Here is a 72,089-nt window from a genome sequence, read left to right as displayed (position 1 = left end):
GTGACCACTGGAGCACAACCAGGTCTGTTGAGAGATATCAACTCACTGAAGACATTGGTGAATAGTTGCTCAATTTCGTGGATTGGTTGAAGTTAGACATTAAAACCGTTGGATGCCAGCTCAGTGCTCTAGAGGTTAAGCGCTAGCGCTCGAGACTAATAGGTCCTGGATTCGAATCTTGCGAGGCGGGATCGAGGATGCCCACTGTCACTGTGCAGTCTCACAATAGGACAAAACTGCCGTCCAGGTTTTCCATGATGGTCTAGCTTCAATTGACTTATGATCACAACTAGATAAAATTACAAATAAGACAATTTAATCAAGTTAAAATCAATTTGATTTAAGTAGTGTCTTTGTTTTCTCCTTCAAAAAAAAACAATCTTTACATCATTATAAAGATATTCTACATTTATAAGTAGTATCTAGTCTAAATAAATAATTTCATTGTTTCATCTTCTTTATAACATTTTCCATAAATATTGCAGTATTGCCCTACAATGGAAGAGAAAGATATACAATGTCTTATTTGAGAAAATGTAATACTTAACAGTTGAATTGTAATTTTAATAGTTGAGATCATGAAACAATTGAAACTAGACCCTCATGGAAAACCTGAAAGACTCCTCAGCAGTGCACATCCATGATCCCGCTTCGCGAGAATCGAACACAGGACCTATCAGTCTCGCGTGTGAACTCTTAAACTCTATTTTGATATTTTCGAAATCGTTTAGATGGCCGTTGAAAATTGTGTGAACTGCTATTGCCAATTTAATTTGAAGTCTATCCAGTTCTACAGGATTATTAGAAGATTTCGTTATGTACCTAATATGTTCATTGGTACGAGTCAAGATTTCACGAGATGACTTTCCAATATAGAAGGCATCACAATCGATGTTGTTCTAATCTACTTCTAATGACCTTCAAAGGTATATAGATATCTGAAGGGGTTTTATGGATATTATAGTAATTTTTATAGTTGAGATCATGAGTCAATTGAAGCTAGACAACCAAGGAAAACCTGGAAACACTGGACGGCCGTTTCGTCCTATTGTGGGACTTCTCAGTAGTGCGCATCCACGATCTTGCCTCGAGAGGTTCAAACCCATAATAATAATGTGAAAACACTTTGAGACCTCAACACTCTGGCTAATAAGCTAATATTAACGGGGTACGTTTAAGGTGAAAACAAACTCCTTTTGAGTACACAAAGGGAGTTCGAATTTTTGTATGGCCAAAGCTTCAATAAACTTTAGTATACGTCCTTTTACGCTTTTATACAACACTACAAAAGCCGAGTTTAGATCAATCTAACCATAATTTAATCTTTACTAGAATATTACAAACACCATTGTATGAAAAAACAAAAAACAACCCAACTATGAATGATACTTTCAATTAGATTCTGATGTTCCTCCCAGCAACAACAACAACAACGAAACGGCCGTCCAGCGCTTCCAGGTTTTCCATGATGGTCAACCTTCGATTGACTCATGATTTCTACTATGTAAATACTGAAATCTCCACAAGACCCCCATTCTGATAATGATCATATGCTCACTAGTGACTGGCTCAATGAGGTATTTCCTGGAGTTCTAGTGAGAAGCAGTGAATCAGTAGAGTTCAACCAGATCTGTTGGAAGATATCAACTCACTGAAAACAAACATCATCATCTTATATTTGGTCATTATGAATGAGCTAATGGTAATGACAATGATCAGTAATGAAATAACTTCAAACATTAGTAATAAACTTACCATAATTTGTAGATTAATTTTCTTTTTTGTTTTAAATAAAGAAAATATGAAATTGAATGAAATAATTATTAAATTGAATAATTGAATACATGAGTCAAATAAAGTTAGATCACTATGGAAAACCTGGAAGCGCTGGACGACCGTTTCGTCTTATTGTGAGACTCTACAGCAGTGCGCACCCACGATCCCGCCCTGCGAGATTCGAACACAGGACCTATCAGTCTCGTGCGCGAGCGCTTAACATCTAGACCACTGAGCTAACTGGCATCCAACAGTGTTAATGTCTAATTTCAACCAATTATTGGATTGTCAGAAGGGGGTTTTGTGGATATTACAGTAATTTCAATAGTTCAGATCTTCAGTCAATTGAAGCTAGACCACCATGGAAAACCTGGAAGCATTGGACGACCGTTTCGTTTTTTATTGTGCGACTCCTCGTCAGTGCGCATCCACGATCCCGCCTCGCGAGATTCGAACCCGCTTCTGATAATAATCATATGCTCACTAGTGACTGGCTTCAAGAGATATTTTCTGGAGTTCTAGTGAGAAGCAGTGACCACTGGAGCACAACCAGGTCTGTTGTGAGATATCAACTCACTGAAGGAAATGGTGGACGGTTGCTCAATTTCATGGATTGGTTGAAGTTAGACATTAACACCGATGAATTACGGATGGCTCAGTGGTCTAGATGTTAAGCGCTCGCGCACGAGACTGATAGGATCTGTGTTCGAATCTCTCCGGGAGAGATCGTGGATACTCACTGCTGAGGAGTCCAGCAATAAGACGAAACGGTCGTCTACTGCTTCCAGGTTTTCCATGGTGATCTAGCTTCAATTGATTCATGATCTCAACAATAAAATATGATTTCATTATTAATAATAAAATGTTAGTTAGACGCTTGATCTGATTTCTGATGCAAGTTCAGAGAAGATGTGTCTACATCTGATGAAACTTGTTTTTCTTTGAAATAATAGAGGACATCAATATACAGTGTAAGATTCAACAATTCTGTCAGTTGGGTTTACATAATGTAATGCCGCTCACGACCACTCTCCATCAAACTTTGTCCTGGACAATACTTTCCAGTTATTTTCAGTTGATATTCATCCATTGCATACCTGCTTTTATTTGCCGACATAGTGTGTTTTTTGACCTTCCTCATTTCTGTTTTCCTTCTGGTTCCCAAGTTAGTGCTTGACACGCGATGCAATTTGGTGATTTCCACAATGTATATCCTATCCACTTCCAACATCTCCTAATTTCCTATTCAGTTGGAATTTGGTTTGTTCTCTCCTTTAACAAGCTGTTGCTAATGGTATCTGGTCAACAGACATTATGTATCTTGTGTAGATAACTGTTTAGAAATACTTGTGCTTATTTGATTATGGTTGTATCAGTTCCTGAAGTTTCATCTCCATACAATAGAACTGTGTTGACATTCGTATTAGAGATTGTGACTTTGATATTAGTTGACATTTATTTTGAGTTCCATATGTTGTTCAGCTATAGGAATTCTGCCCATGTCTTGCCAATACTCGCACTTCGTCTACATCAGATCCTCCTTGTTCATAGATGATGCTTCCAAGATACGTGAAATTTTCCACCTCTTCCAGAGCTTCTCCTTCAAGTGAGACTGGATAAGTGTTCTCTGTTTTTAATTTGAGCATCTTGGTTGAGACCTACTGTTGCAAAGGCTGTTACTACACTGGTTGTTTTGACCTGCATTCACTGGTGTGTATGGTGTAGAAGAGTTAGGTCATCTACGAAGTTCAAGTCTTCGAACTGATTCCGAGATGTCTATTGTATAATATATGAATAGTTGATTATAAATGGACATTTAAACAACAAAGAAATCAATAATAGAGAAAATCAATGTTTAAGGTCATGAGAATCACTCACAGCATTATTTCATTTAATGTTCTATGAAAGGAAAGAACAACAACTTGAAATGTATTCATATCGTTACTGAGAATAATCTCAATGGATGAACAGTCTTATCAGCATTGTATATTCAATGACTCTTAATCATTACAAGCAGACAGTTTTGATATTTAAGCATCCTGTGTGGACTGCCTTGATATTGTCTGAAGTCATAAGCTTTATAAACAAATATGAATAGTGGCTAGCAGTGGAATCCAGGAAGCACGTTTCGTCCTATTTGGGACTGATCAATTGAAGTCCTAAATTATAATGGGAAGATACAAGTAAACAACACCAAGTGAATTATTCCGGTCTGCTGGCTTCTTTCACTGAGGTTTCAGAGATTAACTGATATATGAACTAGTAAGAAATATGATATATGGTATCATTGTAAGTTGGTATGAGTTCGAAATATCCAGTTCTTTTATTTTGGAAGTTACATTTCATTCTTAAAGATTTTACTGACTTCAACTGATTAATTACTTATCGCATGTATATATATAATTGCCAGATCATCTGGATTAAATCATTCATATCTGATAAGTCTTGTTGATTAAACTCTATACTGGGATCCTGAGTTAGTCTCGTAACCCACCAAGCTAGAAATACACAGCGACTTGAACATGAGAGAAAAAGCACAAAATATGCGGGAAGCACTTTACTCCAAGGGTTCACTCATGTACAGAAAATATAGGGTTTTTATAGTATTCTAGAAGCCCTTGGTTCTTCCGAAAATTCTAGAATACTACTAAACATAGTAGCAATATAGTAATCAACCAATCAGAAACTCTACATGTGACTTTTCATTTTCGTGATGTTACTGACAAAACTTCTACTGAATGCTGATTGGATAAAATGCTTCTTTAATGTTTCCTGAGCTTGTCATATCTATTGCGAGAACTTTTCAGGATCATCCCAACAATATCATCAGCAGTTTTTCTAGACTTAGGATCGAAAATCATTGGATTTAAGAAGTCACAGTGTGATTAAAAGTATTAAGAATACGATGGATCTAATTGTTCAGTTCCTAATGAAGTAAATAGCTCATCTATGATTCCTGTATTATATCCTTCTTTATACACAATCTTTCTTTTATATATTACTAATATTGAAGTAACTTCTTCTATGAATTTGGTGTTCACCTTTATATGCTGATAAGGTATGGCAACTCGGACCCATGCTTATATAAGCAAACATGGATAGTGGTTAGTAGTGGAATCTAGTACACGCGTTCCGGCCTATTCGGGATTCGTCAGACGGATGTACTTGCATCTCAGAGTTGATGTTCACTCTGGAACCCGACCCCAGTACCTTTCGCTTAAACACTATCACGTTGTCCATTCAGCTACTGAGTCCTTTAAACTGTGAGATTAAAATTACTTTATATCTTTCTTTCTACGAACTTATTATTTCTCCTTTTATCTTATCCAATCCTTATATATATATAATACTGCCATTAAAGTAACTGCTTCTATGAATTGAGTGTTCATCTTCTTATGCTGATAATGTATGGAAACTTGGACCGATGCATATATAAGTGCCTGATCCGACATTAGTGATGATGATTATGGTAATCAATAAAGAAATACACCATGATGTAATCGATTGGTTACATCCAAAATATTATTAACTGATCACATTCGAGAGGTAAAAAATGTTTCACTAAACTTACAATGGTTGTTGACTTTCTTCACTATAAAAGGAAACAGTTATATAATGAATTTCTCAAGGGTTATAACTTTATACCAACGGAATTATGATACAAAGTATACACATACAATTATTAGTAAACTGCCAACAACTGTAATCATAAATATGATCCATAATTCACTTAGTATTGCCTGTTTGAATTTTCCCATTGATGCTTAGGACTGAAACTGGTCAGTATCTTATTAGCATATGTGCATACTGTGCGTATTGCCTCGATATTGCCTTAATTCACAAGCATTATAAGCAAAGATGGATAGTGGCTAGCAGTGGAATCCAGTTTGACGCGCGTTTCGTCCTATTTGGGACTCGTTAGCTGGATGTACCTGCATCTCAGAGTTGATGTTCACTCTGGAACTCGGACTCAGTACAGTTCGCTTCAAATGCGATCACGTTATCCACTTAGATACTGAGTCCTGATAGCCACCTACTTGTGCAATGGGGTGAAGTGGAAATTAACTTGGTGTTGTTTACGTGTATCTTCCCATTGTTATTTAGGACTGCAATCGATCAGTCTCTTATTGTTATATATACATCCTATACGGACTGCCTTGATATTGTCTGAAGTCATAAGCTTTATAAACAAATATGAATAGTGGCTAGCAGTGGAATCCAGGAAGCACGTCTCGTCCTATTTGGGACTGATCAATTGAAGTCCTAAATTATAATGGGAAGATACAAGTAAACAACACCAAGTGAATTATTCCGGTCTGCTGGCTTCTTTCACTGAGGTTTCAGAGATTAACTGATATATGAACTAGTAAGAAATATGATATATGGTATCATTGTAAGTTGGTATGAGTTCGAAATATCCAGTTCTTTTATTTTGGAAGTTACATTTCATTCTTAAAGATTTTACTGACTTCAACTGATTGATTACTTATCGCATGTATATATATAATTGCCAGATCATCTGGATTAAATCATTCATATCTGATCAGTCTTGTTGATTAAACTCTATACTGGGATCCTGAGTTAGTCTCGTAACCCACCAAGCTAGAAATACACAGCGACTTGAACACGAGAGAAAAAGCACAAAATATGTGGGAGGCACTTTACTCCAAGGATTCATTCATGTACAGAAAATATAGGGTTTTTATAGTATTCTAGAAGCCTTTGGTTTTTCCGAAAATTCTAGAATACTACTAAACATAGTAGCAATATAGTAATCAACCAATCAGAAACTCTACATGTGACTTTTCATTTTCGTGATGTTACTGACAAAACTTCTACTGAATGCTGATTGGATAAAATGCTTCTTTAATGTTTCCTGAGCTTGTCATATCTATTGCGAGAACTTTTCAGGATCATCCCAACAATATCATCAGCAGTTTTTCTAGACTTAGGATCGAAAATCATTGGATTTAAGAAGTCACAGTGTGATTAAAAGTATTAAGAATACGATGGATCTAATTGTTCAGTTCCTAATGAAGTAAATAGCTCATCTATGATTCCTGTATTATATCCTTCTTTATACACAATCTTTCTTTTATATATTACTAATATTGAAGTAACTTCTTCTATGAATTTGGTGTTCACCTTTATATGCTGATAAGGTATGGCAACTCGGACCCATGCTTATATAAGCAAACATGGATAGTGGTTAGTAGTGGAATCTAGTACACGCGTTCCGGCCTATTCGGGATTCGTCAGACGGATGTACTTGCATCTCAGAGTTGATGTTCACTCTGGAACCCGACCCCAGTACCTTTCGCTTAAACACTATCACGTTGTCCATTCAGCTACTGAGTCCTTTAAACTGTGAGATTAAAATTACTTTATATCTTTCTTTCTACGAACTTATTATTTCTCCTTTTATCTTATCCAATCCTTATATATATATAATACTGCCATTAAAGTAACTGCTTCTATGAATTGAGTGTTCATCTTCTTATGCTGATAATGTATGGAAACTTGGACCGATGCATATATAAGTGCCTGATCCGACATTAGTGATGATGATTATGGTAATCAATAAAGAAATACACCATGATGTAATCGATTGGTTACATCCAAAATATTATTAACTGATCACATTCGAGAGGTAAAAAATGTTTCACTAAACTTACAATGGTTGTTGACTTTCTTCACTATAAAAGGAAACAGTTATATAATGAATTTCTCAAGGGTTATAACTTTATACCAACGGAATTATGATACAAAGTATACACATACAATTATTAGAAAACTGCTAAAAACTGTAATCATAAACATGATCCATACTTCACCTAGTATTGTTTGTTTGAATCTTCCCATTGATGCTTAGGACTGCAACTGGGATGTGTATTTATGCACTTCATTCAGTAGACCAATACACTTTCTCGCTCACTCTTGTATTCTTACTCAGGTAGTCAGTAACAGTATCAGATTTTGAACACCGCCAATCACAGCATCCTCCATGTAGAAAAATGGGTGATTGAAAATTAATCAGTTCAATAATTTATGATCATAGCAAAAATGATCCAAAAACTCATTAAATAAGAGGAGATCTTGCCCTTTGAGCACGTTGTATGTTAGTGTAATACAATACTGAAGCGTTTAAGGTAATGACTAATTTGTGCAATTCCAACTTGAACAATAGATTGAAACAATCAATTAAATTCAGAAATAAATAATCTTAATAGTTGAGATCATGAATCAATTGGAGCTAAACAACCATGGAAACCCTGGAAGCTTTGGACGGCAGCTTCGTCCTGTTGTGGGACTCCATAGCAGTACGCATCCACGATCCTGCCTCACGAGATCCGAACGCAGGCGAGCGCTTAACCTCTACACCACTGAGCAGGCATCCAACGGTCCAGTGCTTCCAGGTTTTCTATGGTGGTCTAGCTTCAATTGATTCATGATCTCAACTATTGAACTTACTATAATATTCACAAAACCCCTTCTGATAAATAAATAATCATTATTTGATATTATTTAAAGCAACAATGTAAGAACACTGATAACTCCATTCATGGTTCCTATACAACTGATCAATAAATGTTTATCACTGACAAATCACGGAGGGTGGTGATCAATGTCATGTATGTCAGCTCTTTCTTAGTGCAGATCGAATGTTATCGACCAAGTTACAATGTGATCACTAGTCTAGTTGACTCGACTTTGTGTGTACTGTTGACTACCTTCAACTACCATGTTAAATCTTATTTTAAATGAATATAGTTTTTGAAAGAAAAAGCTTTCAAAGTATACTCACGTTGTGATCGGTGTAGTTCTGTATAATGCAGATTTGAGATAACCACAGAAATATTGAATTATGGAATTAAGAAACATACTAACTACCGAAAATCCCAAAATCAATGACCGCAATGATCAAATCTTACTTACTTAATTACTTACGCCTGTTACTTACAATGGAGCATAGGCCGCCGACCACCATTCTCCAACCCACTCTGTCGTGGGCCTTCCTTTCCAGTTCTATCCAGTTTTTGTTCATTCTTCCCATGTCTGTCTCAATTTGTCGGCGTAATGTGTTCTTTCATCTTCCTCTTCTCCTTTGGCCTTCAGGATTCCATGTGAAATGATCAAGTCTATTGGTCATATATTGTTGAATAACCCTTAAATTTCCCGTGATTGTGAATAAGCCTTCTTCAATTAGTTTACTTCATCACATATGATTTTTCAGTGATAGTTATGAGTTGAATTGGTTATTTGGTATGAGATATACACTGTATTAAAACAATAACCAAAAAGCTTTCTTTCTGTAGATTCTAGGGGTTAGGATCTAACTCCAATTCGTCAGTATGAATGATTGATGTCAAAATATACATCCTGTCTACCCCCCGATGTAATACATCACTTAATCCGCGTTGAGGAATAACGAAGCTAAATAAGTCAAATATGAGAATACATTTCGAATACACATATTTTGTACGCTCATTGATCTGGACAGGAAATCAGAGGGATGAAGCGAAGAGAGAAGAGAGAAGCACAAATGACACGCATTGGAGATGGCGAGTAAGCCAACTCTCTTTATAGTCAGATAAGAATAAGTTACAGACAAGTGATGAATAGGAAAAGATGTGTACACACACATACGCAAGTGAATAATTATCAAGTTCAAAATGTAAATCATGATGGGTAGGTAAATTGGCTTGTCCAGAAGCTAGAATAAGGGTATATGGGTTTAACATATCAACCGACACTACAAGATAAAGTCAACAAACTCATCCCAGTAAGCGATCATTCATTCATAGTGAAATCATTGGATAGATTATGATTCAAGTGTAAATTACTTATAATGTTAAAATTCAAAGATTCCATCAGTACTATATGAAAGTTTACAAAATTTAGTGTTTAGTGATTTTGACTGTCTACAGATACTAAGCTGGAGGATTTTTAAAGTCTAATTCACGGGTCGATTAAAGCTAGATAACTATAGAAAATCTGGAAGCACTCGATGACCGTTTCGTCCTAGTATGGAACTCCTCAGCAGTGCTCAACCGAGATCCCACACGCGATACTCGAACACAGGACCTTCTGTCTCGCGTGCACACAATCAACTTCTAAACTAGTGAGCTGTGATCGTGGATGGGCACTGCTCACGATTCCCATACTAGGACGAAACGGCCATCCAGTTCTTTCAGGTTTTCACTGGTTATCTTGCTTTAATCGACCTATGAATTCAACTATTTAAAAAAACCTTATTCATCCTACACTAGTAATAAAGATGGACAAGCCATCTTGATAATATCTATCCATTTGAATTATTACAGCTAGACAAGTACATCTACTGTTACTTCTATCGTCATAAAGTGTTCTATGAAGAGTAGTAAAACCGGTTACATGGAGATTAGGTAAAAACCATTGTTTTCTTAAAGATCGCTTATACATTATGGCATAAAACTATATGTATTTGCATTTCAGCAACAGATATTCTTGAAGAAATAAAAATCTATGAACTGTGTACCTGATGTATACCATAGTGTAATAAGTAGTTACAACTGATTGATCACTGGGTAGTGATTAATGTCATATATATCAGGTCCTTAGTGTAGATTGTAGCTGACTGTCTGACTGAGTGTAGATTGAATGCTATCGACCAAGTTACAATGTGGCCACCAGTCTAGATGACTCGACATTACGTGCACTATTTTGAGATAAGATGGTGGTTGAAGGTAGTTGACAGGACGCCCTGGACCTGGGTTTCATGCTTCTTTGAATTCGTCAGAAAGGTGTAACTTTAATCTTGAAGGAACTGATGCTTCGTGACAAATTTGATCCTGTGTCACTCAGCTTCTCTATCCGGGCCACGACTGATCTCCTAATGGACTGAGATGTATTTACAATTGATTGATCAGTGAGTAGTGATTAATGTCATCTATATTAGGTCCTTCTTAGTGTAGATTGAATCCTATCGACCAAGTTGAAAACTTAGGTCCAGGATTTTCAGTCGACTAACTCCAAGCACCATCTTATCTTAATAAGTAGTATATATATTATTTAATAAGTGAAAAGTAAATTCTACCATGTTTCATGATAAACATGAATGCATAGTAACAATCTAATAATACACCATGATTTATGAACAGAAAAGATAATGAAAGTGATTCATTGAAACTTACTCTGTTGTGGTTTCTTCGGGTAAAAGGTCTAATAGGTATCATTTGATAAACAAATAATGACTATTTAGAATACAAAATGCATAGACATTGAATTCCTGATATGATTATGAACATATTATGGTGTATACTACTGATATTGACAGATATAAGTAATATGTATGGAGAATTTTCAAAGTTTAATTCATGAACCGATTAAAGCTAGATCACCATGGAAAACCTGGAAGCAGTCGATGACCGTTTCGTCCTAGTATGGAACTCCTCAGTTGTGCTGATCCAAGAGCCTACACCCGGGATTCGAACGCAGGACCTTCTGTTTCGCGCGCAAACAATCAACTTCTAAACCACTGAGCCAGTTGGTATCCAACGGTGTTAATGTCTAACTTCAACCAATCCACGAAATTGAGCGACACATCCACCAATGTCTTCAGTGAGTTACTATTTCACAATAGATCTGGTTGAACTCCACTGGTCACCGTTCCTCACTAGAACTGATAGGTTCTGAGTTCGAATCTCGCGAGGCGGGATCGTGGATGCTCACCGCTGAGGAGTGCCATACTAGGACAAAACGACAGTCTAGTGCTTCCAGGTTTTCCATGGTGGTCTAGCTTCAAGTGACTTATAATCTGAACTGTTGAAATTACTACACTATCCACAAAAATCCCTTCTGATAATAAAACATGATTCTTGTAATAAATATTTTGGCATATGAAGATACACGCATGAATGTTAATGTGTGATGTAAAGAGAATAAATTTCTTCTAAACGAAATGATGATTAGGTACTCACCATAAGGTCTAATGAGCACTAAAATATAACAAATACAATTAAACATAATGACTAGTGTTTTTGAAATTGTTTTTTAAAATAATCATACAAAGAATACAAACTGATTTCAGGAACGTTTTGGAAGTTCTCTTGGTACACACACAACTATTAGGCTATACCTGAATTAGATCCTGACTAGTATTGGTGAGGGTTGGAAGAGAGTTAGGGGCGATCAAACCAAAACATGACATCAGTGCTCGAAGTCACTAACTTCTAGTCTGAACCATGTTGGTAGATGCAGACTACCTGGTTGGGGTCCACGTGACTATCGTAACCAATGGTTGGAGACTCTGGATGGCATGGCTCAGAATTGATCACAATGGTGTAGGTGTATACACTCTCTGTCTCCCCTTAAACTATAAGATTAAAATTGCTTCATATCTATCTTTCTTCCTGTACTATATCCTTATACACAATCTTTCTTTCATATATTACAACCATTGAAGTAACTACTTCTATGGATTTGGTGTTCATCTTGTTATGCTAATGAGGTGTGGCAACTTGGGCCAATGCATATATCTGCCTGATCCTACGTTGCAGCTGACTGACTGACTGATTGACTTACATTAGATCTCATAGTTATCTGTATATTGTTGAAGACTAAATGAAGTTTGCACTATTGACTATTTTTATTCTAACATATAACAGAGTAAATAGAGATTTGAGGCTATAAGCCTAGCGATGAAATCACACGACGATTCGTCGATATGATCTTTGGAAGTTAGGAAAAGGCTGTGAAACGTTTTGCTCAATCTGTATACTGTAAGAAGGCATTTAGTGAATTGATCGATTATGTATCAAACTCTGATGGAACTATTAATTAATCGATTACTTAATATTCCATTTTTCTAGGAGAGCTTTCTCCCTGTACATAAAGGAATCTCTGGACTACTCTTGCTTATATTTTCCACCTATTCTCTATTATTCAAGTTCAACCGTAAAAGTGGTCTGAGGTTATACAAAGTGTCTAAATAGTTAGTAATTAACTTTCTAACATCAAATTTGTTACGGGGTTAAAATAAACCTGTACTGTGATTGTGAAGTTAAACTTCACCCCATTGCACAAGCGATTGGCTATCAGGACTCAGTAACTAAGTGGATAACGTGATGGCGTTTGAAGCCAACAGTACTGCGTTCGAGTCCCGGAGTGAGCATCAACTCTGAGGTTCAGACACATCTAGATGACGAGTACGAAATAAGACGAAACACTCCTCCTGGATTCCACTGCTAGCCACTATCCATCTTTGCTTATTATGTTACCTACTGTTTGTAAGTAATTAAGAGTTATAATAAATCAATGATATATATCTATGGAAGTTGACTTACTTGGTGATTCTATAAATACAAACAAAAGTAAAGTAAATATTAATGTCTGTATCATATAAAGTGTAAAATAACAGTCGACAATGCTCTGATTCAAGTTACTGTAAAGAAAAAAATTTCCTACTCGATGAATGATCGTACAGTCGATGAAAATGAGTTTCAGCAGTATCAATTTTTTACTTACTTACGTAAGTTACTCCCGATGGAACATGGGCCGCCGACCAGCATTCAACAATCCACTCTGTCCTAGGCCTTCCTTTCTAGCTATATCCAACTCTTATTCATTCTTCTAATGTCTGTCTCCATCTGTCGGCGTAATGTGTTCTTTTGTCTTCCTCTTCTCCTTTAACCTTCAGGATTCCACGTGAGGGCTTGCCCTGTGACCCAGTTGGTTGATTTCCTCAATATGTCCTATCCACTTCCAGCGCTTCTTCCTGATTTCTTCCTCCACTGAAATCTGGTTTGTTCTCTCCCACAGAAGGTTGTTGCTGGTGGTGTCTGGTCAACGAATCCGAAGTATTTCGCGTAGAGAAATGTTAACAAACACCTGTATCTTCTGGATGATGGCTTTCGTAGTTCTCCAGGTTTCCGCCCCATACAGTAAAACTGTCTTGACATTTGTATTGAAAATTCTGATTTGTACTTTGAATAAATCTTATCTTCACATTCCACTGGTCAAGTTAAAATCCCTCATTTGAGATCATGGATGTACAATGTTAAGGAGCTCCATACTAGAATGAAACGACGATCCAGTACTTCCAAGTTGATCCCTTCATGATATCAATCTAAACTCTTATAATATGAAACCATAGCACAAATGATAAACAACATTTACTCTTCCAAAGTATCAATTACTTACTCATACTTTATATTCACATTAGTTATATAGTACAGAATAACTTACTTCCACTACCATTTATCTCTGTAAAGAGAACAAACAGGATTACAATAAGGCATGAGACTAAGTAATTCTTTTCCATTTGTTTGCTTAAAAACACAAACTGATTCAAAACAATCTAACAAGTGAATTCACAATCCAAATCACAATAGTATCAATACAAATGAAGATAATGACGGTGATAATTGTGCCTTTTTGGTAGTGTAAATCGATTAAATTGTGCAGACTATTTAGGATCATGTGATGATTGGTTTGTCAAATTAAGATTTGACACATTTGGAAAGCACAATACCTACAATAGATAAAAGTGAAATATTTGTAATAGAGAATGTGTAAAAATGCTTTTTCCAATAATTGACGGATTGTCAATTGAGTATGACAATGATTAAGTTAGAATATCTATCTATATATATATATGACTAATTGAAAAGAAAAGATTGATGGATAGTGTCTAGTAGTGGAATCCAGGAGGAGTGTTTCGTCTTATTTGGGACTCATCGGATGGATGTACTAGCACCTGAGTTGATGTTCATTGTGAGACTTGAACCCAGTACTTTCGCTTCAAACGCCATCACGCTATCCATTCAGCTACTGAGTCCTGATAGCCACCTGCTTGTGAAATGGGGTGAAGTTTGAATTCACTTAATATTACTTGTTTGAATCTTCCCATTGTTATTTAGGACTGCAACTGGTCAGTTTCTTATTGGGCATATGTGCATCCAGTGCAGATTGCCTTGATATTGCCTAAAGTTACAAGCTCTATAAGCAAAGATGGATAATGGCTAGTAGTGGAATACACGATACGCGTTTCGTCTTATTTCGGACTCGTCAGTAGGATGTACCTGCATCTCAGAACTGATGTTCATTCTGGGACTCGAACCAAGTACCACACACTTCAAACGCCAACACGTTATTCCCTTAGATTCTCAGTCATCATAGCCACCATTTGTGCAATGAGGTGAAGTTTAAATTAACTTGATATTGTTTGGTTGAATCATCCCATTGATGATTAGGATTGCAATTGATCAGTCTCTTATTGGGCATATGTGCATCCTATGCGAATCGCCTCGATATTGCCTTAAGTCAGAAGGTTGTGAACATCAACCCTAGGATGCAAGTACATTCAGCTGACAAGTCACAATTAGGACGAAACGTGTGTCGTGGATCCTATTGCTAGCCATTATCCATCTTGACAAACGTGTTACTGAAAAGAAATCACATAAGTTGATTACTAGAATCTACTGATTTTAAACATGAAATTCATTCATAATTACTCATTAACTATACAATTAATAACTGAATTGCTTATTTATGATCAAACGACTTGTGTTTCAACGAATTCAATTCGAATTCTAGGATCATGTATTTCGATGGAGTTTCGTTCTCTGAGCTGAATGGTTTGGTCGTAAAGCTTTCATCCTCCTTCAGAACGACAACTTCTATCCGAAGTTTATGCTGATGATGTCGTTCAGCTCAGAGAACAAAATTCCATCAAAATCACCTACCTGAGCTACAAATCTTCTCCACCATCCCAAAATCATACGAGCGTAGTATGTTTCTCGTTGTTCGAAAATAGGAGAATTTCGCCAAAAGACAATCATCCACTTAAGAACAACTATATTTTCTCCACGAGTATCATGTATTTCAGTTAACTGAAAAATTTGGTGGGCTCGTTTAGTGTAAATATTCTCAATTTCAGAATCTGAAGTTTCATTAGTTTAAATTTATTAGATTGATAGCTAACTCAAACTATTTGACTGTCGAGTTCATCTCTAGTTCCAAGTGAAATGTCTTCATGTTTCAAAAGATATTACATAATCCCTTAATGAATGACGTCAGTCATGACATAAACCTGTCTTACTGAAATGTCAGAAGGGGGTTTTGTTGATATTATAGTAATTTTAATAGTTGAGATCATGAGTCAATTGAAGCTCATCCACCATTATAAACCTGGAAGCACTGGACGGTTGTTTCGTTCTACTGTAGGACTCCTCAGCAGTGCTCACGCATAATTCCGTCTCGCGATAGTCGAACCCAGGATGCTCGTTCTATCGTGAGAACGCTTAACCTTTAGACCGTTGAGCCGGTCGACATCCAACGGTCTTAATGTCTAACCTCAACCGATACACGAAATCGAGAGATACATCCATCATTGTCTTCAGTGAGTTAATATCTCACCATTGAAATATCTTGTAGAACCATATTTATCTACTTACAGTCAATCGGTCAACTGGTCACCAACAAAAACAACAAAGCTATTAATCATTGTATCGATTCATGGTGTAAGTGGGTTTTCCTTTTTTGTTTCACATATCACAATGATGTTCACTTGTAGACCATTGTAGAAATGACCCCAAAAAGTTCCCTCCTAATAACAGCCTAGTAATTAGATGAACTCATATTGTAAACACATTGAAAATCTACACATAGATTTATGTAAATCATGAATAATCCACACTAAAGTGTAACCTTGACAACATGACATATTACAGAGTGTTGTTATGGTTACAACATGTAAAATATTATAAAATGTCAGCACAGAATTGATGAAATCAATTTTCATCCACAAATTATCCTTACTGATTGATTACGTAAGTAGTTTTATTATGTTTAAGCCATCATGTTTTAAAGAGCACTGGAATCTAATTAGTTAGCATATACTTTATTTATGAGATTAGTGGTGCAGATTTCTTTCTAGATTTCATTGTAATACTTAACTCTCAAGCACCTAGTGACTGGCTTCAAAATAGATTTCCTGGAGTTGTAGTGAGAAACTGTGACTGATGGAGTTCAATCTGTGTCGGGTAGAGATAGGTATCTATCTCAGACAATGATTGAATGCTTACACATGATCATGGATTGATTGATGTTAGACATTAAAATTTCCAGATCCCAACTCAGTGGTCTAGAGGTAAAAAGTTCGAGCGCGGGACTGAAGGTATTTGGTTGGGTTCCCGGGTGCGGAATCATGGATGCACACTATTCAAGAGTCTCATATTGGGACTAAACGGCAGTCCAGTGCTTCCAGGTTTTTAATGGTTATCTAGCTTAGATTGACTAATGAATTCAACTATTAAAGTAATCACAATCTCCACAAACAACCATTTTTAATTTTTTTTCATTACACTACGATAATAGATTGTTAATTGTTGATAAATAGTGCACAGAGCTGTTCAAGTGTCTTGAGATGCCTTCAAGCTAAGAAATTGAGATAGATATTGACTAATGTATGAACATGTTTTTTTATGTTCACTTAATATTGTTTGGTTGCATATTCCCTTCGATGTTTAGGACTACAATTGATCAGTCTCTTATTGGCATGTGTGCATACTGTGCGTATTGCCTAGATATTGCCGTAATTCACAAGCATTATAAGCGAAGATGGATAATGGCTAGCAGTGAAATCCAGTTTGATGCGCGTTTTGTCCTATTTGCGACTCGTCGTCTGGATGTACCTGCATCTCAGAGTTGATGTTCACCCTGGGACTCAAACTCAGTACCTTTCGCTTCAAACACCATCGCGTTATCCACTTAGCTACTCAGTCCTGATAGCCACTTGATTGTGATGATAGATTAGTGCAATACATTTCGAACAATCTGATCTTACGTATACTTGTTAAGAACATTTATACATAAAAGTGAAAGGTCAACTAGATTGGAAATGGGGGGTAAGAGGAGATAAGGATAATATGGAAAATAATGTGAAAACAATTTGATACCGCATCAGTCAAGATAATAATCTAATATTATCAGGGTAGGTTTAAGGTAAGAACAAACTCTTTTTGAATATGCAAAGGAGGTTTGAATTTTCGTATGGCTAAAGCTTCATTAAACCCTAGTATACGTCCTTTTACACTTTTATACAAGACTACAAAAGCCGAGTTTAGATCAATCTTATGGCCTATTGCCATTATATGTTCGGCAATAGAAGATGGTGGATATTTATTTTCAACTCTTCTTATCGTAATATTTGATTCTATTTGTTTCTGCAACCATTTTGGTACATGTTAAGCAGAGATGGATAGTGGCTAGCAGTGGGATCCAGTTTGACGCGCTTTTCGTCCTATTTGGGACTCGTCAGCTGGATATACCTACATCTCAGACTTGTTGATGTTCACTCTGGGACTCGAACCCAGTACCCTCGCTTCAAACGCCATCACGTTATCCACTCGGCTACTGAGTCCCGAATTAAGGCTATATCGAGGCAATACGCACAGTATGCACATATGCCAATTAGAGATTGACCAGTTGCAGTCCTAACACATCGATGGGAAGATTCAAACAAACAATACTAAGTGAAAAACACTTTGGTATATGTCCACACATCCTAATTTTAATTCCAATGGTTATTCTTTCTTTACATGAAGATCATTATCGAATGAATACATCTTCAACAAGATTGAATTCCAAATCAAATGAATTAGAAACAGTCAATGAAGAATTAATTGTGAAAGACATCAATGCCAGGACATCTACTGATGATATATTCAATCAGGAAAGAAATTCTAGATTACATATATTATCGAAAGCAAAAGGTGTTAAAAGATTATCATTGATAAAACATTCAAGTAAGTTGTTATATAAAATTTAATAGTTGAGATTAAAATTCAATTGTAGTTAGATCATAATGGGAAACTTGGAAGTAGTAGATAGCTGATTCGTCGTAGTAAAAGACTCGTCAGTAGTGCTCATTCACGATCGTATCTCATGAGTTTCGAACTCTGGATCTATCAGTCATGTGTGAGAACACTTAACCTTTATGGTGGTCTAGCTTCAATTAACTCATGAATTCAACTATTAATCTGCTGTAATATCTACAAAACCCCTCTCTCATTGTTGTATAAGGTTAAGCGCTTGCGCGCGAAACTGATAGGCCCTGGGTTCGAATCTCGCGAAGCGAGATCATGGATGCGCACTGCTGAGGAGTCCCACAATAGGACGAAAAGGCCGTCCAGTGCTTCTAGGTTCTCCCTGGTGGTCCAGCTTCAATTGACTCATGATTTCAACTATAAAACTACTAAAATCTCCGCGGAATCCCCTTCTGATATAAGGTTATATTGATGACATAATATCAACCAATAAAAAGAATTTGAACCTGTAAAAATATGAAAATTCATGTTTATCTAAAACGTTTCAGTCGATTAAATGGAGAATAGATTTATTTCAAGGGAACACTTGATTATATCTATCAATATAAGCTTAAATAATATGCATGTTCAATGGAATCATGTTGTATAACATGTTGATGATCTGAAAATATGGTCATTAGTTGGTTATTGTCGTAACAAATGTAACTCAGTTTACTTGATATCGAATAAGGTTTACAGTTACCATAGCACATATACTGATAATCAGTAAACAGATTGGATTATTTTATATAGTTGAGATCATGAGTCAATTGAAGCTAGACCACCATCGAAAACCTAGAAGCATTGGACGTCGATTTCGTCCCATTTTGGGACTCCTCAGCAGTCCACATCCACGATCCCGCCTCTCGAGATTCGAATCCAGGACCTATCCGTCTCGCGCACGAGCACCTAACCGATAGACCACTAAGCCAGTCGGCATCCAACGGTGTTAATGTCTAACTTCAACCAATCCAAGAAGTTGAGCAACCATTCACCAATGTTTCAGTGAGTTGATATCTCTCAAGAGACCTGGTTGAACTCCACAGGTTACTGCTTCTCAGTGGAACTCCGGGAAATACTACATGGTTTATGTTATATTATTAAAATGAGTTGACCGATTACTTATCATCTCATCCCAAATTAGAAGATTTGATATCATTTCGGAGGTGTTGATATTCCCTTGTCACTATATTCACTTTCATCATTCTCATACAGAAACACAACTGTTAAACTAAACTTTCGAATAAGGTATACATGTCACTGTATGTAAACTTATAGATCAATACAACTACATGTTACTATGAGAGAGAATAAAGTGACTTGTTTGAACTGTGTATTTTACAATACAGATATCATATTAAGCGACAATAAGTAGTTTGGAACTATTTGAACAGAGCAGCATACATCCCTTTCATTTTGTTGGCTTCCATCGAACTTTCTAAACTCTATTATATATGAACCATCGTAATTACAGATGGAATTCTCTATAAGTTTTTAGTTGAACGAAGTGACATCATGCAACAATGATACAACTCATCATAAAGCATCTTATCCAAGGGTAGTTTACACAAAATCGATTACAGTAATAACAACACTGTGTGGAACATGGGAATAGGTGATGACATAATTGTGATTAAGAATTAAATTGAGTTGAATCTATTGACTTCACATTTGGCTAGTTAAGATGAAAAAAACGTCAGTAAGAATTGTTGGAGAGAACAACAGAAATTTGATGTCATTAAATCACCGTAGGAAGCTTCCAAGTGTTCGTCAGCTATCGAAGAAACTTGAATATTTGTCTGTAATTCAATTCTAAACATTTAAGCGTATCGAACTGACATTCGACGTTGGTCGAATATGGATAAATTACATAACTAAATATCGTAATGGAAGTAAGTCACATACTTGTGAAAATTCGCCAACGATTTGGTGGATTGCTGTGAATCGTATGTTCAGATGATAGTGACTCATAAAAGTCGATATATTAGCAATTACAACGAAATGAAACGAATGAATGACGATGTGACAGGACGTTCAACTGGCCAAACGATTCGTTGCATTGAACGAAGTTTCACTCTAACAGGAAAAACGTTTTCACACCGTATGGAACTGAACCCATTTTTTGTCAAATGTAGAGCACTCATTTATACTATTCATATAACAATCAGTAGTACATTAAAACTGTTCACTACTGTACGTCAAATAAATTTACTATCATCTTATTCACACAGTCAGTGAACAATCTCAACCACAAACTCCAGTCAGTTGTCCAAATCGTTCACCAATATCCTGTCTCAATGCTTCAGTCAATGGTCCAACATCTGCTGTCGAAACAAATAAAATATTGACTTTTCGTGACATCGATCATCCAACAGTTGGCATCACTAGTAGGAAGATTAGTCAAAATACTCAATCATCATCATCTTCTCTAACATCATTGATAAACACTAATCGACCACCATTATCACTATTGGGTATTCTAGCTGCTAAACGGATCACACGGAAATTTCTATCGACATTGACTGATGAGAAACATCAAAGACGTTTGAGTACATTCAGTAGATTATGTAAGTTTTCTTAATCTTCATTTATAATAGAATCTACTATTTGTCAAATCCGATCATGTTTACTGTGTGCGCAAGTTGTTTTACCGTTTAACATTTTAGATCGTATCCAAAATAACCTTCTTGATATACTGTGAGTAGTTATTTGTATAACGTATAATTACGCTAGTGCGGCTAATGCTGCTCCACAGAGGGTACCAGGCGTAAGTAAGTAAGTAGGTAATAATTACGTTAAGTGGCTATATATTCTTATCCTAAACAGTCAATATACTGTATAACAATGTGTTGGATCTTAAGCTACAACACTGTTTACGGTCAGTGTCGAATTCATTTCCCAAAGCTTGTCCGGATGCTATTCCTTTCACATGTACCGTTAGATATGTTGAGTGATCAACGACGATGTTTGTTTAATTCTGATGGATTATGATTGTACAGTAAACTAAAATGACACCCACTGTCGACAAATATTTACACCATATTATTGGCTACAAATGTTAACATTGTTTGTGTGAATATTCAGTGTATTTTATATATGTACACACACACACACTTATAGATGAGTTTAGTTTAATAGTTATTAAGTAATCTGTATATCAGTGATACCCCTACTATGCAACATTTCAATACACAAAAATGTAACACATTTTATGTTGAAATGTACTCCATTAGGCACAAGTGTAGTGAACGAGAACACAAGTGGAGGCAATCGAATGTATTTTAATTAAAAATTAATTAATTACAATCCTGTCCTGGGCAATCCTTTCCAGTTTCTTCCAGTTAAAATTCATTCTTTTCATATCTGTTTCTATTTCCCGACTCAATGTGTTCTCTGGCCTTCCTCTTTTCCGCTTCCCTTCAGGATTGCAAGTTAGAGGTTGCCTCGTGATGCAGTTTGGTGATTTCCTTAGTGTATGTCCTATCCACTTCCAACGTCTTTTCCTAATTTACTCTTCAGGTGGAAGCTGGTTTGTCCTCTCCCATAAAAGTTTATTTTCGACAGTATCCGGCTAGTAAATGTTAAGTATTTTGCGTAAACAACTGTTTATAAATACTTGTACCTTCTTGACGATGAATGTAGTAGTTCACCACGTTTCAGCTCCGTACAGTAGGACTGTCTTGACATTCGTATTGAAGATTCTCACTTTGAAATTAGTTGACAGTTGTTTTGAGTTCCATATGTTCTTCAATTGTAAAAATGCTGTCCTTGCTTTGCCAATCCTCGCCTTTACATCTGCATCTGATACTCCTTGTTTATCAACGATGCTTCCCAGGTACATGAATGTTTCCATCTCTTGCAGAGTTTCGCCATCAAGTGTGATTGGGTTGGTGTTCTCCGTGTTGCATTTGAGAATATCGCTTTTTCCTTTGTGAATGTGGAGGCCTATCGATGCAGAGGCAGCTGCTACATTTGCTGTCTTCATCTGCATTTGTTTGTGTGTATGAGATAGGAGGGCTACGTCATCTGCGAAGTCCAAATCATCTAATTGATTCTGAGCTGTCCATTGTATTCCGTATTTCCCTTCAGATGTCGAATTCTTCATAATCCAGTCAATCACTAGAAGGAAGAGGAATGGGGAGAGTAGACAGCCTTGTCTGACTCCGGTCCTTACTGGAAATGCATCTGTCAGCTGTCCTCCATGCATGACTTTGCACTGTAGTCCATCGTATGAGTTTTGGATAATGATGACAATCTTTTCAGGAACTCCATAGTGTCGAAGAAGTTTCCATAATGTTCTCCTGTTCACGCTGTCAAACGCCTTCTCATAGTCAACGAAGTTGATGTATAGTGATGAGTTCCACTCAACTGATTGTTCAACGATGATCCGTAGTGTCGCAATCTGGTCTGTGCACGACCGATTCTTACGGAATTCAGCCTGTTGATCTCAAAGTTGGGCGTCTACTGCGTCTTTCATCCGATTCAGCAGCACTCTGTTGAAAACTTTTCCTGGAACTGACAACAGTGTGATGCCTCTGTAATTCTCACATTTGCTTAGATCTCCTTTCTTTGGTATCTTGATGAGATATCCTTCTTTCCAGTCCGTTGGCACTTGTTCCTCTTCCCAAATCTTCTTGAATAGAAGGTGAAGCATGTCTGCAGTTAATCCAATGTCTGACTTCAGTGCTTCAGCTGGTATATTGTCAGGTCCTGCCGCCTTCTCACTTTTGATTAGTCTGATTGCCATTTTTTCTTCTTCTATCGTTGGTGGAGTGACATCTACAAGAAGGTCAGTGTGTGCTGCTTCGATGTCCGGTGGATTCAATGGGGCTATGTCAGCTCCTCTCCGGGTTCTCACATCTTCCATTGAACTTCGGAATTTTTTGTTGATACAGATGTGATCTATCTGGTTCTCTGTGGTTTGGTCCGGTGAGATCCATGTACCTTTGTGTATGCGCTTGTGTGGAAATATTGTGCCGCCTATAACCAATTTGTTGAATTCACATAGGTTTGCAAGTTTCCCCCATTTTCATTTCTTTCTCCTAGTCCATGTCGTCCAATTACATCTTCATATCCTGTGTTGTCCACTCCAACTTTAGCATTTAGATCTCCCATCAGGATGGTGAGGTCCTTTCGTGAGCACTTCTCTATAATTGATTGCAGCCTTTCGTAGAACTGATCTTTATCATCGTCGTTGCTATCATTGGTGGGTGCATAACATTGGATAACGTTCATTGTGATCCCTTGCTTCTTTGTTCTGAATGATGCTTTGATTATCCTGGATCCGTGAGGCTCCCATCCCACAAGTGCATTTCGTGCTTCTTTGGACAGCATTAGAGCAACTCCCTGAGTGTATGGAGCATTTTCCCCTTCGTGACCGGAGTACAGCAGCATCTCTCCTGTACCTAGCCTTTGTTGTCCAGTTTGTGTCCAATGGGTTTCGCTGATTCCGAGTACTGTCAAGTTGTATCTCCTCATTTCCATTGCTATTTGACTGGTCTTTCCTGTCTCCCACATTGTCCGGACGTTCCATGTACCTATAAAGCGTTTTGCTCTGGTTGTTAGAAGGTGCATCGGTCTCGTGACTTCCGAAGAATTTCGGCTTTCATCATGAGACGTCATAATTATTCCTTCAACTCCCAGGGCAGAGTTTAAATGGTTTGAATTATTTCTTCTGGTTAGCGTTTTTTTAGCGAGTTAGCTTTTCTACGGGATGGGGTCGCTAACCCCATGCCCAACCCTTCTCCTTTACCCGAGCTTGGGACCGGCAGTAACTCTAGAAGGGCTACAGGCGGAGTTTTCAGTACCAGTACTCTATATATTTTAAGACCAGGAATGAAATGATCCTACTTTTCACGTGTTCCTTCTTTTTGATCTCGATTTATCTAGCTTCTTATAGTCCAGCATCATACAATCTAATCAATTATCTACCAACATTTCAATTAGGTCCAAAAGAAATATTCAATATAAGTAGTATAAAACCTAGAATAGAACAATTACTTGAATCACGTATTGAATCACTTCCATTATTATATGAACGTTTTAAAGCTAATCGTTTATGTATTACATTGACAAATGAAATTAAAGCAATGCTTAAAGCTCATGGTGAAGAAAGGTTAGTTTAATAATAATTCCTCTCTCTTTAATAATGATGATACTATTGTTTTCACTTATGTTACTTACTTTTGAATAACAGTTACATGTTTAAATTTTATACTTACTTACTTACTTACGCCTGTTACCCCTCATGGAGGAGCATAAGCCGCTCACCAGCATTCTCCATCCAACCCTGTCCTGGGCAATCCTTTCTAGTTCGTTATGCACTATAATGAAATTTATAGTTAGGAATGAATGATACGTCACCTATGGCTAAGTGACGAGTATACTGTGTAGCAGTTCGCTCTGTTCTACTTTATGACTGACTGCGAAACCTAGCCATTAAGAGTAGAAGATACTCGTAAGTTACTAGTACTTGATTACAGATGTCTTAGAAATATTGCTCTCATCTGCAGGGATTAGCGGGTAAGTAATAGTGAGGTTAGATGCAGGGTATTAGGGAGTGATGGTAAATCAGTTGATGAGGTTGTGAATCTTCATCGACTGAGATGGTTGGACCACGTGTTACGTATGCCTGAACACCGATTACCACGACGCGCAATGCTGACTAGTATTGGCAATGGTTGGAAGAAAGTTAGGAGTGACCAAACCAAAACGTGGCATCAGTGCTTGAAGTCACTAACTTCTAGTCTGAGCCATGTCGGTAGATACAGACTACTTGGTTGGTTTCCGCGCGATTATCGTAACCAATGATTGGAGACTCTGTGTGACATGGCTCAGAATCGATCACAGTGGCGTTGGTGTATACACTCTTTGTCTTCCCTTAAATCTTGAGATTAAAATTGCTTCATATTTGTCTTTCTTCCTTTACTATATCCTTATGTACAATGTTTCTTTTATATATTACCACCATTAAATTAAATATTTCTATGAATTCGGTGTTCATCTTGTTGTGTTAATGAGTGAGATATGGCAATTTTGACCGATGTATATATGTGCCTCGTCCTACGTTGTAGCTGACTGAGTGACTTATGAATGATACCATAACCGGAAAAGTGAAAAAAATCAATATGATCAACATATAAATGTGTTTACTTGCCATAATCCTTCTTGGTAGATATTACCCGAAAAAGAGATCGATATTTTACCTGTCTGCTCTAAACTGAAGCTTTGATCATTCTCTCCCACTCTGTAGTTATTGGTTTACGGTATACGATGACAGTGATTACATTATCGTGATTTGATCTTAGAATCAATAACTTCCTAAGGAAGTCATCTCTATATTTGACAATTGTTTCCTCTTTACCTAAGACATATATGTAGCGTACACTTTCGATTGTGGAACTGAAAAATAAAACTAGTTACATCATCTAGTAAATAGAAGGTCGGCTACAAACATATTTCCCCTAATAAATGAAATCATATCAATAGTATATATCAAATATTTGATTGACATAAGAGTGGTACTGATTGAATACATCATCATTAGTTCATTTGAAGAAATCGCCTTAAAATGGAAGGAATTACGGGGCACAAATAGATGACATTCAATGTGTTCACTGACAAGCTAAATTTGAAAACAGTTTCAATGAATAGAATGAATAGATCGAATTGATTGTTCGTCAAAAAACTGTTAGCTATAGAATAATATTTCATGTAGAATTACTTATTTACTTAAATACGCCTGTTACTCACAATGGAGAATATACTGCCGACCAGCATCGTCTAACCTACTTTGTCCTGGGCCTTCCTTTCTAGTTCTATCCAACTTTTGTTGATTTTTCTCATATCTCTCTCCATTTTTCAAAGTAATGTGTTCTTTGGTTTTCCTCTTCTCCTTTGTCCTTGAGGATTCCATGTGAGGTTTCCCCTCGTGAGTTCGAATCCCATCCTGATTGCCAGTTGTTTTATCTAGAGCTTAGATTCTTAATATACCGCGTACAACTTGAGCATTCAAACGCTAGGACTCTCCAAGTTGTAAATGAGAAGACAGAAGACGAATGTCAAATATTGTACAACCTCTTAAGTATTTCTAGTTTTTAGTAAAAGCGAAATCATCATTACGGTCATCCGATCCACATACAGTAGTTTTTAGCATTTGTCCACTAGGGAAGCTACATGTAGAGATTCTAGAATTTTCTTACGAAAGTTGATTGAATAAAATATCTTCTTTTCTTTATGAGCTTCTTAGAGCTACCTCGAGTTCCTTCGTCAGCCGTCCTTACAATAATAACTCACCATTGAACAGTTGTTAAATGATTAACTAACTTCACTTAGTATTGTTTACTTGAATCTTCCCATCGATTTGTTAGAACTGCAACTGGTCAGTCTCTAATTGGCATATGTGTATACTGTGAGTATTGCCTCGATATTGCCGTAATTCACAAGCATTATAAGCAAAGATGGATATTGGCTAGCAGTGGAATCCAGTTTGACGCGCGTTTCGTCCTATTTGAGACTCGTCATCTGGATAACGCGATGGTGTTTGAAGCGAAAGCTACTGGGTTCGAGTCTCAGAGTGAACATCAACTGTGGGATGCAGGTACATCCAGCCGACGAATCCCAAATAGGACGAGACACGCTTCTTGGATTTCACTGCTAGTCAGTATCCGTCTTTGATTAACTAACTACCAATTTGTATATATTTTTTTCAGATATCGTTATCTAGTATTTTGTGTTGTTATGCAAAATTGTAAACAACTCTCAGCATTTACTAGTCGAGTATTATGGGATATGAATTATGATCGTTCATTTTGTATAAATCAAACAAATACATCATATTCTATATCAGTGAATTGTTTTATTGTATACAAAGAATAAAATATATTGTATACTTTCTCAGAATATCTTGATTTCATCTTCTTTTGTTATGATATAATCCTATGGTTATAATGGAATGAAATGGACAGTTGATGATATAATAACTAGTGTACGATGTTTATTCCCATGTTATCTCAGCAACAAAACTGTAACTCACTGAAGACAATAGTGGATGGTTGCTCAATTTCGTAGATTGGTTGAAGTTAGACATTAACACTGTTGGATGCCAGCCGGCTCAGTGGTCTATCGGTTAAGGGCTCTGGCTCGAGACTGGTAGGTACTGGGTTCGTATCTCGCGAGTCCTCACTGCCGAGGAGTCCCATAAAAGACAGTCCAGTGCTTCCAGGTTTTTGATGGTGGTCTAGCTTCAAGTGACTCACGCTTTCAACTATGAAATTACTAAATCTCCACAAAACCCTTTTTGATCATTAGTACATGTATTAATTAACTGTTGTCTACGCAAAATACTTCGTGTTCCTTGATGAAACACAATCAGTAACAACCTACTGTGAGAGAGAACAAACCACATTCCCGAGGAGGATGAAATCAGGAAGAAGTGCTGAAATTGGATAGGACACACATTGAGAAAGCACCCAACTGCGTCCTTAAGTCCAAAAGAGAAGAGGAAGACTGGAAAACATATTACACCAAGAAATGGAAACAGATATGAGAAGAATGAACAACAACTGGATAGAAATAGAAATGTAAGTATGAGACAGAGTGGACTGGAGAATGGTGGTCGGCGACCTATGCTACATTGTGCGTAACTGGCGTTAGTAAGTAAATAATCTATTATAATGTCATTGCTGAATGAATCTGCTGAACGACGATTAACGATCTCTGTTTAGTACTAATGAATGATGATTTCAATTAAAATGACACCCACTGTTGAAGAATATTTCTACCATATTGTTAGTTACAAATGTGTGAGAATGATCGATTAATCATTCAGGGGGTTACTACTAAATATTTGAATAATCACTAAAGAGTGATACAGATTCTTAGGTTAGTGACGTTTGACTGTGGTAATGAAAACGAGTTACCAACCACAGAGTGACGAATATAAGCTGAAGATGATGTGAATGGACAAAATAACCACAATCCTTGTTACGGAGGATGTAAATTAAGAAAATAACACAGATCTAAATCATAAAATAATATATTCAGTGAAGTAGTCCTTTTCAACGACCTAATTTTCAAAGATGTACTACGTCGAATGAAAGATAGTTATCTAAAGCAGGTAATAGATGAAATTCGAGAAATATAGCGAATCGATTGAATTTAAACATGTAAACCATTAGAGGTCAGCTCACTGATCGAGAATCTAGGTGTTCGTGCATGAAACCGAAGGTCTTGGGTTCGATTCCTGGATATGGGATGATGACGGCATCGCTTAGCATTTAGTATCTAGTCCTATGTCATTCTCACATGGATTATTCTAACTTCTGGACACACCGATTTATTCATTCAGATACTTACTTACTTACGCCTATTACCCGCACACCATCATTCTCCATCCAACCCCGGCTTGAGCAATCCTATCCAGTTCTTTCCAATTGTAATTCATCCTTTTCATATCTGCTTCTATTTCCCAGTGTAATGTGTTCTTTGACCTTCCAATATTCTGCTTCAAATATCTAGATTACAATAAGTAAATAATCTTAATACAATAGACTGTTCTCAACCTTTCATTTATACCTTACTAAAATAGGTCATACAAATAAAAAGTAAAAGCAGGCTTACTATTACAATCTAATTAAGATAATATAGTTGAATTCATGTGTCAATTGAAGCTAGACTACCATAGAAAACCTGGAAGCACTGGAAAGCCTTTTCATCCTAGTATGTGGCTCCTCAGCAGTGCACATCTACGATCCCGCCTCATGATATTCGAACCCAGGACGTAACAGTCTCGCGCGCGAGCGCTTAACTTCTAGAACACTGAGCCAAATGGCATTCAACGGTGTTACTGTCTAACTTCAATTGACTCATGAATTCACCCGATGATATTCAATGTTCATTAATGACCTAGATATGAAAATAGAACCAACGAATAAACTGTATTAAGTATATTCATTACTCATCATAAAACTATTTAATACAATACAAAGTTTCACGTCATCCTTGATCTTCTGTTATTCGATGTATCTATCCATTTAACTTCACTATAAAACAATTCCTTTGATCTACCGAAATCTTTAAAGCTTTGGAATCATGCATATTTTAATGGTGAAAATGTTGTATTCTATGAAAGGGAGGTTTTCGTGGATATTATTATAGTTTATTAGTTGAGATGATGAGATCGTGGATGTACACTACTGAGGAGTCCCATACTAGGACGAAACGCCCCTATCCAGTGCTTCTAGGTTTTCCATGGTGATCTAGCTTCAAGTGACTCATGATCTCAACTACTAAATGCTGTATTTCTTATATAAATGAGAAAACCATATTATAACTGAATCAATTGTCTATAAATATCAATAATATGTCTTCATAATGGTTTCAATTTGGGAGCGTCTGATGTATGACGTTATCGAAAATTCTAAGAATTCGTGTTTAAGTTAATTTGTATGTTCTTCCTATACAATTGTTTTGTTGTAACTGATTGGGTTATGTAGTAACTTACAAATTAAAGGGAAGGTCCAGGGTTCGATTTCATGTCCCAAGACGGTTGTTTCTTACTTTTACAGATTCTTATACTCTGACGAAATAACTACCAAGTGCACGCAGGTTTCCGATGATGTTTTAGCTAAGATCAATCCGTGATTTAGGATATGAAAGTCTTATAAGGCTTACGAATCTCCCTACAGTGGTAAAACTAGAAGGTTACATCAAGCCACACTTTCAAATCGATAAAGCTCATTTGCACAACATGGAATAAAATACGGCTTCAATCTTTAAAAACAGCAATATCATATTTGTCACTATTTTGAACGTGGAAAAATCACTTCTGAAACTGTACATACTGAATGAATACAATTTCCTTTGAGAATACAAGTAGGTAGGACTTTCATAATTCTAAGACTTCATAGAGCCTAATTACTCTTGATAGACAACATCCGTTGTTTTGTCACTTTGTATGAACTCTCATACTCTCAGTGGTTCCGTTTTGAAAACTTTAGCACGATCTTGGTATTATTTTGATACCATGAGATCACCAACAAATACATCTTAACTACAACCTTCTCTTCACTTCTGATATTTGTCCTACGGAAGGATCTAACCTAATAACTGGCAAGTAGTTCGCTGTAGTGGTGATCATAGTCAACCGCAACTCGACACCTCCTACAAAGGTATATAAACCAACTCAATGTAATCAAATGTTACTCAATATTTACAATCAAATATTTGATGAGCAATATAAGAAATGCTAGATGCATACGTTTACATAAAAACAGTCAAGATGAATAAGCCAATTATTACCAATTTTAAAAATATGACTGTAGTGTTAGGTTACTTATATCCACATAAGTAGTATATGGTGATGATCAAGCATAGAATGTATTTCAGCAGAAGATGGATAACGAAAGAACAGAAACGAAGCGCAGTTTGTATGAAAATGCATGAACAATGAAATCAGAGACGATGGACTTATATTTACAGAAGTAACAGTGAAGATCGAGACAATCGATTGATAGTTTGAAATAAACTATTTACTGTATGGTTCTTTAATAGGCCTCAACATACACAAAAACTCTTGAAGAGGTCGAAACATTCACGTACCTGAGAAGCATCACTGATAAGCAGGGAGGATCGGATGCAGATGTAAAGGCGAGGATTAGCAAAGCAAGGGCAGCATTTCTACAAATAAAGAACATATGGAACTCAAAACAACTGTCAACTAACTTCAAAGTGCGAATGTTCAATACGAACGTCAAGACAGTTCTAATGTACGGAGCTGAAACGTGGTGAACTACTACATCCATCGTCAAGAAGGTACAAGTATTTATAAACAGTTGTCTACGCAAAATACTCAACATCCATTGGCCGGATACTATCAGCAACAGCGTTTTATGGAAGAGGATAAACTAGCTTTCAGCTGAAGAGTAAATTAGGAAAAGACGTTGGAAGTGGATCGGACATACATGAAGGATATCACCAATGTGCATTACAAGGCAATCCCTTACTTGGAATGGTGAAAGGAAGCGGAAGAGAGGAAGGTCAAAGAACACATTGTGTCAGGAAATAGAAGCAGATATGAAAATGATGAATGTTAACTGCAAAAAACTGGAAAGGATTTTACAGGACAGAGTTGGATGGAAAATGCTGGTGGGTGGCCTATGCTCCTCCACGAAAGGTAACAGGTGTAAGTAAGTAAGTAAGTAAATATGGTTCTCAGATTTTACTGAGATATTTTGTACTCAAATACATTCGATTGTCCCCAATTCATCTTCTCGTTTACTACATGACTACTAATGAATAAATTGTACTGTCCAAAAGCTAGAATAAGTTATAAAGGCTTAACATAGGCATATAATATTATCATGATACATATGAATAATCTGTAATGGGATTTATCGTTCAATCAATTATCGATCAAGTAATCGATTTTTTCACCAAATTGAAAGGAGAAACAAACAAGTAGGGGTGAATGAACTTTGTTGAGATGCACTCAAAATTGAATATTACTCACATCCACACACACACACACGCACGCACGTGCGCACACATACAGATCCTATAAGATCATTGATTCCTAAATCAATACAAACAAATAATGAATACAACTCATCCAGGATATAAAAAAGAAGTAGAAGAAGGAGAAGGAGAAGAAGACGACGTGGACGACGACTAAAAAAGAGGAAACAAAAACGAAAGAAGGGAACATAATCCATCCTAAAACATGAATAAGATCCCTGACCAGAATCCATCAGATCATATATCTAATGAAGATAACTAATCCAGGGATAACCATCAGTCCATATCAAAGTACATCTCTTTCAGTTTATTTAAATAAGAATAATATCAAAATATCTTCTATCAGAAGATATTCAACCATCTATCCAATCAAGAATACATTATTAATTCATCATAAAGATAAACAATATACAAGTCCAAAAATCAATAAATTGAAGTGTGCTCCACGATCCTTCAACAATGATCCTGATCATCAAGATGATCATAATGATGAATATGTCTTAAATGCTCCAAGACCTTCATTAAAATTCAATGAAGACAATATATTATTTGTAAAGAAAGAGAATCTATCTAAATTCAATGAAGAGTTATTGAATGAAAATGATCTAGATCCAATTCATAAAGAACCAATTTCATCAACACCATTTTATAAATCTACTACAAAATCATTACATAAAGGATCTTTATTCAATTTAGCATTAATTGGTGCACCAAGACTTGCTTTAAATGTTTCATTTCAAAATACTCCCACTACTACTACTACTACTACTTATACTACTACTAATACTACTTATACTCCTACTACTAATAATAATATCATTGAAGAGTTAGATCATTCAAATTGTTCACCAAGAATGACTTCCAGTACACCTTCCTCTTATAATCAAGGAAGTTGTCATGATGATAACGACGACGACGATGAAGATGATGATGATGATGACGATGGAAACTATGCCAATGAATTCTCCGAAGTTGTTAATAATGAACTTGTCAAACCAACTAAAATCTCTCATACCTATAATCCATTATCAAATGAGACAAGTTTAATGATATTTCGTTGTAGAATATGTTTAGATGAAAATGATCATAATAATGAAACAGAAAGTTTATTATCACCATGTCGATGTAAAGGTACCGTTGGTTTAGTACATAGAAAATGTCTTGAGAAATGGTTATTAACCTCAGGTAAACCTAATTGTGAACTATGTGGTTATGCTTATATCATGACACCATCGAAACGACATTCATCCCAATTCTCCACTCTGAATCAGATTAGACGTTTCAGCAATGAAATAAGAAGTTTTCGTGATTGGTTAAGATGGGAGAGAACACGAAGACATTTAATAGCTGATATTATATGTATGATATTACTTACACCAGCTACTTATATTGGTGTATATTTTTGTGTGATTGGTGCATTTGGTTATGCTGAATTGAATCCTTATTCATGGCAAGTGTTTGGTTTATGGGGATTAGCCGTGCTTTTAGTTCTATTATTGACTATATGGATGATATTAGCGATTCGACATCATTTAGGTAATTATCGTAGTTATCAACATCATCAACAACAGATGGCATTAGCTGAAGCCAATCGTTTATCTGCATTACCTAGATATCGATTTTCAATACAACCAAGACCACGTGGATCATCGGTTGTTTTATATACGATACATAGAGAACAAGAATCATCACCTTTGCCAAAACATGAAACACAAGTATCAATGAATTCAAGTATAGAAAGTTTAGATATAAATTCATTGAATAATCGAGGAGTAGAATCATCATGTTCCAATAAGTATCCGAATGGAAATCAAAAGATAGTTGTTTCTGTTGAATTAACTACTGTCCCGGAAGTAGCTGAAGAAATGTCCACTTCAAATAATAAAGTATCTTTTGACAATATAGTTTGATATATGTTTAACTGCTGAATCATTTCGAGTATTTTCCTTATTTTCAAATAAAGACATTTTCATAATGATACATTCAGCTGTCGTTTTCTTCTTTTACATTTCCGATCACTGATCAAAATAGTTATACACGTGATGTGAATGGTGCGAATGGTCGAAGAGGGTGCTTGGTACCTGAGTGGTTGCGCCACAGGATTGAGCTGTACTGTTCGGATTGTAGCATTGAAGCCTATTTGGTGTCTGGTTCTCCTATAGGGCAGGATTGAGCTGTACTTTTTGGGTTGCCGCGTGAATGTCTAGATGGTGTCCGGTTCTCCTGAAAACCAATGCAAGATTACCATGGTCCATTAGGGTATATTATATAACTTATATAACTGTAGAAATGTACTTCCACCTTATTTAAAGTCTTTAAGTTATATTCGATATGTGTATGTTCATAAGTGAAGATCAAAAACAATAAATCCGTTACGTTGTTGTTTATCTTGAAGAGAGCGATATTTTAAGGTTATAGACAGTCGATATATCACATGGAGCGTTTTATGAGCTTATTATTTAGGACTCCTCATTTAGATGTACGTGCGTGTCAGAGTTGATTTTCACTCCGGAACTCGAACTCAGTACCGTTGGTTCAAACACCATCACGTTATCCACTTAGCCACTGAGTCTAAATATTCATTTTCTTATGCAATGAACAATCCTCACAGGATGTATATATGCCAAAAAGAGACTAATCAATTGTAGTCTTAATCATCAATGAGAAGATTCAAGTGAACAATACTAAGTGAATTTATAAAGTGTAGACCAAAGGTAAATACTACAGCTCATCTTCAAAATGAAAACTGTTCTCCTTTTGTAAATATAAGTAAATATACATTTAGTATGGTTTGTTTGAATCTTCCAATAGAATCTTCTCAACGCCATAGCGTTTGAAGCGAAAGATACTGAGTTCGAACTCCAGAGTGAACATCAACTCTGAGATGCAGGTACATCCAGCTGATGAGTCCCAAAAAGGACTAAACGTGCGTTCTGTATTCCACTGCTAGTCACTATCCATCTTTGCTTATAAGTAAATATAGATTCTATTAATGTGAAGGTGTTTTGTTATCGATGTTTGATACTTCTCAGTGCCATTATGGATTGTAATTGATCAGTCTCTTGATGTATTTACATTCTGTATAGATTATCTTAAAAATGTTATTCAGTAATAAGCATCCAAAAAAACAAAGTGAATAGTAAGATTACAATGGATTGTGATTACATCTCAATCCTATAGGAGTGCGATCGCGGCCCGGATAGCTCAGTGGTAATGTTTCTGACCGTGAAGCTGGGTGACACGGGATCGAATCTGTCAGGGGACACCAGTTCCCTTAAGATTACAGGTACACCTTGCAGACGAGTGCCGAGTAGCACAAAACCCGGGTTCAGGGTTTCCTGTTGACCACCTCCAACCGCCATCTTATCTCAACATAGTGCACGCAGTGTCGAATCACCTGAACTGGTGGTCACACTGCAAATCGATCGATAGCATTCGATCTGTACTAAGAGGGACTAGACACACATGATATTGATTACCTACCAGTGATCAATCAATTGTGAAAGTTGAATAGTGGTTTACAATGGCATCCATAAGCAATGATATTTTGTATACTCTAATTTATGTACTCCCATAGATGAGAATAATCTTAGAAGGTATCTCAATGGCATGTTATGATCATTATATCTTACTTTGTTGAATCAAACAGTAATAATTTCGAATATTCATTCGAAAAGGCTCGAACTAAAGGATATAGTTAAAAAGGAGGGGTTATCATAACTCAGCATTACGACAACAAATTAACAATGGTCTATCTATGTGGTATAGTATATACTTTGAATGTAAACATCTAAATGTGTATAATATTGAAATCTATAATAAACTGATACCTACTTACTCCTGTTACTCGCAATGGAACATAGGCAAACGACCAGCATTCTCCAACCCACTTTGTCCTGAACATTCCTTTCTAGATCTATTCGATCGATGTTCATTCTTCGCATGTCTGTCTACACTTCTCGGCGTAATGTGTTCTTTGGTCTTCCCCTTCTCCTCTTGACTTCGGGATTCCATGTGAGGACCTGTCTTGTGACGCAGTTGAATGATTTCCTCAATGTGTGTCCAATCCACTTCTAGCGCTCCTTCTGATTTCTTCTTCCTCTGAAATTTGGTTTGTTCTCTCCCACAGTAGAATGTTGCTGATAGTGTCTGTCCAACGGATCCTAAGTATTTTGCGTAGACAACTGTTAACAAACACCTGTAACTTCTGGATGATGGCTTTCGTAGTTCTCCAGGTTTCCACTCCATACAGTGGAACTGTTTTGACATTTGTATTGAAAATTCTGACTTTAGTATTGATTGACAGACAGTTGTTTTGAGTTTCAGATGTTCTTAAGTTGTGAATATTCTGTTCTCGCTTTACCTATCCGCGTCTTCACATCTGCATCAGATCCACCGTGTTCATCACTGATGCTGCCCAGATATGTAAAGGTTTTCACATCCCACAAAGCTTCTCCGTCAAGTGTAATTCGATTGATGGATGTCGTGTTATATCGGAGAGTCTTGCTTTTCCCTTTGTTTATATTGAGACCTACTGCTGTTGAGGCTGCTGCTACACTGTTCGTCTTCTCCGGCATTTGTTGTTGCGTTTGTGATAGAAGAGCCAGATCATCTGCGAAGTCTAAATCGTCCAGCTGAATCCTAGATATCCAATGTATCCATTGTTTCCCATGCTCCCCTCAGATGATGACATCTTCATAATCCAGTCGATCAACAGCAGAAAGAGAAAGGGTGGGAGTAAACAATCTCGCCTGACACCGGTCTTTACTTCGAATGAGTCGGTGAGTTGTCCTCCATGACTGATTTTGCATTTTAATCCATACTAGGGATTCTGTATGATATTGGCTATCTTCTCAGCCACGTCATAGTATCGAAGAAGTCTTCATAGCGTTTTCATATCCGCGCTATCAAATGCTTTCTCATAGTCAATGAAGTAGATGTAAAGTGATGGATTCCATCCAATTGATTGTTTCACAATCATCCGTAGAGTTGCGATTTAGTCTGTACACGATCGATCTCTACTGAATCCAGTCTGTAGATCTCGAAGTTTGGCGTCTACGTAGTCCCTCATTCTGTTGAAGTCTGTTCCTGGGATTGAGAGAAGAGTGATGCCTCTATAGTTCTCATACCTGCTGAGATCGCCTTTCATTGATATGTTCATCAGGTATCCTGCTTTCCAGCCTGTTGGAAGGGCATAGGCCACCCACCAACACACGGGTTAATATATTCTTTCTGAATTAAACCTAGAAAAGAAAAAAAATCTACTCCACTTTCAAAAACTTCAATTCTTCTTATTCTAATTCCTTCATTGTCAACTTAATGTCTATCGTCATTCATACCATAATTAATAAACAAAAACAAAAACACCAACAAAGAACTGTCTATAAGCAACTTCAATTATCCATGTGATTTAATTAAAGACTTTAATTTATTCGAATGACACATTGTATACAATAATTCAATAAAAAAAACCCAAAAAAGATGGTATATTTATAATTTCTCTTAGAAATTATTACCATAGCAACATCCTCTCATAGTAACACGATGTTAAGTTTTTTCAGTTTAATATAGATTACCCATGTTATATTGATTTGTATTAAGATATGCTTAAGTAATTGAATAACATTTGTATGTGGATTATGAGCAAAGATATATGGTGGCTAGCAGTGGAATGCAGGACACGTGTTTCGTCCTATTCGAGACTTGTCAGCTGGACGCGATTGCATCTCAGAGTTAATGTTCACTCAGGGACTCGAACCCAAGACCATTCACTTCAAACACCATCAAGTTATCGACTTAGTTACTGAGTCCTGATAGCCAACTGCTTGAGCGATAGGGTGAATATGTATGTGAAATTTCAATAAAATACATTTACATCATGACTGATAGTTTATATTCAGGGATTATGAATCATGATTCTGAAACATGAAGGAACTTCACTTGGGACTGTGGACGAAGCTGTCGGTTATATACTGTGAGTTAACCATTAACCAAAAAAACTAAAGATAATAAAAGCATTTCAAGTAAAATTCCGGTATGACGATTGATCGACTAGTATAATAAAGGCGACTATTAGGTCTATACGCGAAATTAAAATATTAAGGATGCGAAGCCGTAGAAATGCTTTCTATTATGCCTTATGTACGAATAACTGTATCCTGTGACACTGTGGTGTGTGCTACTGATTTCGATAGATATAAGTAGTATGTATTATCAATCGAAAGTGGATTGTCTGATGGCAGAAGGTTAAGAAGTTCGCAGAAAAGAGAATGAGAACAAAGGATGATTGATGTGGAAACGAAGGAATAATGAAGTTTGAGGCAATTGATTGATATTTTGAAAATGAAGTATTCAATATATGGTGTGTTCAAATACGTTTGATTGTCTCCGCTTCTGTTCTCGTTCACTACAATACGACCGCCAATGAGAGGCACCGACTTATACGGTCAGATTAATAAAATATTAACCTACGTGAACAGCCTAGAGTTCTTGTTGGTTCACTGAGATAATAACTTCTTACCTAACCTAGCTGGTTCAATCCCGAACGTCAATATCACCCTCCACGACATGAATCGTGTATTTCAGACGAACGCAGTTTACATACAAACAAATCAGACCGTATCACACTATAAATAGAAAATAACCAATCCACAAGATCATAGTTGAAATCATGAGTCAATTGAAGCTAGACCACCATGAAAAACCTGTAGCACTCGAAGGCCGTTTCGTTCTATTGTGGGACTCCTCAGCTGTGCGCATCCACGATCCCGCCTCGCGAGATTCGAAGCCAGGACCCACCACTCCCGCGCCAATGCACTTGACCGATAGAACACTGAGCCGGTTGGCATCCAACGGTGTTAATGTCTAACTTCAACCAATCCACGATGTTTGAGCAACCGTTCACCAATTGTCTTCAGTGAGTCACTATCTCGAAACAGACCTAGTTGAATTGCACTCGTTACTGCTTCTCACTAGAACTCCGGGTAATACCTCATGGAGTCAGTCACTAGTGAGCATATGGTCATTATCAGAAGAAGGTTTTGTGGAGATTTTAGTAATTTTATGTAGTTGAAACCATGAGTCAATTGAATCTAGACCACCATAGAAAATCTGGAAGCACTAGACGGCTGTTTCGTCCTATTATGGGACTCCACAGCTATGCTCATCCACGATAAAATAAGAATATATGTTTGATATTAGACCATAAGTACTTTCTAATGGTAACCCTTCATTTATTCTCGTCCTGATACTAACACTTTTGTATACCGCTTAAAACGTTTAAAACGGTGATCGAAAATTCCAGTATATTACCACAGAGTAAAATGATAATGATTAGAGTATCAAATGTTCATTTGTGTAGATTACATAAAGTAGATAAATCGACACTAACATTGAATTATGATTAGCGTTATTTCTGGTTAGCGTTTTTTCTAGCGAGTTAGTTTTATACGGGTTGAGGTCGCCCAACTCTCCTCTTTTACCCGGGCTGGAGACCGGCAGTAACTCTAGAAGAGCTACAGGTAAAGTTTTGAATTTTGACTGTGAACGCCTTATTCTGAAACAAAGCTTTTTTACATTTTCATACATATGGTTGCAGTGTAATTTTGGATTATAACTGATGTCAATCTAGGACAAAAATCTTTACTATCAACTCCTTGTATCTGACTCGCAACCTCAACTTAGAACAATGTAGGGATACTTAAGAATCGATTTGAGTCCTTATAAGGATTTGAAAAGACAGATAATTTACAACTACAAAGAAGAGTGTTGAGGAGATGCAGAAAATTCCTCGAAAAAAGTCAAAAAAAGCTCTGAAAACTTTGAGAAACATCTTATCCAATCATCATTCAATAGAAGTTTCGTCGGAAACATCCAGAAAGTGAAAAGTCACATGTCACATTTCTGATTGGATAGTTATCTATACTGTTACTATGTTTAGTAGCGTTCCGAATTTTCCGGGAGCCCAAAGTCATGTAAAATACTATAAATACCCTAGATTTTCTGTACATAAACGAACCTTGTAGTAATGGGTTTCTCCTCTATTTCGCACCTTTTCTTTCGTGTTCGAGTCGCTGTATAGATTCAGCCTCGTGGGTACTAGAAGAGCTTAGGAACCGAAGCTAGCGTTTAATTAAATGACTTATCAAATAGTTTAAATATGTTCTTGTTTCTTCCCTCTGTGGAGAACTTATAGAACCACCAAATATTTAAAATCTGTCTAGAATTTACGGTATTATGCTTCTCTTTCCCATAATTCATCCAATTACAATGTATTGACTTAGTATTGTTTCTATGAATCTTCCCATTGATATTTAGGCTGCAACTGGTCGGTCTCTTATTGTCCATATGTGCATACTGTGCGTATTGCCTCGATATAGCCTTAATTCACAAGCGTTATAAGAAAAGATGGATAGTGGCTAGCAGTGGAATCCAGTTTGACGCGCGTTTGGTTCTATTTGAGAATCGTCAGCTGGATGTACCTGCATCTCAGACTTGTTGATGTTCACTCTGGGACTCGAACCCAGCACATTTCGCTTCAAACGCCATCAAATTATCCACTTGGCTACTGAGTCCTGATAGCCACTTGCTTCGGCAATGGGGTCATAGATAATTAACCGCAGTTGTTTAAAACTGATCACCTTTCGACAGTGCTACTGGATTTCATGTATAATGATTCAGTACTACGTATACGGAGGATTGTCAATAAGAGATTTGACTTATTCAGCTTTTTCTTACTAAAACATCCTGAATAATTTTTTTCATAGAGTTGTATAATAATAATGTGTCAGTAATTATAGATCAAATAAACAACCATATTTATGTAAATTCACTTGGTGTTGTATGTTTGAATCTTCCACTTGATGTTAAGGACTGCAACTGGTCAATTTCTTATTGGCCATATGTGCATACTGTGCGTATTGCCTCGATATAGCCTAAATTCCCAAGCATGGTAAGCAAAGATGGATAGTAGTTAGCAGTGGAACCCAGTTTGACGCGCGTTTCGTCCTATTTGAGACTCGTCAGCTGAATGTACTTGCATCTCAGACTTGTTGATGTTCACTCCAGGACCAGCTGACGCGCATCCTGGATTCCACTGCTAGCCACTATTCATCTATTCATTTATGGTATGTATAATTCGTGGATTGGTTGAAATTAGACCTTAACACTGTTGAACATCTGCTTAGTGAGTAGTCTAGAGGTTAAGTGTTCACGTGCGAGACTGACGAGTCCTGGGTTCGAATCCCTCTAACGGGATCGTGAATGAGCCTTGTTGAGGAAATCCCACACAAGACAAAAACCTTCGTCTAATCCATCCAAGTTTTCAACAGTGATCTAACCTAGATCAGTTCATATTTGTCTAGTATCAACCCTATATTGACTCAATAAAGAATATATACATTTCTCTTTTAATAGACAAAATATTTTTCAACTTATTCATATTATATTATATTCACTTAGGCATTATCAGTAGTCTATAAATTGTATTTATATATATATATATACGTCATCTTATTTTTAATTCTGATGAATAAACCCCCTTCCCCCCCCTCCCCAAATGATTCTAATGTAAAATGTATACCTGACAACAACAATATACATGTAACTATGCAAGTTTTTTTTTCTCTTTTTCATTCATCGAATTATTGTTTCTCATTATCATCACATGATAATCGATCAATAATAACAGTTACTATGATGTTATATATATATATATATAAATGAAAGGCTAAGAAAAAAAGTAGGCTTGTTAGTAGTATTGTTATACCTTTATTATCCGTTTAAGTTGAGTTAGATATTGCAAAAATGAGAAGGAATTACTTATTATTATATATATGTATAATAGTGTTTATCTTATTGAAAGAGATTAATGCTAGTGGAAGTAAGTTATTTCTATGTATGTAGTAATATATATATATTTATACTTTGTTCATGTTGAATGGTTTTACTTACTTACGTCTGTTACTCCCGATGGAGCATAGGCCGCCGATCAGCATTCTCGAATCCATACTGTCCTGGACATCCTTTCTAGTTCTATCCAATCGATGTTCATTCTTCTCATATCTGTCTCCATTTGTCGGCGTAATGTGTTGTTTGGTCTTCCTCTTCTCCTTTGGCCTTCAGGATTCCATGTGAGGGCTTGCACTGTGACTCAGTCGGGTGCTTTCCTCAATGTGTGTCTTATCCACTTCCAGCGCTTCTTCCTGATTTCTCCTTCCCCTGGAATCTGGTTTGTTGTCTCCCACAGTAGCTTACTGCTGATAGTGTCTGGTCAACGGATTCGAAATATTTTGCGTATACAGCTGTTAATAAACACTTGTATCTTCTGAATGATGACTTTCATAGTTCTCCAAGTTTCCACCCCATACTGTAGAACTGTCTTGACATTTGTATTGAATATTCTGACTTTGATATTGATTGACAGACAGTTGTTTTGAGTTCCAAATGTCCTTCAATTGTAAATATGCTGTTCGTGCTTTGCCAATCCTCACCTCCACATCTGAATCAGATCCACCGTGCTCAATAAAGGAGATATTCGGTAGATGGATATTCAAATGTAACTTCATTGTTTCAGCTTATTTGAAATATCGCATTATTGATATTAAGAGCTGAATCTTGAATGATCTTTAATATTTGAAAAAGAAACGGTTCAGCGGATTCTAATCTCATCATTACTAAGGTATAGGCACATTTGTCTGATGAACGCCTAGAAAAGACGAAATGTATTTTAATTAATTGTTTGTACAGAATGAATGAGAGGGGTTTCACATAAAGACGGACAAATAGTACATATCAGTATGAGGTTGTGATGATTATTAAATTTTTTGATTGACATCATAAATCGATGAATGTTAGACGAAACAGCCGGCCAGTACTTCCAGGCTTTCAATGGTCAGTTGGTCTGCTACAACGTAGGATTAGGCACATATATGCATCGGTCCAAGTTGCCATAACCTCAATATCACAACAAGATGAACGCCGAATTCATAGAAATAGTTAATTTAATATTGGTAATATGTAAAAGAAGCATTGTATGTAAGGATTTAGTACAGGAAGAAAGACAGATATGAAATAATTTTAATCTCAACGTTTAAAGGAAGATAAAGGGTGTATACACTTACGCCATTGTGATCGATTCTGAGACATGTCACACAGAGTCTCCAACTATTGGTTACGATAGTCATGCGGACCCCAACCAAATAATCTTCATCTACCAACATGGCTCAGACTAGAAGTTAGTGACTTCAAGCACTGATGCCACGTTTTGGTTTGGCCGTCCCCAACTCTCTTCCAACCATCCTCTATACTAGTCAGCATTGCGCGTCTTGGTAATCGGTGTTCAGGCATACGTAACACGTGGTCCAACCAACTCAGTTGATGAAGATTCACAACCTCATCAACTGATTTACCATCACTCCCTAATACTCTGTGTTTATCCTCATTAATACCTACTCTGTGGTGCCAGCAGATGCGAGCAATATTTTTAAGATATCTGTGATCAAATACTAGTAACTTACGAGTATCTTCCACCCTTAATGGCAAGCATTCAACGATTAAATGTGAATAATATTTATTTGTGTAATGTCAACTGGCTACTTACAGATAATTTCTGTATACAATCTATACTAACCTTACTTTCCTGTTGAGATTATATCACTTCAGCTTAATCAGAAGTATATAGTAGTGTAGGGAACTGTGTTATTCTCTGATTGCCTCGATATAGCCTTACTTAACAAGCATTATAATTAAAGATGGATAATGTTCAAGTCCTAGAGTGAACATCAACTCTGAGATGCAGATACATTCAGCTGACCAATCCCAAATAGGACGAAACTCGCGTCTTGAATTCCAATTCTAGCCACTATCCATCTTTTCTTATAAAATAGAGTTATGTTTATTATTTTTCATAGTTATATTTAATATTGAGACATTAACAGTTTTGAATAAAAGCCAATGACTAGATTATCAAGTTGTCTTCTGGAAATATTAGTCTTCATTTTCAAATATATAATCCCGACAACCAATATGTCGAATGCTTACTGCCTAATTGGAGAGGGCTGAGTTGTAAACATTGTCTTATCGTGTAATCAGCAGCAAGTAATTGAATCTAATATAACTTGACTATGAATTAAATTCGACAGTTACAAAACTGTTTAAATGATTTATAGGGCTTACTTACGCTGTGTTCACCAATGATGCTGCCTAGATAATGTAAAGGTTTTCACATCCTCCAGTGCTTCTCCATTAAGTGTGATTTTATTGATGAATGTTGTGTGGTATCGGAGAATCTTGCTTTTCCCTTGATGTATATTAAGACCTACTGCTGCTGAAGCTGTTGTTATACTTACTACATCCTTTCAGTAATCAAGCATATCACAAACATAATATATAGTAACTGGAAATGAAAAGTGTATTCTTGACCCTTGTTTTACATTGATTCTTATTGTATTTCATGGATATTAATCAGTTTTTTTTTTGAATTTTTATCTTATCTGTTTAGGACAACCAAGTAAGTTTGTTTTGTCAGTATCTGTAATATATTTGAGTGTATAATAGTGTTATTAGGATGTCCAGCGGTCTTTTTCATACAGCTTACGTTTATTCTACCTTTGAAAAGGTAATCTATGAAGTGTAAACACTAACGATTGAAGCTTCAAGAGTGTTAGTAGTGGGACGACCTCTGAGTGATGCTAAAGTGATTTCCAGGGTGTTCACCTACTTATTAGAGCGAAATGAAAGTTATAAACCTGTATGAACAATGAAGATTATGATTTACAGGTTTTCATCACGAACGGATATCAATGATAATGCCAAAATGGTATTTAGCCAAAAGGATGAATGAATTTCACGCTAAAATGTAAGAGTTGTTATCTGAAATCTGATTGAATCTTCCAATTCATAGTGTGGATATGAATCTGTAGTGAAATTTTGACTCCTAAGTATTGACGCGTGGATGCCGCACTGGGGGCAAGTATAATTTACGGTAACACATAAGTTTTCACCCATGAATTCCTTGCTATTCACATAATCGTACTCACCCTGGAAGAAAATATACGTTACATGCATACCGGTGACATTAGCACTTACACACTAAATGAACATCACTGGTACTGCACTTCATGCCATACACATTAGCATAAGAACTCTCTCAAGTAGGGTTGATCGTCACCTCTCTCTAGTATTTGTTATCACATCTTTCTGTTGTCTTCCGCCTGATGGTTTAGGCAGCTGATTTTGTTAGATATAGGGCAGATATTTTTTTCATACTACGTACCCTATAGATATATCTACATACATAAACCACTTAAGGTAAAACTCATGCTATTCATATACATAAGCATACACATCACGCAGCTCGCAAGAATATTTTTTACTTACCAGATATTTTCTGGTTAACGTTATTTTTTAGCGAGTTAGTTTTCTACGGGATGGGGTCGTTAGCCCCATCCACAACCCCTCTCCTTTATCCGGGCTTGGGACCGGCAGTAGCCCCCGGAAAGACTACAGGCGGAGTTAAGAGTATTTTTGATAATATACTCACTAGTGACTGACTCCATGAGGTATTTCTTGGAGTGCTAGTGAGAAGCAGTAACCAGTGGAATTCAACCAGTTCCCTTTTGAGATAGTAATTCATTAATGACAATGGTGGACGGTTGTTTAATTTCGTGAATTGGTTGAAGTTAGACATTGACACCGTTATATGCCGTCCGGCTAAGTATTCTAGAGGTTAGGTGTTCACGCGCGAGACCGATAGATCTTGGATTCGAATCTCGGTAGACGGTATCGTGGATGGCCACTACTGAGGAGTCCCAAAATGGGACGAAACGGCCATCCAGTGCTTCCAGGTTTTCCGTGGTGATCTAGCTTCAATTGATTCATACTTTCAACTATATAATGTTTTGTATACGTCAAATTTGATTTCATTTTGATTTAATGAACAAGTTTTATTCATTTCATGGTTATTCATAACATTTCCAACTCAGTCTATACGGTATTCATGTTACTATTTTATTTCAAATGATTTGTTTTAGAGTTTGTAAACGTTGACACTGGTGAGTATTTCTTTCCCTTGACGATTACACAAATTAGTTAATTAGTAAATATTTATAATTTTATACACACATGGTCGGAGAATATCGTGGGTGCGCACTGTTGACGACTCCCATACTAGGACGAAACAGCTGTCCAGTGCTTCCAGGTATCTGGAAAGGAAATTCGGTTAGAATTGGTCATAGTGACCTGAGAGCTTGACCTCAGTGTCCAAGGAGGAAGCTAATTGAGGCCAGTTACACACGACCTTATTGTTGATAATTATTGTGTTAGATTCATACTTGTTGAGACCTTACCGCTGGAGACAGAAATCATTGGGATAAGAAGAGGTGTGTATTTATAAGGTCTTAATTTCATAACCTCACCCTTCCTTGTAAGAGTGCAGCATCACTGTCATGCTTATTTTTCGAGGATAAACATCTAACTGACGTCACAAATCTGTAAAATCAACAGTGCGACTTCACCTTTGAACCTTTAGTTTGCTTCTTTTAGTCTTACCATTCTTCAATTGACCTACCTGGCATGGTAGGACAATGAGGAATGTTTGTTCTAGCCAGTACAGCCCGATAAGTTCATTACGAGAGGCAAGTCCGTCAAGGTAGCAGCAACATTCCGGTTATCATATCTCCAAATTAACGAGGTTATATGGAGGGGACTAAATTCTACACTACTCTCTGGTAAAAGTTCGCATGTTGATGGTTATTCCAGGAAGTGAGTAGATTAATCATAGTTTATTGGAACTGGTCAACTGATAATGTAGTCAACGAAGACTCAAGTACAATAAACCATGTTAATTGTATTGTTTATTCATTCCTGTTGTTATTCAGACTGGTTTTCTTATTTCTCCCTCTTCTCTTAGTAAGAATCTTACATTCGATTCCTGATACATACTACTTATATCTATCTATATAAGTAGCATATACCACAATTAGCTTATTAATATGGTGTATATTGTTAAATGTACCATATTATTTTATTTATTTTGCTATTACTTCAGATGGTAATCTAAGAAGTGGAGGCTCATCAGATATTTCGTAGGTTTTCAATTAATTATAATGATAATGAATTATTGAGTGTGTGTGTGTCTAAATGAATGTAACTAGTATACATCAGCCAAACTCTAGATAGAGGAGTGTGATTTATAATTTTCTCAGTACCTCAACAGATTCAAGAATCTTCATAGTTGAAAGCGTCAGTGAGTTGAAGCTAGACCACCATGGAAAAAGGTTGCTCAACTTCGTGGATTGGTTGGAGTTAGACATAAACACCGTAGGATGCCGGCTCAGTGGTCTATCGGTTAACTGCTATGGCGCGAGAATGGTAGGTCCTGGGTTCGAATCTCGCAAGACGAGGTCGTGGATGCGCACTGCTGAAGAGTCCCACAATAGGACGAAATGGCCGTCCAGTGCTTCCAGGTTTTCCTTACTGGTCTAGCTTCAATTGACTCACGCTTTCAACTATGAAAATACTAAATCTCCACACAACCTCTTCTGATAATAATAATCAGATTCAAGAATCACTGGTGTATATTCCATTCACATAAACAGTATTGTAATAAGTTTTTAGCTCATTTTAAATAAATAAATCAAATGATACCTTCATATAAGATGATTATGAGGAAAAGATTTAATTGATGCTGTGGTGTGTGCTACTGATATCTATAGATATAAGTAGTATGTATACCCAATCAAAAGTGGATTACTCTAAGGATGGCTCGTTGGCAAACTCGAAGAAGCCTCAAGAAGCCCAGAAGGAGCTGAAGACATTCCATCCAATCACCGCTAGGGGAACATTCTAGAATGTCGACGTGTAGCTTCCCTATTGAATGAATAAGAAGGACCTTCTTTGGAATAACATTCCTACTTACTTGTCTTCTGTCTTCTCATTTTGAGACTTGCGAGGGTACTAGCGTTCGAGTGCTCAAGTATTACGCGACATACTAAGAATCTAAGTTCGAGATATAACAAATACCCAGTGGTAGAAGGTCAAGAAGATGGAAGAAAAGAGAACGAGAACAAAGAATGGTCAGTGTGGAAATGAAGGAACAATCAATTCTGTGACAAGTGAATGACATTTTGCAAATGAAGTATGTACTGTATGGTTTTCGGATTTTATGAAGTTATTGCGTAGTTTTGTATTCCGATCCATTTCGTTGTCTCCCACTGGTGTTCTCGTTTACTACAATGTAAGTTGTCCATCATTGTTAATTGTATTAGAAGATAAAATTGCTGGGGATGCATACTGATAGGGTCTAAATTGCATGGTCATTTATGTGATTGTCGGGAAGCCCTAATATCTACAGTTTTGTACTAAGAACAGGAATGACTGTGACATGCTACATTTATTGAGAAAAGGAAGTCATATCCCTTGCTGTTTTAACTTCAGTTATTGGGTAATTTAACATGGCCTTCAACCTTCCTTCATTAATCGTTCGGCTTTTGCAGATTGTTAGAGTGCTACTTATATTACCTAATCACACTCCAGTCTATGATTAGGTTACCATGACTTTTAAAATTACAAGTTGTTATAACTTGTGACTTGTGCCTCCTATCAATATATGATGTGATGATACTGCCGATGACGCACAAAACGATCAGTCTAGACTCCTTATCGGTCCTTCTTTTTGTCTAGCCCTGCCTGCCAAGTTCAGAAACCGATCTCAGACTCCACGATATGAAACATGAATTTAAAACATATTAGGTTTATATACAAACCAAAACAGACCACATCACACAATAAAATACGTAACAACATGTATACAAGATTCTGCCAAATGTGGTTATGAATAGGGGGGACAGTAGTAAATAGACTGAGGATAACTCAAGAATGGTAAATCGTACAGCAATAGTCTATGGATCAAAATGAAGCTCATTATAAGAGGAACATGAATATGCATAGTTTAGTTACTTAACAATTATACAATAGGAAATATATGTATCGTATTTGTTCATAAATAGTTCCCAAGAGCTACCCTTCATAATCCTCATCAAGGAACTTTTAGGGAGATGGCAAGTATGATGAAATGACGAAACTTCATTGTTATTCCCATATCTAACTTACTATTTACACAAATGTACCAAGAATCAAACTTTAATATTCAATCAATTTTCAATTTTTGTAGGCGTCAATAATGATTTTTACTTAAATCATTTACCATAGTAACATATTACACATAGTAATCATCATCATCAACATCATAAGTTACATAGTTACTAGTCAATCATCTCTAAATATATATATATATATATTCCATGCTACTTTCTATACTATAATAGATGTGGAGAACCTACACAAGAATTTTGTGTAACAGGGGGGGTTCTTATTCTTTAAAAAAAATAAAAGAAAATTTAAAAAAATAAAAAAAAATTTTTGTATTTTTCAGATGGTATCCAGGTGAAAGGTGCTAGGAGGAATGATTATCGATTAATTATTTTAGTGATATATATATATATATATATATAAATGACAGATGAATATTAATTTAGTAACCAAGTATTATTATTATGATTTTTTAAATTTTACAAATAGACATAAAGAATTAGGGGGTTGACCAAAAGAAAATAGAGAGAGAGAATAATTTCAATGTGTTTTTCATTTTTTTTTGGTTTTTTGCTTTTGTCTTTTTTTGTCATTTATAGTAGTAACATCATTTATTCGTTCATTTTAAGTCATGGTTACTAACGTGTAATTAGGGTATCAGTTGGCATAGTGATATGTTGTTACTTAAGATTTACAAAAATTAAGTGAATGATTTGATTATACATTATATGCAGTACATATCTATGGTTTCATTGGTCATTATAACTAAAACTCAGCTTAGAAATCAACCATTGGTGTATATGGGCTCCAAAATCTTGAAGGAATAAAAAGGTATATGAATCTATTGTTGATTGGTGTATAATGTGTGGAATTGGAGAATCTTGCTTTTTCCTTTTGTGTATGTTGAGACCTATTATTGCTGAGTCTACTGCTACACTGGTCTTCGTCTCCTGCATTTGTTGTTGCGTGTGTGTTAGAAGAGCCAGATCATCTGAGAAGTCTGGATCGTCCAGCTATATCCTAGCTGTCCATTGTATCCTGTTCTTCCCTCTCAAATGTTGACGTCTTCATAATCCGGTCGATAAACAGGAGAACGAGAATGGGTGAGAGTAAGCAACCTTGCCTGACATCAGTCTTTACTTCGAATGAGTCAGTGACCAGTCAATCATGCGCGAATTTGCAGTTTAATCCATCATAGGAGTTCCGTATGATATTGATTATCTTCTCAGACATGCCATAATGTCGAAGAATCCTCCATAGTGTTGTCCTGTCTACGCTATCAAATGCTTTATCGTAGTCAATGAAGTTGATGTAGAGTGATGAATTCCATTCGATTGATTGTTTCACAATCATCCCTAGTGCTGCGATTTGGTTTGTACACGACCAATCCTTACGGAATCAAGTCTAATGATCTCAAAGTTGGGCGTCTACGGAGTCCTTCATTCTGTTTAACAATAACCTGTTGAAAAGTGTTGCCCCTGTAGTTATCACACTTGCTGAGATCGCCTTTCTTTGGTATTTGGATCAGGTGTCTTTCTCTCCAGTCTGTTGGTACTTGTTCTTCATCCCAGATCTTACTGAAGAAAATGATGATTATTTTTGCAGTTGTTGTTACATCTGCTTTCGGTGCCTCTGCCGGGATGTTGTCTGGTTGCGCTGCTTGTCCGCTCTAGATTTGTTTGATGATAATGCTGATCTCTTCAATTGTTGGTGGGTCAACATCGCTCAGGAGTCCCGTGGGTGCTACTTCGATGTTGGGTGAGTTCAGTGGAGCTAGTCGATCCAAGAATTCTTTGAAATGTTCAATTTATGTTGATTGAATGAAGAATACTGGATCGTATAGACCAAATTGTAATAAAACTTTTGAAGTATTTCTATATTTTGAATTGTATATTTTATCTTGATGATCTTTAGTCAGTTTAATTTCAACTTCATTCAATTAATCAATTTTCTCATTCAGTGATATGTTTGGACAAAATAAGTAAGTAGTATGAAGATCTAATTATTCTAATCATGGAATCTTTTGATCTGGATCATCTTTTGATTCAATATTATCAAAGGTTTATATAACTTGTACTATCCATTTTCTACAAATGATGTATATTTCTAAGCAGAGATGAATGATGGATAGAAGTGAAATTCAAGAGGCACGTTTCGTCCTATTCGGAACTAATCAGATGGATGAACCTGCAAGTAAGAGTTAATGTTCACTTTGGGACTCGAACCCAGTAACATTCACTCTAAATGACATCATGTTATCCACCTAGTTACTGAGTCCAGTTAGTTACTATCTCATCCAGTGGAGTGAAGTTTAGTTCATTATTGCATTGTTTGTCTAAACCTTTTATTGACTTTTGATTGGTGGTCTTGTATTACTATTCCGACACCAAATAATAGATTTCAAGCGTTCTTAGGCCCTAACGCTTCAGGCTGGGCTATTTCGCTTACTATCCTATATGTGTGTTGTATGCAGTATAAGCTATATGGCCATGTAGAGCTGAAGGTCTTTCGTGAGACTGGAGGCTCGCCATTGAAATTGTGGATGGTTCGACATTGCTTTGGCAAGTTCTGCTGGCTGTCCATGTGAAAAGTTGATTGACTGGTTAACAAATTTCATTCATACTGGTGGTTGCTTTTCAGTGTTCTCAAGGGCCATTGTCATGGGAACATTGTAAGGCATATCACCATTACTAACAGTAATGAGTTTGACTGTCGTGTAAGCGGAATGGGTCAACTTTGACCTGTTCATGCTGTGCGTAATTGATTTACGCAATCACTGATCGGAATAATTATACATGTTACGTGAATGTGTATATGAATTGTGCGAATGGTCCACCAGGGTGTTTGGTACCTGAGTGGTTGCGTCACAGGATTGGGCTGTATTGTTCGGATTGTAGCGTTGAAGCCTATATAGTGTCTAGTTCTCCTATAGGGCCGGATTGAGCTGTACTGTTTGGATTAAGCTTAAGGGTGGTATCTGGCTCTCCTGTTAAACGGGATTGAGCTGTACTGTTTGGGTTGCTGCGTGAAAGTCTGGATGGTGTTTGGTTCTCCTGAAAACCAGTGGAATATTACCCTGGGCCATAGGGGTATGTTATATAACTGTGAACAAACTGGTTGATCCTGTCAGTAGTCATATGCTTGTCTCAGGGATTGGGCGATGCATGTCTAAGTACATACCTTAAGACTGTGAAACCGAGAACGGCTGATTAAATCAGCTATGGTTTCTTTTGATTGACGTTTAAGACTGACATTGATCAGTCTCTTATTGATATTGACGATTGCCTTGATATTACATTTAGTCATTCGCAGTCCCAAACGTCAATAGGAGGATTCAAACAATCGTTCCCAAACGAATAGATGATTATGTTGTATATATACTTTCCACCTTGTTAAGCATATATACACAGAGCTAATGATAAACATTTGGTTCTAATGAATAGTTTTCATAAATGAATACCTATTAAGTCGATGTTAGGAGGTTTATATACTTTACACACCACAGAATAATCGGAACTATTCAAAGTCTATACTGAAGATATCAATAAGTTTGTGGAGATCGTACTATTTTCAAAGTTGAATTCACCACTAGATGGCCGTTTCGTTCCAGCATCGAACTCCTCAGTGGTGTACAGTCACGATCCCCTACGCGGATCGATTGAAGTTAAAAACAATGACACCGTTGAATGCAGACTCAGTGGTCTAGAAGTTAAGCGTTCGCATAAGAGATCGAAGGTCCAGAGTTTCAATCTCGCGTGTGAGATTTTGGCTTTGCACCGTTGAAGAGTTCAATGTTAGGATGAAAAGACCGTCCAGTAGTCCCAGAGTTTTACTGATGATCTAACTTAGATCATCCACATCTAACAGGATGTTGGGTATCATCATCATCATTGATCATTGTGTGAATTGATATATTACTTTCTTTATTGAACTTAAACTTTGATGAGATATGTATTCACTATGTAGAACATTAGGTACAGCATTCAAGTGAGTAATTTGGAAGACTTTTTTGTATATTATCTAATCAATGTTTATGTTACTTAAATTAGTCTACTTCCTATGGATGATCTATAAAACGTCTGTTTTGGGAAAGATTTCAGGTGGAGTTTTATAGCCTCATATCAATCAATTTATTAGTTCCAAGGTTCTTTAGAGGTTAGATTTTAGATTTCTATATTTGAATAAAGTCTATGTAAAGTAAGAACCGCTTGAAAAGGGTAAAGATTCTTTAAGGATACATTACAGTTATTGGAACTCAGGTTTACATCATTGTCTATAACGAATTTTATTCCTGGAGGTCATATTACTGGTAGTCTACTGGGTATATATCACTTTATATTACTGTTATATCGACTGCCTGAGTGCCTTGGTAATATATGACGTAATGATTCCTGCCAATCGGAGAGCAGCGAATTTATCGATTGGAATAGTGACAAACGAAAACCGTACGAGCAGTCTAGAGTACTTGACGGTCCTGCTATCTACCTAGCCCAGCCAGTTAAGTCCAGGACACCAATAAGAACCTCTGCAATATGAACCATTATTCTCAAACATACTAGGTTTATAGAATAACCAGACAAACCACATCGTACCATAAAATAGAAAATAACATTTGCACAAGATTCGGCCAAATGTGGCTGTGAATAGGGGGAACAGTAATTAATATGATTAAAGGGGGCTTATAAACCAGTATGAGGAATTAGAATTATGATTTACAATTAATGCTTACGGTTAGGAATTTCGTTTTCTTTTTCTGGTTAGCGTTTTTTCGGCGTGTTAGTTTTCTACAGGATGGTGTTGCTAACCACAATTTCAACACTCCTCCTTTATCCGGGCTTGGGACTGGAAGTAACCCCAGAGAGACTCCTTGGCAGAGTTATGGTTAAGAATTAGATTGAGAGTTTTCATCATGAAATGACATCAGTTATCATGTCCAAATACTCCACATCTTATTGGATGAATGAATTTTGCACCAAAATTGAAAAATTGTTATCTTAAATGGATGCGCACTGCTGAGGAGTCCCACAATTGGACGAAACGGTCGTCCAGTGCTTCCAGGTTGTACCTAATGGTCCAGCTTCAATCGACTAACGCTTTCAACTATGAAAATACTAAATCTCAACAAAACCCCTCCTCATAATAATCTTAAATCTGATTGTTACATCCACATCGCCGTATCCATTTCATTTTAAATTTATTTAATTGTGTATATTGACCTGATTTCTATTTGAAGGACGCTACTTCACAATTTATGGTAAGTTAAAAACAAAATTTCATTTTTTTTCATTTTTCAAAGATATAAACCATTTTCAATCCGCTTGATATTGTTTGATGGAATCTCCCCCATTGATGTTTTTAGGACTGCAACTGATCTGCCTCTTATTGGTATATGTGCATACTGTGTGTATTGCCTCGATATTGCCCTAATTCACAAGCATTACAAGTAAAGATGAATAGTGGCTATCAGTAGAATCCAGTTTGACGCGCGTTTCGTTCTATTCAGGACTCGTCAGACCAATGTACCTGCATCTTAAAGTTGATATTCACTCTGATACTCAAACAACTGACGAGTCACAAATAAAACGAAACGCACGTCCTGGATCAAGTATACAATTGATTGATCATTGAAAATTGACCAATATCGTATTTTTTTAGACATTTGATGATAGAATTTGATTATTCAAATTAAAACGTGCCAATTTCCCTATGCAATGCTGAAGTATCCACCGTTTGAATTCGAACAACAATAGAGATACTAAATAAAAATGTCAACAGTCACTGAATGATAATTAGTCAGTTGTATATGTATTTCAATACTATAGTAGGTTGGTAGCTGATCAAATAGTTCGGCTTTAACGTCTTTGATAGTGAACCTGGATTATACCGGTTTGATTGTACTATTAAGCATTAGTTACATTAGGATCGCACATATGACTTGCAAACAAGTGAAAACTATCAAGAAACTCATTTATATGAAATGATCTAAATATAGTATTGATGTCATACTGTGGTGTATGCTACCGATCTTGATAGATATAGGTAGTATGTATCATCAATCGAAAGCGGAATACTGCTGGTGAAAGGTTAAGAAGTTCAAAGAGAAGAGAACAACAACAGAGAGTGATTGGTATAGAAACGAATGAACAATGAAGTCAGCAACAATTGATTGATATTTTACAAATGAAGTATTCACTGTATGGTTCTTAGGTTTCACCAAAATATTCTGTAACTACTAGTTCGGGACTCATAGTTGGAGATTGAGATCAAGTTTAAGATCAGTTCTCATAAGGCAAGTTGATCACTTTAATTTCTCTCGCTATTCAAGAGTCAGTATATGGGAAACGTTCTAGGTTTTTTTATAATTCATACTGTAATACTGCGAAATATTCAAGTTTTTGCGTAGCTAACGTCTCAGCTTGAAATTTTTAGACAGTTTAGACATCACTGTAGTGAATAAGAACGAAAAAGTGGAGGATAACGAAATGTACTGAAATACAAAATTACAGAATCTCTTGGTAACATTCCAGAAGTATACAGTAAATACTTCATTTACAAAATACCTCAGACTTGGTTCTTTCTTCGTTTCCACAGCAATCATTCTATGTTGTCGTTCACTTTTCTTTGATCTGCTTAACTTTCAATCTCCTGACATTTAACTTTCGATTGTTGATCTATACTACTTATATCTATAAACAGTAGTAGTACATACCACAATATTAACAAAATAGTATATTTTATTATGATATTCTTCAAGAGTGTCCATTATCTATTCCATGAGTTATCAGATTCATATCATTCAGATCTAACAGATTTTTTAAAATCTTAGTTGAGATCATGGTTCACCTGAAGCTAGACCACCATGGAAAACCTGGAAGCACTGGACGGCCGTTTCATCCTGTTGTGCGACTTCTCAGCAGTACGCATCCACGATCCCGCCTAGCGGTATTCCAACCCAGGACCTACCAGTTTCGCGCCAGAGCACTTAACCGATAGACCACTGACCCGACATCCTATGGTGTTAATGTCTAATTTCAATCAATCCACCAAGTTTTAGCAACCGTTCACCAATTGTCTTCAGTGAGTTCCTATCTCACAACAGACGTGGTTGAACTCCATTGGTCACTGCTTTCATTGATCTAGTAGTAAACATTGAATAATTTTTTTCTCTTTTTTTTCGTGTGTTTTTTTTCCTTGTTTTTAGGGATTTACTCAAACAATCATTGGGGTTACCATGAAAAATTTTAAAAAATCAATTGATTGTTTATTGATTTATTGATTGGTTTATGATTGTTTCGTCCTTATATTTTCTTTGCTTCTTTATCTTCTTTATTAAGATGTGAATATTATACAAATGGATTATTGTTCTTATCAGTGAAACTAATTTTTGTCAGGTTGCTACGGTGATTAATTTTCATTGAACAATTAAAGTCATTTTTAATATAATAATCAGTATTTTAAATTCATTAATGAGAAAGTAAATCCTGAAGGGAACTCATCAGCAAGGTGTAGCTGTATTCTTGAGAGAACTGGTGCTCCCTGACGGATTTGACCCTGTGTCACCCAGCTTCACAGTCAGAGACGTTACATCTGAGCTATTCGGGCCGCGACCGACCTCCTGTAGGACTAAGATGTAATCACAATTGATTGATCACTAGGTGGTGATCGATAACATTAGATCAGCACTAAGAACAAATTGACATGCATGATCACCACCTAACGATCAATCAATTGTGAATACTAGTAATCTATAGCGATGTGGGTTACTTATGCCTATATAAGTAGTATATGGTGATGGTTAGACATAGAATGTATTTTGGCAGAAGATCGATAAGGAACGATGAGGAATGAAACGCAATCGGTATGAAAATGCATGAACGATGAAATCAGAGAAGACGGACTGATATTTGCAGAAGGAACAGTTAAGATTGAGACGATTGATTGATAGTTTTCAAATTGACCGTTTACGGTAATGGTTATCAGAATTTAGTGAGACAGTCTGTAATTCTGTGCTCAAAAACATACAATTGTCCCCATCCGTCTTCTTATTGTCCACACTATCTTTTAAATGAATAAGAGTGAAAATAGATTATTGATGGGCAATTCCAGAGGTTAAGTGTTCGCTAACGAAACTGATAAGTCCTGGGTTCGAATCTCACGAGGTGAGACTGTAGATGCATACTGTTGAGGAGTTCCACAATGGGAAGAAATGACGGTCCAGTGCTTTTAGGTTTTCTTTGGTGGTCTAACTTCAACTGACTCATGATTTCAACCATGAAAAATACTGAAATCTCCACAAAACCCTTTTCTGATTCTTTTTGATTCATAAATCTTGTCAGCCTTACTTTATTAGAAATGAGTTTTCTGTATTCTGAGACAATTTCAAATCAATCACAGTTAAAGCGTATTGAAAATCTCATTATTTAGAAAGTGACTAGAGTTTCCTGGTAAGATCCTTCCATTTCGTCGATTGTAGAATCATCATCCTTTGGCTTAATTTAATGATTCTTCATTTGAGATCAGTTGGTTTTCCGTTAGTGATCTGAATACATCAGCTAAATACCCCAGAAGTTGATGATAACCGTTGAGAAGTTATTGAAATCCTCACAGGACTTTCTAATGAATTGAAAGCATTTAAAACCGGTGACCTACACCTGAACTATACTTGGAGTTTGCATATCAATCAAGGTTCCTAATCTTCTAATATCAGATTATTTTTCCGTATTAGGTAAGACTTTGATTTGTGAATGACCTTTGAGCATGACTTTGAAATGACCTTGAGAGCGTCCACCTAATAACCAGGACTAAATGAGGGTTACATACCTGCGTGAGGAATTAGAATTATGATTTACAGTTGATGGTTAGGGTTCGGCATTAGATTTGATGTTTTCATCATGAACTGATATCAGCTATGATGTCATTATGAGTGAAAGAGAATTGCATCAAAATCCAAGATCTGCTATCTCAAATGTAATTAGTTCGTTGATAAATTATAGTGTCGTCGAGTATTATTATCATTAGTGATATATAGTAAGGTAAAATATGATCAACCTACGATTATAAGTTGACAAACTCATCTATACAATGATAGAGCTCAGGTTTAACAACAATTTAATTTAAAGTAGTTCATTCTTCTGTTAAATTTGGTCAGTGGTATGGAAACACAAAGTTTATTAAAACTACGTATTGATCATGCATATGACATTGTTTTGATAAACCTCATCATCTAATTGTGATATTTTAGTAGTTGAATTCATGAGTCAATTAAAGCTAGATCACCATAGGAAAACTGGAAGCACTGGATGGCCGTTTCATCCTAACATAGGACTCCTCGCATCCACGATCCCATCTCACGAGATTCGAACACAGGACGTATCAGTCTCGAGCGCGAACACTTAAACTCTAGACCACCGAGTTAGCACCCAACGGTGTTATCACCTAACGTCAACCAATCCACAAACTTGAGCAACACATCCATCATTGTCTTCCATGAATTACAATCTCACAACAGACTTGGTTGAACTCCCATACTAAGACGAGACGGCTGTCGAATGATTCCAGGTTTTTCATGATAGTTTAAGTTCAACTGACTAATGAATTCAACTACTAAATTACTATAACACCTACAAAACCCCCCTCTCTAATCATTTAGATATATTGATCGACTTAATTGCTTGTTAACATAAAGAAACTCAAAAGATGTTGTTTATATTCTGTTCATAAATGAAAGAAATCAGTTGTAGCCATCAATGAGGACATAGTTTTTTTTATTATTACATTTGTATTTATTCTCCAAATTATCTAATACACTTTAAAAGAGCATTCATATCCAATTCATTACTGTGATAGGCGATGATCAAGATGTTATTCCACTGTTGATTAAAAAGAAATGAAAACATTGAATATCATGAAGAGAATCTTTAACACATTAGTTAATAAATGAAAACACTGAATACTATGAGATTAAAACAACATGGTTTGAGAGGTTTAGTTTGATGTAAAGATAGTTGTGGTAATGAGTTGACCTGTTGGAAGATTTTGATATATAGTTGAAATCATGGGTCAATCGAAGCTAGACTATCATGGAAAACATGAAAGTACTGGACGGCAATTTCGTCCTATTGTGGGACTCCAGGTCTGTTGGGAGATATCAGTTCACTGAAGACATTGATGAAATGGTTGCTCAACTTCGTGGATTGGTTGAAGTTAGACATTAACACCGTTGGTTGCCGCCCCTTTCAGTGGTCCAGAGGTTAAGTGCTCGAATGCGAGACTGGTAGGTCCTGGTTTGGATTATCGCGAGGCGGGGTTGTGGATGCGCACTGCTGAGGAGTCCCACAACCGGACGAAACGGCCATCTAGTCTTGCAAGTTTTTCGTGACATGGTAGAATCATATCCTAATACTGTTTCGGGACTACATTTTGTACTACAATTGTAAGATTCACCAAAGCCATGGAAGATCGATGATTGTTCACAAGAAACTTAATATTACAATGTTATAAAACTATACATTATAAAATGGGTAGAGACGAGTATCTACCTCAGTACAATGGAAGACGGTCATGCGATTTCGTGGATTGTTTGAGGTAAGACATTAACACCGTTGGATGCCGGCCGGTTTAGTAGTATAGTGGTTAAGCACTCGCGCACGAGATTGATAGGTCCTGAGTTCGAGTCTGGCGAGGCGAAATCGTGGATGCACACTGCTGAGGAGTCCCACAATAGAACGAAACGGCCGTTCAATGTTTCCAGATTTTCCATGGTGGTCTAGCATCAATCGACTCATGATTTGAACTATAGAATTACTGTAATCTCCATAAAAACTCTTCTTAAGATAATATTAACGTATTCAGTATTATTACTTTTTTCAATTACAGTAACTTACAAAAACTTAGTAACAGATCTATATAAAGAAATAAAGTAAAATTTACATTCATACCTGTTAATATGAAGTATGATTACTTATAAAATAACTTTGATGGTTCAAAATACTCGGTATGATCTAACACAACTAATTGATTATTTCGATCTGATATCATTCCATCAAAACATTCATTGTATTATAACCATTGGAAGATGGTGGTCATCAGTGGAATTCAGGATACAAGTTTCGTATTATTTGAAATTAGTCAGATGGATGTACCTGCATCTGAGAGTTGACGTTCACTCTGGGACTCTAAAACCGTACGGTTCGCTCGAAGAATCATCACGTTAATAGCTTATCTGTTAGAGTTCTGATAGCCACCAGATTGTACAATGTGCTAAAGTTTAAATTCACTTTTGCAATGTTTGTTTAAATCTTTCGATTGATGTTCAAGACTGTGATTGATCAGTCTCTTATTGATATATGTGTATTCTGTAGGGAGTCTTCCGATATTAACTTAATTCACAAGTATTGTAAGCAGAAATAGATAATGGCTATCAGTGTGATGCAGGTATGTCCAAATGACGAAACCCAAATATGACGAAACAGGCGTCCTGTATTCCAGCGATGGCTACCGATATCGACGAAAGCCATACAGAATGCACATATATGGATAAGAGACTGATCGATTGCATTGGTTTACATAGTTTTCTATCCTATAATCAAATAAGGCTATCAGTGATTGCAGTTACGACAGTAATAAACATGCATAAATGTAATTACATTGTTGGTATCTATCTCAATTCTTATACTGCGACTTATTCAGTAAACATATAGCATTACTATGGATACAAACCACTTTATTTAACCATACAAAGTCACTGTCAATCCTATGTAATATGATAGTTTCTCTTTCCTAGAAGACATTATTCCAGGCCTGTCTCACATACTATGTGGAATGCTGATCTAAGAAGTTCTCAAATTTTAATGATCTTCAGTGCATTCGAAAGAAGCTCTCTTTCCTTTATTCATCAAATCACAGTTAACTATATTTTAGATTAGATTTACAATCATCTATCATAGATGTACACTGGTTTAGGAGATTCATACTAAGACGAAACGGCTTCCAGGTTTTCAGCACCAGTCTAACTTATATCGGTTCAGAATTTCATTAAAACTCATTAATCTCCTTAACGTCGTACTCAAAATTATCATCTACTCATTATTGACTAGGTTCGAGAGAAAATTTCTTTATTTGCAATGAGAAGTCGTGACTAATGAAACGAAATCCAATCAGACGTTTAGCAGTTACCGATTGGATTGGTTCACAATTTGGCAAGACTATAATTTATGGATGAATCAATCAGATTTAAGATAATGAGTCTTCGATTTTGACGCAAAATTCATTAACCCATTTGGTTAAATATCATTTTGGCATCTTAACTAATGTCAGTTCGTAATGAATACCCTTCATCTAATTCCTAACCATAACCATCAACTGTGAATCATAAGTCTAATTTCACACACTCGTTTATAACCCTCATTTAGTGTTAGTTAATAAGAGGATATTCTTATGATCCTTTTGTCGTCGCTGGAAGGTCGTCCATACATCACAGCCTCATCACTTTGAAAAAATGACTCGTAAGTTTCATTAATACAGATAAACTAATTGTTCAAGACGTAAATATCAGTACAGTTACAACAAACATCCAATGTTTCAATGAAAGTAATGTAACATACACAGTCAAAGTGTAATAACAAATTATAACACTATTTAAATCAATGATAATCTCCTGTTGTTGTTTGTTATATGCCAACTTTGAAGATCTCTATTCTGTCGAAATCTATTATTCCTACTATTTTTAGACCCCAAATGCCCTAGTACGGCCGAGAGTGGGGAGAGTCCGCTCTTCTTCTTCTCGAAATGATCTCATATGGCCACGTGCATACAGCTACTGACAGGGAAAACCTACTCACTGCATTCTCGTGGCATTATTGTTGCTTACGAAATTGAGAAGATAAAAAGCGAATGTCCGGCACTTTAACCGGATTGATGGACACCGTAAATCCACCTAGTGGAGTTGGAAAACCCTCACTTCAAAAACCAATGGTGTACATGGGCTCAAGTATCCTGAAGGAACAAATGGCGTATGAATCAATCGTTGGTCACTGGCTACCATGTGACTGCGCCTCCTCACGATGTTCCACTACCTTGTGGATTAGACCTTTAGGTCAAAGACTCGGAGTGTGGCCCCCTAAGAAAACCACCTGTTTCAGTTTGGGCACCCGGGCAGTATCACAGCCCTCACACAAGTCAAATGAGATTTGTGCGGCGCATATATATCTGGTGCTCCTTCGTACCAATATTTATGTGTTTAAATAAGAAATAACTATTAAGTGTTTATTCTTTTTTTTTCATTATTTAACATGACTACTGATTAGTAGTTACTTACTAACTATGTTATATGAAAGAATAGATACAACCTTTTGAAGAACATTGACTGAACATTAACTAAGACTATAACATAACTTCAATTAACCTAGTGATAACTTACAGCCAACTTTTGATTTTACTATAGTTCAAATCATTAAAAATAAAATAATCAAGATTATATAGAACCTATAAGTAGAAGAACTGAAGAATGACAATCTATACAAAAAGGGAAGCATATCTGTTTGAGAATAAATGATTCATATTGCAGAGCATGTAATTGGTGTTTTGGATTTAATTGGCTGAGCTAAGCCGGAAGCAGGACCGATATATACTCTAGACTGTTAATACGGTTTCTGTGTATTATCGGTCCGATTAATAAATCACTATTCTTTAATTGGCGGCACCGTCACTTCATGTGTAACATTATCATGGCTTCAGCGACCGACGATAATGAAGCCATATGGATGAGTTCCCCTACTGTATGCATTACGTTTTTTAGAAGCTTTCAACCTCTTACTGACTTTGACAAGTTTTTGGACCATGTAAAAGAAGTGTATTTCATGATGGTTTCATGGTTCAACTTTAACAAATGCAATAATTACTGGATTATCGATTACTTACCAAGCTAATTTTACTAAAATGCTTTTATTCAAAATAGAAATAAAATGAGATGATTAGTCATTTAAGAAAGGAAACTAAGAGTATTGAAAATTGAACAAGAACATTGTACTCAATATATCTAGAGCATAAATTGATCAATCCAATAGTCATTTTCATGGTTTACATAGTTTATTCAACCGTTTCTAATTCATTGACCACTGTGTGACAATCAGTGTCGTGTATGTCAGCTCCTTCTTAAATCCTCAATTCCCTCAAGAACACAGATACATCTTTCTGACGAGTGTCAAGTAACACGAAACCTATGTCCAGGGTTTCTTGTTCACTATGTCCAACCAACATTTTATTGATTGTTTCCATATCACTTATGATTTATACATGATTACAGTTAAAATCATGAGTCAATTGAAACTAGACCACCATGAAAAACTTGGAAGCACTGGACGGCCATTTCGTCCTATTGTATGACTCCTCCTCATGGATGCGCACTGCTGAGGAGTTCCACAGTTGGACGAAACGGTCATCCAGTGCTTCCAGGTTTCCAATGGGGGTCTATCTTCAATTGGCTCATACTTCTAAAAGTCAAATGAAATTAATGTAATAATAGATATATATATATACTCTGTACTTACTTCGCCCATGGGAAAGCCAAACTTTGTTAATAAAAAAGATGTATATATTTCAACATGAAACGTTTACTGTTAGGAGACTGAATATACAATGTTTGAAACACAAGTTCCTGGAATAAGACATAAAGTCAATATGTCTGTCTTATGACTTTATAAAAAGCCGTCGGCAATTCGTTATGATTTTATGTCCGACTTTAAATCATGTGAATTATCCATCAATCGGAATACGACTTTTTTCAATCTTAGCAGTGTACTAACCAATGACTTCTACCGGTATGGGTAGTCTAGTGTCCGTATTGATCCCTTGTCCGCCTAGCCCTTCCAAATGAGTCTAGAGCACCAAATGCAGCTTCTGCTATGAGAATCATCTATTACAAGCATACCCCGTTTATATACCAGACAGATAGACGCCATCACACCATAAAATAGAAAATAATATTTGTACATAATCATGCCAAATTTGGCTGTGAACGTGAGGACAATAATCAATAAACTGAATATAATTTAGGAACAGTAATTCGTAGATAGCCGGACCGACAAGTACTCTGGACTGCTCGTACGGTTTTTTGTGTATCACTGGTCCGATCGATAATTCGCTGCTCATTGATTGGCGGTCTTATCACATTCATATATTAACAGGGCATCTACTTGGCCACAAGATACAACATTTAGGTTGATAAGGTTCAATGTAACTTACGGAAGAAACATCGCTTGACTGTAATAAGATTATAGTGAATAGTGAATAAATATCAAGTTTGTATTGTTATTGGCAAGTATCTTAACAAAAACTCTAAAGATATTATGACTTGTTTATGATCAGCATTAGGGTTTGTGGAGATTTTAATAATTTGATAGTTAATCCGTGACTAATGGAGTTCAATCGTGTCTGTTGTGTAGTAGTTACTCAGTGAAGACAATGGTGGACAGTCGTCCAATATAGTGGATTGGTTAAAGTCAGACATTAACACTGATCCATGTTCTGTGGTCTAGACGTTAGGCGTTTGTGTATGAGATCGAAGGTCCTGGTTTCGAGTCTCACGTACAAGATCGTGGATGTGCAATATTGAGGAGTTTCATAATATGACGAAACAGCCATCCAGTGTTTCCAGGTTTTCTATGATGAACTAGTTTAGATCGAATCATGAATCGAACTCTTAAATTATGACTTAAATTTTTAAAAGTGGATAGACAGGAAAACAAACAACTTCAAGTGTTGGATGAATTTACAAACGACTTTTGTACAGAAGATGAATTTTTAGAACGCTATATTGAGTAATAGAATACAATAATTTCAGGAAGGTACTCCTCGACAATTAAATTGTATGGCTGATTCATCTAAGAGGATGTTGAAGATAAAAGTTTAGATCCTTATGTGTTTTGACAATAGTATGATCAGTCTGTCAGTATCTAATAATTTATATTTTCTAACTTCAAATGTCTTGTTAAATAATGTAGTCATAATTTCAAACGGCCTGATAATAAATAATAACTTACTTACTTACACCTGTTACCCCTCGCGGAGAAGTGTAGGCCGCACATCAGCATTCTCCATCCAACCCTGTCCTGTTCAATGCTCTCCAGTTCTTTACAGCTAACATTCATCCTTTTCATATTTGCTTCAATCTCCCACCGTAATGTGTTCTTTGGCCGTCCGCTCTTCTGCTTCCCTTACAGATTCCGAGTTAGGGAACGCCTCATGATGCAGTTTGGTGATTTCCACAATGTATGTCTTATCCACTTCTAACGTCTTTTCCTAATTACCTCCTCAGCTGGAAGCTGGTTTGTCCTCTCCCATAAAACGCTGTTGCTGGTAGTATTCGGTCGGTGAATGTTGAGTATTTTGTGTAGAGAGCTGTTTATAAATACTTGTGCCTTCTTGACCATAGATATAGTAGTTCTCCAAGTTTCAGCTCCGTACAGTAGAACTATCTTGACGTTCGTATTGAAGATTCTGACTTTGAAATTAGTTGACAGTTTTTTTGAGTTCCATATGTTTTTCAATTGTAGGAATGCTGCCCTTGCTTTGCCAATCCTCGCCTTTACATCTGCATCCGATCCTCCTTGTTTATCAATGATGCTTTCCAGCTACTTGAATGCTTCCACATCTTCCAGGGCTTCACCATCAACTGTGATTGAGTTGGGGTTCTCCGTGTTGTATTTAAGGACTTCACTTTTTCCTTTGTGTATGTTGAGGCCTATTGATGCAGATACTGCTGTTACTTTTGTTGTCTTCGTCTGTATGGTATAGGAGAGCTAGATCATCTGCAAATTCCGAATCGTCTAATTGATTCTGAGATATCCACAACTCTGGTGTCTCCTCATTTGCGAATAAATCTTTCGGGGTTAGCGACACCATCCTGTAGAAAACTAACTGGCTATAAAACGCTAATAAATGATAAACCACAGCACTAATACTGGAGACTTGTTTGGCTTTATATTCTTCAACAGTGTGAAACCATCAGCATTATAGTAGATTCATTTACTATTCAAAATAGGCACGAAGTAAAGGTTAAACTTATATTCATATCAATAATAAATCGTATGAACTTACATGGGAGCTTTATCCGCTGTACAAACAAAGTAAACTCAATTTCTCACTCCAATAGAAACAAATAGGAAGATACTGAATATCTCGTGAATGTTAAATCAACAAATTGGTATTTTTATATAGTTGAAATCATGAGTCGATTGAAGCTAGATCACCATGGAAAACTTGGAAGCTCTGGACGGCCGTTTCGTCCTATCGTGGAACTCCTCAGCAGTGCGAACACAAGATCCTGCCTCGCAAGACTCGAACCCAGAACCTATCAGTTTCGCGCTCGAGCGCTTAACCACTACTATTTACTCGAACACGATGGACGGTATTCAGGAATTCAGTGACAAATGCTCTTGTTAGTACTGTGAAGAGTGAAGACTTGGGCAGAGTGAATCAATTTGTTGTATGAAGCGAACGAACCCACCTTGGATTTGGAAAATATGAAAACAATACCTAAAATATACCATTCGAACATCTACCTCGAGTTACTGCTTACAAACTCCAATGGTCTTTCATTCCTGTTGCTACTCCAACCGACTTTTTTCCTCTCTTGTCCTCATGTTTCTAATCTGTTAGCAAGAGTCCTTATTTCACTTTCGGATACATACTACTTATATCTATCTACGTAAGTAGTACAAACTACGTTGACTATAATACACAAACAACAATCTCCAACCCAACTGTTTTTAAATACTGACCTTGATTGTACCCCGGCTTTTATTTCAACTACATGTTTTGTTGGAAACTTCGTTAGATACCTATTTGTACCACTTAGATAACAATAAATTATGAATTCACATAGTATTGTTTGTTTGAATCTTCCCAATGATGTTTAGGACTGCAACTGGTCAGTCTCTTATTGGCCATATTTGCATACTGTGCGTATTGCCTCGCGATGGCGTTTGAAGCGAACGGTACTGGGTTCGAGTCCCAGAGTAAACATCAACAAACCTGAGATGCAGATACATTCAGCTGACGAGTCCCAAATACGAAGAAACGCGCGTCCTGGATTCCACTGCTAGCCACTATCCATCTTTGCTTATAAAGAATTCTGAGTTTAGAAAATTTTATTCGAATGAAGTCTAAAAATGGATGTAAACATCTGGAGAAGTCGAGTTCCATAACACTGTTTGACCATATTATATTGGAGGAACACCTTCAATGACATTCAGAAGTTCAATGTTATCACAGTTTTCTGATCAATATGATTGTTTATAGATTTTATCATTTCTTACTGTCAATATGAGTTGTTTAGAACTTTAAACGTATCGTTTTGAGGAAGGGGGAACATTGGATCTGTTCGATCCAAACTAACTTCACTTACGTTTACTAACTTTATATATGCGTATCTATGGCAATCGACTAAGATCAACACTAAAAGAAGATGTCGTGCCATGTATTAGGTTAGATCCTTTCTTGGGCCAAAAACCAGAAGGCAGTTGATGATTGTAATAAGATATATTTGTTGGTGATTTCGTGGTATCGAAAGAATACCGAGATCGTGTCATGATTTATAGATGACTTTCCAGCGACGACAAAGTGATCTTCAGAATGTCCACTTACGAACTAACACTAAATGATGATTTTATATCCGTGTGAGAAATTAGAATTACAATTTACACTTATTGGTTATGGTTAGGAATTAGATGAAGAGTATTCATCACGAAGTGACATCACTTATAATATCGTAATAGTATTTCAACAAATAAGTGAATGAGTTTCGCGCCGAAACCCAAGAGTCTTTACCTTTAATCTGATTGGTTCGTCCATTTTATTGAATACACACACACCCAACCATACAATCTCAACTCCTTACTTCATATCATGAATGAATACATTTTACGTATTCACATTCTGACACACAAATCAATAGAATGTCAGATCATACTTATTCAACCTGACTAAGAATAACTTGACATTAAAGTATTCAGACCTAATATCGGTTATTGATTCATCCTGAAGAAGTGCCTTACATTAGGTTATGAAACTTCTGAAATATAATTCTTCTACTTATTGAGATATAAAGAAAAAATAGGAATATATTTGTCATTTAACTAAATTGATTTGGAAAGTTATATCTAACTTACAAGGTTTTTTTGACTTTTGACTAATGGTAACAAAATTTATTAAAACAAAATGAGTTCAGTACAAATTAACCAAAGAATCATATTCCTAATATTCTTCTAAGTCTCTGACTGTAAAGCTGAGTGACCCGGGATCGAATCCGTCAAGGAGAATCAGTTCCCTCAAGATTACAGGTATAATTTACTGATGAGTGCCAAGTAGCACGAAACCAGAATCTAAAGTTTCTTGTTAACCATCTCCAATCACCATCTTGAAGTCGAGTATAAATAACAGTCATATATGAGATTAAGCTGTTCGATTATATTTCTAATGGTCAGTATCATTGTGAAATTCAGTCATTCAATATTGAGTTTTAGGATCATTATTTCAATCTAAAACTATAAATTTATCGTTGTACATGTTTACTTAATCAACCTTAGTAATACCAATTTGAATGTTAAAGCATTGAGTAAGCTATATTATTGATCAGTATTTTATTGGAATATGAGCATCCTATGAAGATTGCCTCGATATTGTCATATGTCACAGGCTTTCTAAGCAAACGCAGGTGGCTATCAAGAATCCGTAGGTATGTGAATAATGTGATGACATTTAAGGCGAAAGGTTCGAGTTCCGGAGTGAACATCAAGTTTGGGATAGAGGTATAATCAGCTGAAGAATCCCAAATAGGACGGAATGTGCGTCCTAGATTCCACTGCCAGCCAATATCCATCTATTATTGTGGTTCGATGAACTGATGTTATATGAAATAAATGTAAATACTATGAGAATTGTGTTGATAAAGCCATTATGATACAAATTGATTCAATAGATAAATGAATAACTTGGTATCATTTGAAGTAAACAATATTCAGGTTCAAGTCTCCGAGTAAACATCAACTAGAATGATGGTATATCCAACTGACAAGTCCCAAATAAAATAAAATGTTCATTCTGAATTCTATTAAGAGTGTGGTGTGTGTTACTCATGTCGACAGATATAAGTAGTATTTATCATCACTCGAAAGTAGAATGCATAACGACAGATCGAAGAAACGAGAACGAGAACAGAGAATGATGGCTGTGGAAGTGAAAGAATAGTCAAGTCTCAAACAATTGATGGATATTTCGCAAATGAACTATATACTGTATGGTTCTCAGATTGTCTCTGCTTATGTTCCCGTTCAGTACACTAGTCTGTTTGATTTTAGTTTTGTTTAAATTCACTATACATTCTAAACTTTTATCTTAATCGGAGTTTAACCATTGAATGTAGATCATCACATTACCTCATCACCTTGATTATGTTCTTGTAAATCATTGATAAAGACTAACTGGCTAATTGATTTGTGGGTAAAATACTCTAAATATATATAGACAGCCTACTTGAATATCTGGGTTACCTGTTTTTGTCATCTAGATATGTTCAACATGGTATCTAATTTTGTGCGTTTCAGAAAAGTGTACAACCTGTGATTGTACAAGATATCGTGGTTGCTGGCAGGTAATATGCCATGAAAAGAATGAAGATTATTCAGATGTAAATACTTGAACTGTCAACATCTAAACTGATGATCAGTTAATATTTATCTTCAGTATTGATCAAGTAATAAGAAACACTTGGTGTATTTTGAATATACACAATCTTACAGATTAGGAATGAATACGGGATTACTATATAAAATGACTTCACTTACTTTTCTGACGAATCACCTACTTCTTCAGCTACAAATTAAATACACATGATGAATATGTCAATAAATTACTTGCTTTTACTTACTTACGCCTGTTACTTCCAATGAAGCGTAGGCCGCCGACTAGCATTCTTCAACCCAGGCGGAGTTATGTCAATAAATTGGATGAATGTTATTATGATGAATACGTGTTAGTTTACATCAATCATAAGGATTGAATCACTAATAACTGGTTCATTTGTAAGATATCATGGAACTTTAACAGTAATTTTAACTTATAACTAATAAATAACTTCTTGAATTTAAACATTAACATAGTTGGATACCGGCCAGCTCAGTCGGTTGGTTAGGAATTCACGCGCGAGATCGAAGATCCTGTGTTCGAGTCCCTTTGGTGAAAGATCGTCAATGAGCACTTCTCAGGGGTCCAATACTAGAACGAAACGGCATCACAGTGCTTCGAGGCTTTCAATGATGGTCTAACAATGACCCATTTATGATATCAATCTGAAACTCAACAATCTACATACCATTTTACTAATAATTAATGTCCTTGGATTATGGTTAACAGTAGAATAAGCGATTCCATTTTCGTTATTTGAATTGTGGGTCGATATATCTGCATCAGTGTTGATCTTTACTCTTCAGGTAATATCAAGACTTTCTCATACTGTGAACGACATGACAATACCAACCAAATCCGAACAATTTCGAGATTATGATAGGAATAATGTTTCAACATCCTATTTGAAACTTAAACTAATTTTAAATAATAATTTAATAGTTGAATTCATGAGTCCATTGAAGCTGGACCATCATAGAAAACCTGGAAGCATTGGACGGCCGTTTCATTTAATTGAAGATAGATAATAATACCATCTGATGTCATCCAGTTCAGTGGTCTGGAAGCTAAGCGCTCGTGCGCTAGACTGATCGATCCTCTGTTCGAATGTCGCAAGGTGGGATTGTGGATGCGACCTGCTGAGGAGTCCCACAATAGGACGAAATGACCGTCCAGTGCTTCCATGATGGTCTAGCTTCAATTAACTCATGAATTGAACCCCTCCACCCTTCTGACAAAAGTTTTTTTAACATTAAAAATACATTACTATTCAAAGAAATTGGATAAACTTACATTCTATCTTGTTACTAAGTAAAAGAATCATGAATATAATAAGGTAATACTTAGAATTCATTATGAGAATAGAATAATAGAGAAAAACTATACCTAATCTATTACATTTATATACCATCTAAATGTATATCATATGATGAATGTTTATTATATGATTATACTACTGAAATTGTCCTATAATGAATAATGGGTAACAAGTAAACAAACAAAACAAGGGACAATTTATAAAGATACAAATCCATCTTATGGACAAAGGTGTTTGGCAACGAGAGTGTCATCTATTCAGAACATTTAAAACAGGAAATAATAATGATATTGATGATGAAGTAGCTTAATGAGAAGATCAGTCGATGGTATGGTGGTGTGGGTTGCTTACATTCACATAAGTAGTATATAACAATCTAATCAGAGAGAGAAATCTAATCAAAAGTAGGTTAATAAGAAGATCAATCGATGGTCATTAGAAGTGAATTGAAGTTAATAGGTTGTGGTGTGGGCTACTTATATCCACATAAGTAGTATATAACGATGGTCAGGTATTGAATGTATTTCAGTAGAAGATCGATAACGAAAGAACGGTAACGTAACGCAATCGGTATGCAAATGCATGAACAATAACAATCGGAAACCATGGACGAATATTTGCAGAAAGAATGGTCAAGATTAAGAAAATTCTTTGGTAGATGCACTTGGTATTTTTTGTTTGATTCTTCCTATTGATGTTTAGGACTACAATTGATCATTCTCATATTGGCATATGTGCATACTGTGCATATTGCCTCGATACAGCCTAAACTCACAAGTATTATAAGCAAAGACGGATAGTGGCTATCAGTGGAATTCAGTTTGATGCACGTTTCGTCCTATTTAGGACTCGTCAGCCGGATGTAC

The 72,089-nt window shown here is 36.3% G+C and overlaps 2 protein-coding genes and 2 non-coding genes across 4 annotated transcripts; 2 read left to right on the top strand and 2 right to left on the bottom strand.

The window, feature by feature from the left end:
* Nucleotides 1-13,777: 13,777 nt before the first annotated feature.
* On the bottom strand, nucleotides 13,778-13,843 carry Smp_tRNA_00086_Gln_TTG.1.1. Its single transcript has one exon. It is a non-coding gene (tRNA).
* Nucleotides 13,844-18,109: 4,266 nt separating this feature from the next.
* On the bottom strand, nucleotides 18,110-18,175 carry Smp_tRNA_00174_Gln_TTG.1.1. The gene has a single exon. It is a non-coding gene (tRNA).
* A 2,449-nt stretch (nucleotides 18,176-20,624) lies between these two features.
* Smp_056700 (membrane associated ring finger 1,8, putative) lies at nucleotides 20,625-34,123 on the top strand (the record flags this gene model as incomplete). The annotated part of the gene is made up of 5 exons (XM_018790455.1): nucleotides 20,625-20,724; nucleotides 20,855-21,190; nucleotides 24,513-24,738; nucleotides 32,485-32,843; nucleotides 33,111-34,123. 5 exons carry the CDS (start codon nucleotides 20,625-20,627, stop codon nucleotides 34,046-34,048), a joined length of 1,959 nt encoding a protein of 652 aa, XP_018646269.1. The 3' UTR covers nucleotides 34,049-34,123.
* A 7,774-nt stretch (nucleotides 34,124-41,897) lies between these two features.
* Nucleotides 41,898-56,668, top strand: Smp_152580 (MEG-5). Its single transcript, XM_018790453.1, has 8 exons — nucleotides 41,898-42,018; nucleotides 44,638-44,646; nucleotides 46,169-46,189; nucleotides 47,185-47,221; nucleotides 51,187-51,207; nucleotides 53,193-53,213; nucleotides 54,460-54,480; nucleotides 56,428-56,668. Exons 1-8 carry the CDS (start codon nucleotides 41,943-41,945, stop codon nucleotides 56,459-56,461), a joined length of 240 nt encoding a protein of 79 aa, XP_018646268.1. The 5' UTR covers nucleotides 41,898-41,942; the 3' UTR covers nucleotides 56,462-56,668.
* Nucleotides 56,669-72,089: the final 15,421 nt, after the last annotated feature.

Source organism: Schistosoma mansoni, assembly GCF_000237925.1.
Source record: "Schistosoma mansoni, WGS project CABG00000000 data, supercontig 0097, strain Puerto Rico, whole genome shotgun sequence".
NCBI classification, from domain to species: Eukaryota; Metazoa; Platyhelminthes; class Trematoda; order Strigeidida; family Schistosomatidae; genus Schistosoma; species Schistosoma mansoni.
The sequence above is the reverse complement of the archived record's forward strand: the minus strand, read 5'-3'. Positions and strand labels throughout refer to the sequence as shown.

Bases quoted from the DNA above. Each gene is read 5' to 3' on its own strand.
- Smp_152580 (XM_018790453.1), top strand. From the start codon at position 41,943: ATGAGAAGGAATTACTTATTATTATATATATGTATAATAGTGTTTATC. The intron at 53,214-54,459 runs GTGAGTAATTTG...TTCTATTTGAAG, and splicing joins ACATTAGGTACAGCATTCAA to GACGCTACTTCACAATTTAT. The intron at 54,481-56,427 runs GTAAGTTAAAAA...CCTTGTTTTTAG, and splicing joins ACGCTACTTCACAATTTATG to GGATTTACTCAAACAATCAT.